Source organism: Camelus ferus, chromosome 23 (genome assembly GCF_009834535.1).
Source record: "Camelus ferus isolate YT-003-E chromosome 23, BCGSAC_Cfer_1.0, whole genome shotgun sequence".
NCBI classification, from domain to species: Eukaryota; Metazoa; Chordata; class Mammalia; order Artiodactyla; family Camelidae; genus Camelus; species Camelus ferus.
In genome coordinates this window covers 3733017-3805105 of record NC_045718.1, presented here as the reverse complement: position 1 = coordinate 3805105, position 72089 = coordinate 3733017, and the positions used below count along the sequence as shown (strand labels likewise).

The following is a 72089-nucleotide window of genomic DNA, read 5'->3' as shown; positions in this document are numbered from 1 at the left end:
GAAGATGATTAACGCTTCACCATGTGCCAGGCATTACTGAAGTGCTTTACCCTTTTTAAATTCTTTTAATATTTTCAACTACTCTGTGAGGTAATTACTGAGGTACAGAGAAGCTCAGGAACTTGCCCAAGGTCATGCAAGGAGAAGGTGTATGTAATAGGCAGAATTCAAGGCTCAGGGAGCTCTAGTGAGGGAGAAGGGAGGGGTCGGGAAGGGGGAAGGAGGGGAGGGAAGGAAGGAGGGAGAGGGACTGAAAGAAGAATCATAAGAGGGAAAAGGGGACTGCAAAAAGAGAGAGGATGCTTGACCAATTCTATTCACCTTTGATTTTCCCCCAAAGTTCAGCATCTGAGGCAAAGTTTCCTCACGAGAGACAGAGTCATGCAGATAGGCAGACGGCGTTCAGAAGAGAAAACAAAATGAATAGAAAACATATAAACCCCACAAACCAGAGTCTAAAAATTCAACTGAAGAGTTCTGATTGCTGCCTTAGGGCTGCGCGTCCTCAGAGTCTCCTTTCCTCCCTCTCGGTGGGACAGGAGCTGAGGAGATCGGAGGCAACTTCCAACACCTCCGGGGAAGCAGTATCTCCCCATAGGACGGACAACCAATCTATTTAACCAGAAACACGTATCCATGAGGCAATGTGTTTAGCTGTTATTTTGTGAGCAACATTTTGTCTCATCACAATAGGAGGTGGTTCAACTATCAGAATTTTACTTCATTTTTCCCTCCAATTCATTTCAAAGACCTTTCCATACATATCGCAGTCTAAAAACATCTCAAGGAATTATTTCAAATTTATGGTGTCATCCTTTGCCTGTTCATCATTTTGCCTTTTTTTTAAAAATATAATTTAGCTTAAGTACTCTTTCCTACAGTGTCAAATACTGGGAAACAATTTAAGTAGGTAGGCTAGAAGATTGACTTTCAAACTCTGAGACCACACTGTAGAAGCAATATGAGCCTCTAAATATGTCTCCCATCCACTGGCTTAAATCTGAAATCCCTTTAGCAGGGAAAAAAGAAGCTTTTGTTCCTAAGCACGGTATACAGTATAAACTGTAAGTCCTCCTGAAAGAGGGGAACCGTGGACTTCGAATGATACTAAATTATAATCAATACTAGCTTCTTTGGGGGTTCACACATTTTGAGGGTGACAGAACAGAGCTAAAGAGGCCTGGAGGTTACAGGAGCAAATGACCAGCAGACAACAGAGTAGCGAGGAACAGAGGAAAACAGAGAAAACGGGAGTTTGTAGATGTCACCTATGGCCCCGTTTTATCTAAATTAGATTAAAAGACTTTTGTATATTAGTTCGATATGATTTCAAATCCACTTGTTTTGGGGGATTGTTTTTTTTTGGGGGGGGGAGTTGTTTTTGTTTTGTTATTTTAATCTAACAATGAAGTTGTTTTGTTCCAAGTGAAGTTGCTTACACGGAGGCAGCTGTATCAGGATGTCACTGCCGACACCTCCAGTCAAGCCGTCAGCAGGGCAGCTACCTCGGGCACTGATGGGCCCTTAGGGACAAGAACATGTAGAGGTGCAACCATGGCTGGGGGACATTAAGATTCAAATGCCAAGAGGTTTGACCAGCATCCCCAGGGTTCCGTGTCTGAGTCTGCCAACGTAAACAGCTCTCTGAAAAACCTCAGGGCACTGGCTCCTGGCTGGACAGGGTGACTCTTTGCCAGGGAGTGGTGAAAGCCATGTAGTGGCCCCAGGAGATCGTCCTGTCTGCCAACGCCGGCATCCCACCCTCCCTAGCAACAAGGGACCTTCACTTTTGCTCTGGCAGCTAGACATCAGCTGTGGTTGGCTGAGCCCACTCTCCCGAGGACCAACAGGTAGAAAGGTACAGCTCAGCTAAAACTGGACTTTACCCCTTTCGTCCTCCTCTTGCCTGAAACAAGATCGTGATTAATCCACGATTGTTTTGGAGCATGTTATCTATTGGCTTATTAAGAGATCTCATCCTGTATGTTATCGGCTTGTGAAGTGAGTGTAATTGCCACAGTGAGACAACCTATGGCAAAGACAGTTTCAGTCTCTGAATGTAACTTGCCACCCCGGACAAAACAAACTTCATATTCTATTCATCAGATTTAAACGCAGGGTGAAGTATCATAGGCAGTTAAGAGCTTGAATTAAGATCCAGAACACCTAGACTCATACCCTGCTCTGCCATCAACCAGGTGTGTGAGCTCAGGCAGGTTCTTCTCTCTGGTTCAGTTCCCTTATGTGAAAAGCCAGTTGCTAATAGCAGCACCTCATCGGATTGCGAAGGATTAAAATACATATGTAAAGCCTCTAGAAAAGCACCTGACATATAGGACCTGCTTGATAAATGTTACCTGTAACTGTTGTGGTTGTTATGACTTTAACACAATGATAATTACTTAGAGATCATTATTATTTTTTAAGCATGATTGGTCAAAAAAGAGCTTCTCATAGGTAACATTTCTCTAGTTCTTTCAGGCTCATTAAATCAAATAGTACTAGCACGAACAGGCACGGAATATAAAACTTGGTTGTTTTTCATTACATATTTGTTCTACAGGCTGCCAAGGTTATTGTCAACTACACTGTTTACTGATCAAAAAGATATTAATCTAATCACAGCTTGCTCTGAAGCTAGAAAATAAATAATGATTCTGTGTCACTAGGCATTTTTAAAGTTATTTAATAGGATTTACAAATATTGACACATGAGTCATTAAAGAATAGAACTTTTATCTTTTTTTTAGGTAAGGTTATTTATAATGTCCTTCTATAAATTGGTGAATGTAAATGATGATTCTACAATTTGATTTTGTCCTGCTTACATCATTCATTCCGACATTATTGAATGTTAAAAGCAAATATGAAAACAAATTACTTATAGAATGAATTCAGTGTCATTGAATTTAGAGCTGAAAGGGACCTTGGCAATCAAACACGCCTCAGTCCAGAGAAGCCATGTGTCTTGGGCAAAGTCCTACATCTCCAGGAAGAGGTAACAGTCCTTCCTACACATGACTGATGCAACCCAACATGTTAAGGAGATCTCTTACAATATACAGTCCCGAGAGTACAGTAAACAGAAGCCCTCCCTTCTGTATTTTTGTCTAGAGTAAACAAAAGACTCACAGCACAGTACATGATACCATGGTCTGTTGCTACTCAGATCGCTACGGCTTTCCAAGGTCCTCTCTTGACCCCACTACCCAAAAAGTAGCCACTGACACCACCACTGCTATATTAATACCATGTTACTTCACCACTTTAACCTACTTTATTTTCCTTCAAAGAACATTTATGATATAAAATTATTATTGGAGACCGGAGGTCAGTTGGCTGGTTGGTTAGTTTATGTCCCATCGCCCCCACCAGGATGTAAACCACAGGAGAGCAGGGGCTCCACTTCTCTTGTTCACATAGAATGCCCAGTACCTAGATGCTCAGAAACACTAACCCCACCTTGGCCCACATCCTAAGTGGGGATACACAGGGATATACAACTTACCCCTCAGTGTTCAGCCCTGGAAGTTGATATGTGGAATCTAGGGGAGAGAAAGCCTCTCTTTCTCCAGGCCCGCTAGTCACAGGAACGATGTAGGCAGGGGTCAGTCTGTGGCTAGCTCTTTGCTAATGAAAGCGACAACCCAAGCAAGAGTCGAAGGAACGACAGGAACCAAGAGACAAAGGGGGAGAAAGGTACTGATAACCTGTTTCCTACACAGGGAGGCAAAATTTTATCCATCTTCAGTTTTCAGCTGGAACTCTTTAACAAAAAGACATTTTAACAAGAGAAGGGCCAGCTGTGTATTCATGTGCACTGGGCATATCATGTGCAGGAACCCAAAGGAAAAGCAACTCAAATGGCAGCTTAAATTCCGGCACACCTACCACCTTCAACACAGAGCAACACAGTACAAGGAAGGACAGGACAGCGCGCAGGAGTCTCAGGCTGCCAACGATGGCAAACTGAGGGGAGAGGGAACTAGTGAAGGAAGGTTTGTTTGCAGATTCCTCTGGAAGGTCTCTGGGTGGATAAGAGTGACTACAGTAAAAGGAGAACTTATTTCCTCCCTTTACACAGAGAATGGGGAGCTTTTACCAGGTTTGCTGCTTCTTAACTGCCTTCAGCTCAAAATAATTGTATGTCAAAGAGGAACACTTTTACAGTCTGGTTCCTTCACATCTCTGATCCAACCAAACCTGAAACTGGATTCATTCCCAGTTGCACAAGCCCTAAAATGCATTTCCTTACTTTGTATAGATCCTGTTCCTGTCATTTGCACCTGAAAGAGTCTCAGCAGTGGAAGTTAGCAAGACCAGCGGCAGACCTCAGCCCTGGTGGCTGTTCTTACTGTGATATTTTTGGTGGATGTAGTTTTGAGATTTCTCTTGATCGTATTCAGGCTTTTTAATTACAAGGGAACACAATCAAAAGGAGCACTTATTAATCACCAGACTGACTTATTACCAAGGCCATGTCTGAAAAAAATCAATTTACTGCAAATGTTTCCTGCAGGTTTGCAGATTTTAGGCAATTAACAAAAGCTGCTATAATTCACACAAAGAGAACATTCATTGTGGTGCCAATAACTCATCTTGAAAAATTAGGCCCTGATTGTGTTGAATTTTGTGAGAAGTGTGAGTTTAAAACTGCAGAGCAGCACAGGCACATTTCCCATAATGACCCATCAATATGGAAGCTGACAACGTACCACGTCCAGAGGCCGTCAGGGCAACACAGGGGGTGTGCCTGTGACATACGGTTAGGAGTTGGGTTCTTGCTACTTAAACATGATGAAATGATATCAGAAAACACAAACAGCACATCTTGCAGGAAATATTTTTTGAAAAACAAATTAAAAAAACTCATCACACCTGTACAGGTCCTCGGCCCTCTCACCCTTGCATCAGAGAGCTTCCCTAGCCCATGTGATAGGTCGCCCACCCCAAGCCTCAGACAACCTCAGATTCTCCAGCAACCAACGCTCCCACGTGTCTCTTATTGAAAATCACCAGCCCAATCGGCTCCACGAAACCCCAGACTACAGTATCCCCAGGATGCGCCTTTAAGGGCAATATACCCATGTGTGAGGGTTAGGGCTCAGGATTAGAGAGATGCCTCATCCCCCCAAGAACTTGCTCCTGTGACCTGACCTCTCCTGACCCTTGCCCTATTCCAGGTCCCTTCAGCAGGCACTAAGCAACCAGGTCCCAAACACTTGCAAAGCCTCCAGGGAGATGGGAGCCAACCCTCTCAAGTGGCCCCTAGTGGCAGTGCACGCAGGCTACAGTCAGTCTGTATTTGGTTTTGCTGCCTGATTGCTACCCCGGCTCCTCCAGGAACCAGAGCTCCCAGAAGTCTCCTACTGGAGATTCCCCTGGCCATGCTGCCAGACTGGCCCTGACAAGGCAGCCTAGCACCCCCGTGCTCTGCCTTCAGACGGAATATGAGCATTGGTGGAAACTGCTTTGGAATTCGGTAGATGCCTTGTTCCCCCAGTATCCTGCTCCTGTTCCCACCCTCTCTGCGCCCTTGCCCTGTTCTAGGTCCCTAGCTTCCCTGACTGCCCTGCACACAAATGTGCAGTTCGCACCCCTTCACCTGGCCTCGGCAGCCAGGATCCTCCAGGCCTGTGGAGCTAAGTCCAGGCCCCAGGCTCCTGCAGAGCATCCAGATGGAGGGCACCCACACTACAAAAATAAGGAGGCAGCTGCAAATTGGCGATCTGTTCCAGGTCCCTGAACTGCATGATATGCACACATGCAGTATGCATCTCTGCAGTAGGTTTTGAGCAGCTGGGGCCCTCCAGGCCTGTGGAAAGAGGGCCCAGCCCCCAGATTCTACATGCCCTCCAGAGTTAGGGAGCCCACGCCCAAAAATCACTCTACAGTGTAAGTAACAAGTTACCCACAGTTATCCTGACTTGGACTTGCTGCCTGCCTGATCAGGTCTCAGGCTTTTTCAGCAACCACGAGTATTCAGGTCAACCAGCGGGCTGGACGCTGCACTGCAAATGCAGTGAAGCATCCTTCCATTTTGCCTTCAGGGGAATAGTTCCCCCGGAAAAGTAAGGTCTTATGATCAGGTATGAGGCATATGCCTTGTGTCCCAAGGCCTTGCTCATGTGTCCGGCACCTCCCTACCTTTTCAGCGGTGCAGATCCCGGGCTTGGCCTAACTGCACGGCACGCTCACGCGCAGTACGCGCCCCTTCAGTAATCTTCGTCAGGTGTAACCCTAATCTAGGCCTGTGAAGCTAGGTCCCGGCCCACACCTGCTTAGCCTTAAGGGTGGAGCGGTCTCTCACCCCAAAAATCACTCTCAGGTGGCAGATGCAAATTGGCAATCATGAGTCACCGTTTGGACTTGCTGCCTAAATGGCTCCTAAGCGTCTCTTAATAGAGTGGGCAATGGCCAGCACGCCCATCCCAGCCCTTTCAGGGCAGTGAAGTAACCTCGCGTTACTGCTTCCGGGGAACATTCCCCACTGGGTAGGTTAGGCTTTGCGATGAGGCTTACACCTTTTCCAGCAGATGCTACTGACCTGGCTTCTGACACTTGCCCTGGTCCGAGTCTCTGGATACCCTGAACTGAGCTGCAAACGCATGCGCAGTACGCACCCCTTCAGCGGGCCTTTGGCACCCGGGCCCTCAAGGCCTGTGGACCTAAGGCTGGATCCTGCCCCGGCAAAGAAGTCCAGTTCCCTTGCGTTTTGCCTGTAGGAGGAATAGGTCCCATTGGGTAGCTCAGGACTTGCGATAATGCATGCGCCTGGTTCCCAAGAGCCCTTCCTGTAACCCGGCTTCTCCCTACATTTGCCCTGTTCCAGGTTCTGGACCCCCTGAACTGCTCTTCACACAAAGGGACAGTAATACCCCTTCCGCTGGCCTTGGGCACCCGGGGCTCTCCGGGCTTCTGAAGCCAGAACCCGGCCCAAATTCCAGCATAGCTTTCAAAGTGGAGGCAGCCCACACACCAATCATTCTGAAGCGGCAGAGGCAAAGTGGCGGCCATCCTCCTCTTCTCCCTCAAAAGCCTGTTCCTGTGACCCCTTTTCTCCGACCTTTTCCTTCTGAAAGGTCCCTGGCTACCCTGCCCTGCCGCGCTTACGCAGCACTTACCGGGTTAGCGGTCCTTGGGCAGCGGGGGCCCTCCAGGCTGTGGAGCTGGGTCGAGACTCCAAACACCAGCATAGGATTCACGGTGAAGGAAGCCAACACCCCTGAAAATCATTCCGAGGCTGCGGCTGCAAACTGGGGGCCGACAATCCCCATTTGGACTTGCTACCAGATCAGGACCCGGGCTTTCCCAAGAACCAGGGCTCCAAGGAGTCTCTTAAGGGGCAAACTGGCGTGCCTGCGCAGTCCTGCCCTGAAAAGAAGGTAGAGTACCATTGCGTTTTGCTACGAGGGGTAACATTCCCCACTGAGAAGGTGAAGGTTTGTGATTTTGCCTGCTCCTTGCGCTTCCAAAACCAGGCTCTGTAACCCGACATCTGATCTTCGCGCGGTTGGAGTTTCCCGGTTTCGCTGAACTGCGCAGGACGCGCGTGTGCAGTACACACCACTTCGGCAGGCCTTGGCCAATCCGGCGCTCCCGGTGGTGGGGCTAAATCCACGCTCGAAACGCCTGCGTAGCCTCCAAGGTAAGGCAGCCCATCTCCACCTCCCCACCCCCTCCTCGAATACACTCTGAGACGGCACTGGCGGATTACCCTCAGGCAGTCTTCATTTGGGCTTGCTTCTGATCGGATCCTGGGTTTCTCCACTAAATAAGGCTCCCAGGTGCCTCTTTTTAGAGAATTTTCTAGTCAGCCGGCTAGGTGCAGCCCTGGCAAGACAGTCAAGTAACCCTGCGTTTTGCCTTTAGGGGGAAATATTCCCCATGGCTTGGTTTAGGTCTCCAATTATTCTTACCTCTTTAACTCCTACTGCCGACTACTGTGATCCGGCGTCTGCCGACTTCTGCCCAATTCCAGGGCCCTAACTACCCACAGCTGCGCTGCGGACACATGCGCGTTACGCATCCCTTCAGCACTCAGTCCCACTGGGTTCCCCAAGCCTGTGAAGCTATCAGGCCCCAACACCTGCAAAGCCTCCATATTGGAGGACGCCCACCCTCCACCAAGGCAGTGTAGTGACCTTTTGTTTTGCCTTCAGGGGACAAAACAAAGCAAACATTCCTTATAAGGTATGTTAGGACTGGTGCTTAAGAGTATGCCTTGTCTTCCAAAAGCCTTCTGCTGTGATCCAGATTCTCTCGACCTTTGTCGATTTCCAGGTGCCGGGCTATCATGAACTTTTCTGTACGGGCATGCCCAGTACGCACCCCTTCAGCAGGCTTTGCACAGCCTTGGCCCTCCAGGTCTATGGAGGTAAGGTCCGGCCTCAACCACCTGCACATCCTGTTGGGTGTAAGGAAACTATCCCCCAAAGACGCAGAACACCCTAAAGAGGCTGCAGACAGGCAACATTAAGACCCCATTTGGACCTGTTGCCTATTAGGGCTTCTCCTGCAACCAGGGCCCCCAAGTACTTCTTATTAGTGTTACCCCAACCAGCCTGAGCCTGACCCACTCGGGCAAGGCAGTCTAGTTCCCGCCAGCATTTGGGTAGCATAGCGCTTTAAATTAGGCAGATGCCTTGTTCGCCAATAGCATCTCCTGACTGGTGACCTGTCCCAGAACCCCAGCTTCACAAGCATGCCTCTCTCTAAGCCTTGGGCAGCTGGGGCCCCCTAGTCCTGTGGGGTATGAACATCCTGCTGAGTGGAGGGGACCACCCTGGCAATATGATCTGATACTCCCGCTGCAGAGGCGGTGACAGTCAATCCCCATGCGGTTTTTCTGCTTGATCGGGCCTGGGCCTCTCCAAGAACCAGTGTTCCAAGCTGTCCCTCATGCAGGATGCTGTGGTTCCACCATGCAGGTTTTCAGAGCTCCCAAGTTATCTATCTTCAGGGTGATGGCTCCTCTCCTTCTGCCCAGAGTTCATAAAATTACAGGATCCTTGTGTTGGGGTCTCTCTCAGCAGTGGGATTTCCCATCTCCCAAAGCCATGCTAATCCACTCACCTTATACTGGTATATGTCAAGGGGGAAGTGGAAACTGGGAGTCAGTGCTTTCTCTGGGTTAGCCTTTTGTTAATTCTATTAAAAGCTTGATTGCTGCTTTCATTTTGGCCCATTTTTGTAATCGGAGGACACCTGATAGCTCAGCACTTTGCAACTCAGCTGAACTCTTCACACCTGTTAAAGGTTAACATCTAGGGCAGGGTAGAGCTCAGTGGTAGAGCGCATGCTTAGCATGCATGAGGTCCTAGGTTCAATTCCCAGTACCTCCATTAGGAAAAAAAAAAAAAGGAAAAAGTGAGTTTAACATCTCAGCATGGCCCATAGGGCCCACATGGTGACCTCTTCCTGTCTTTTCAGCCTCGTTATATAAACCACTGTCCCTCGCTCAGAACTCCAGCCACACTTGCTTTCTCTCAGTTCCCTGATTATACAGTGCTCTTTCCAAACACTTAATGGAAGTTTTAGAAGTAGAGTTTTACATGGAGATTGGAAAAGCTTTGGAGTGGAAGCAGAACATGGTTTGGCCAGGCTAGGGGGTGAAGGAGGGTAAGGAAAATGCCTCCTGGCCCAGTAGTGTAGCTTTCATTGGTAAGACTGTAAGACACCTGTATAGGGAGTGGGCACAGGGAGAATGGGGAAGGCGGAGCCAGGCTTCAGTTAGAGCAAGTTGGTAGAGAAATCACCGTAAGAAAAAGTAAGAGTTGACCTGTTTACTTTTAATGAGATGCAGGCACAGGAAGCACTGTGGCAAGGATTCTGATGGGAAACCACAGTGGGAAAATTGATCGGAGGGATGAAAGTTCAGGGTAGTATTGATAATAGGGCATCTCATGCTTCTCTTTTTTAGCACTTACAGAACTGAAATTTAATGAGTTTTGTGCAATTATTTGATGGTTAGTCTTTTCACCACCCACCCCTTTACGAAAATTGTAAATGCACAGGGGCAGGAAACATGCTGTCATTATCATTTTATGGTCCCAAGTACTACATGCTGCATACAAAGAAAATGCTCTATAAATACTGTTTTTTGAATGAGGAATAACAGATGAGAAAATACTTAGGCTCACATTTTTCCAGAAGGCTGGGAATCATAGGAATGCACATCGATCTTGTCAGGTCTTGCTCAAGGTTTGGTGCCCGAGATGTTTATCTTTCAAGAACTTAGAGACCAGAAAGAGGGGTAAAATACAATGATGAAAGCACATATTGCAGAAATATAAAATATATAAGCGTAAAATCATTGAATATTCAATTGAGGAATTAATCTCATCTGTGCTCCATAGCGAGTGGTGGGAAATCAGGAAGTCTCTGTAAAAGAGCTGCAATTCAAAGGGTAGGACTTTGTAAGTAAACACAGGATGGTGTGAGGTTCAAGCAGAATAATAAGCATTGATATATACAAATATAGGATATTTTCCAAGGATGCATCTTGATGGACGCTTACGTGTTGAAAATTAATAGTATTTAGACTTGATGGAATGCTAAATTCCCAGAGAACATCAGAAGCAAACTTACAGGTTGAAGAGTTTGAACCTAATTTAAGGATTGTACTAGGGAGCATGATCAGAAGAACTTCTACGTATGCTTGGAGAGCAGAGTGATTGATTAGTTGGCAGGGAAAGAAGACAAAGAGCATGAAGACCTTTAGTAAATCATTATAATCATCCTGTAGAACACCAGGGAGGCACGATTTGGGGTGATAGTAGAGAAATATAAAGATGACAGCTGTGATAGACATGTTACAGTAGAACAAATGTATTTAATAAAATGGATGGACCTCCTTAGCTAATGATTTGAATCAGAAAGTGATACTTGGATCTCTCCCTTCACCATCACTCCTTTTGCAGAAGTGGCAGCTTTGACATATTTTGTATCTTCTATGTATATTCAGAATGTTCATGAGCAGTCTAGCTGTAATGGGAGCCACGGTTAAGGAAGGAAGAGAGAGAGAAGGGAGGGAGGGAGGAAAGAAAGAAAAAGGAAAAGAAAAGAAAAAGTCCTATGTGATATTCTTTATTATGCAAGACTCTAATGTAGTGAAAGTTAACATTTGACAGTTCCTCAAATGTGCTGTCAATGCTCTTGACTCTCAGCCTTGATATTTGCGCCTTTCTCGGCCGGATATATCCTATACCGTACCCACAGTTCTTTTTGGCTGAATCCTAGTCTTCCATCAAGTCTGTTCAAATCATAGCTCTTCCAGGAAGCAGTACCTGAGCCTCTCACATTGAGTTAGATGCCTGTTTGGTGTATAATCTAGATTCCAGCAGTGTTCTCAAACATTGTTTCAAGTTGCCTCCCCAAAATCCACTTCTCTAAAATATTAGTGAATAATGCTAGATTAACTGGGGACTTCATAGGGGAGACAGGAGAGATGGCATTTGCTGCATAACTCGTTCCAAAACAACTTACTGTCAACTCTGAAATGCCTTACCTCCTAGCATTGCTGGGGACCTAAGATAGATTTGTAGAGAACTCAGCAGCATACCTGGCACAGTAAACAGCTGAATGAAAGAAATCTATTTACACACTTTGTAGCTTCTCTTCCCTAACTTCTCCTACCTTCTGCAACCAACAGGTCCTGGTCCCTCCCTCTACACCTTTCCTGTATCACAGAGCAGAACAATTCCATTCTGCTCTAAACTGCCCAATGCCTTAGCCTCAGAGCTCAACCAAACGAGAAACCCTGCAGTTGACAGAACCCACCTCATTAGAAGTCTGTCTGGCAACCGTTTACTGCTGATTGAAAGTGCCTTTTGAGCTTCCCTTTCCATATCAAGTGGCTTAACAGAGTGCTTTGTCCAAGTGCATATTGTAAACTACTCAGAGGAATTTTCATACCAGCTTCTAAAAGGATGAAAACTATCTTTGTGTTAATCCTCACGAGTTCTCATGGTGTCCCACACTAATAGGACTGCCTGTTTACTTGTCTGTCCTCCCAACTGGCCTGTAAATCTCTTGAGAGCAGGGACTGTCCTTGTTTTTCATTAGCTTCTCAGAGTAAACGATCTATGGATAGTTTTGAATGAATAAATTTCATCCTACAACCACACTGGCATGTAGGGTGACATACTTTTATCATCTTTTTATTTATTAATAAATAATTTTTTATAAATAATAATAATATAATATAATATAAATAATTTCAGCTCAGAAAGTTAAAGAAACTTGCACGAAGTTACAGAGCTAGTAAGTGGCAGAGTCAGAATCAGAACCCACAATGAGTCCCCGGAAACTTGTTGGGTGAACTTTGTCCCTTTTTCCCTGGTTGGACAATGTGAAATATTTTCCTGCAGTGATGATTCTACTTTGAATGAAGTAGTATTGGGAAAGCAACATATTTCTTTAAAGAAAGGTATTGTTTGAAAATATGTGAGGGCACAAGAAGAGAAATTATCCTTACTCTTTCATTGAGTTACTATACATTGCTGACACAGCTGATAATGATCAAATATATGATACACAATTTCAAGACAGAAACTAATATAAGGGCACAGTTTCTGAAGTCTGTGCATTATATATTGGAGAATAAGTTTATAAAATCCAATATTCTATTTTTAATAATGAAGCTTCTCAAAATGTTCAATTTATTAATTTTTCAAGGTGTTACTTCAATTTGGTGACACAATCCTAGTATAAGAGCGGATTTCTTACAAATACATTTTGGCTGAAGGTCGTAATGATACAGTATCATTGCATTATAGAAACAAGAGATGGTGTCTGTGTATAGTTATGTGTGTGCACATGGGTGAGTGTGCACACATGAATTTGTGTGATGTGTTCATGCAGAAGATATGTTGCTTACTGTGATTAGTTGCTTATTGTGTTTACTCTAAGAAGTCAAACAAATTCCAGATTTATAATAAACTGTGCTGCTGTGGTACTCATGTACGTTTCGAGGAAAATTTAAGACGTGTATTTCTGATTTGCTTAATCTTAATTCATCGAAACATTGCTTTAAAAAAAAGGCTGTTCCAATTTTAAGCTGCTTTTAAGATCCTTTTTGGGTTTTCACTCTCTCAGCTAAGAAACAATTTTCTAAGAGCACATGCACAAGGTGAGTGGGTCATGAATCATGGCTGCATGTTTAAGAAGGTAGGTTATCTCCTAAACAGTTGGAATCCTTGATGAGATTAAGTGGGAACGTTATCTCCAAAGGAGGTCTGGTGAATGCAGATGCACAGTACACACTAAAGGGGAGGGAAGAGGCCCAAACAAGCAAAGAAAAAAACTGGTTTAAAATATTCTCATCCTAGTGTAAAATATGACTTTTATCTCACAAGGTGTTACAGTATTACCATTTAAAAATATATCGTAGTAGCCATTAAGGTTCCGGATTCCAATATACACTGTGTAAAGCAAAAAATAAATAAATTAGCAAAATTATATGTGTGTGCGAGACTTTAGTTGAGTGCTTACTATAGTTCGTAAACGTGTTGCTCTACACAGCCTAGGGTTTTTGTTTGTTTTGTTTCGCTTATTTTTGTCGTTTTGTTTCCTCCCCTGCTTAACAAAATCAAACTGCTTGGGAGAGCGGGGATGAAACTGAAGAGGGTAAGGTAACGAGTCTGCTGGAGTAAGCGCTTTAAAGTTTTAAAATCCCCAAATCCTCACCGCATTTCCACTATAAATGGTAATGTAAACATTTAGGCATGACCTCTACTACCTCTAAGAAGTTTTGCTTTCATCTCCCGAATCCACGTGGAGAAGGGAGAAAATAAAGATACTCAGGACGGTTTGCCCAGACTTGCCCTCAATCTGGGAAATCTTGAGTCCCGGAGCAGGAAAAATTGAATGTAAAAGAGGGGTTGGGGTTGCGGGGGGAGGAAAGAAGAAACGGAATCCCGTAGGGCCAGGCGGCGGGCCAGGAGCGCATTCCTCTGCCCTCCCTCCGCGCCCGCCGCGGGGCTGGGGAGCTCCTCCCCGCCTCTTCTTCCTCCTCCTGCTCCGCGGCCGCGGCGGACGAAGTACTGCGCGCTGCGGTGTTTTGTCCCGCGTGGCGACCCTTCCTCCGGCGGAGCTTGCGGCTGCGGCGACCGCCGTGGCGGTGGAGACGACGGGGTCAGCCGAGCGCTGACGGGAGGCCGGGGCCGGCCGGGCGGCCTGGAGGCCGCGGGAGGTGGAGGCCCGGCCGCCCTCCTGCGCCGCCGGAGCGGAGGGGAAGAGGCGGACGCCCGAGCGCCCCGCCCGGCCGCCGGGAAGGTGGGGGAGGCTCCGCACGCCGCCCGCCCTCGGGCCGCCGCCGCCCTGCTGGCCCTACAGCCGCCGCCGCCGCCGCCTCGGGCTCCCGCCGCGGGCTCGGCGGCCCCGGCCGGGGAGAGAGGGCGGCCGGAGATGGCGGGAGGGCACTGCGGCAGCTTCGCCGCGGCGGCGGCCGGCAGCGGCGAGATCGTGCAGCTGAACGTGGGGGGGACCAGGTGAGCCGGCGGGGAAGGGCTCAGAGCGGGGAAGCGGCGGGCGGACTCCGGGGGCGGGGGGCGCCGGTGTCGCGGGCTCGCGGGCGAACGTGGGAGCCGAACCGGCAGGGAACGGAGGGGACCAGGCGGGCGGGAGAAGGTCGGTGGATCTCGGGAGGCAGGCGGTCTTGGTAACCACCGAGGGTCGGGCCCTTACTTATGGCCGCGCAGAAGGCCGGTCGCCGTCCCTCCCCCTCTCTGAGGGATCCGGCCGAGAACATTCTGTACCCTTCCTTACTTGACCCTAGAGCGTATTTCAGGAATTTGGTCGAAGCCTGGCCTTGTGGTTTGACTGTTGCAGGTGAACCTGCCTCCCTTTCTCTCCGGTCCGCCAGGTGTCTCTTTACCCTGGCAAGGAAGAGTACGGACAGGGTTGTTCCCCACGCCTCCTTAGGGGGGCCGAGAATCTCGTGGAGGGAATGCAGTAGATTTGCAGAGCCCTGTTATTTACTTTCCGAGTTTCCTGGTGCCTGGTTCCGAAGGATCTGTTCAGCTTTCAAGGCAGGGTGTCCAGAAGCCGCAGTTCGAAGAGTTCCTTCTGGGAAGCTTCGGATAGTGGCACCTTCCGGAGCTCCCGCTAGTAAACAGACCGAAAGCTCTTCTCTAGTCTCTCTCTGGCCTTCTGCTCCCTTTCTTTTAATAAGTTTGTTGAAGGGAAAGGTCATGTGTTTATGGATTCACTCCTCTCAGAAATGGGAGTTTGCCAGCTTTATTTCAAGGAAGGGCTGGTTGAATTATAGGCCAGGTGGGAGGTAACGATGCGGTGCCCTGGGATATAGCGTATTTTGCTATGCTCGAGAATATGAAAGGTTTTCAACATCTAGGGCTTTTTAACTAGTATTTTTTAAAAGGCAGAACGGCAACACTGTGAGCCGTAGCGATAAAAATGTATATACTGGCTTAATCCTAAAAATTGAGTAGTTTTCTAAGTATGTTAGAGAATTCAGCACAGGACACTCATTCTTCATTCTTTTTCTGCTCACTCTTTTTTTCCCTTTATCTCCGAGAACAAAACTGTTTATTAGTATAAGAATTTACAACAGCATTGTTCCTATATAGATAACGGTTTCATGGACCAGAAGATCGATTTCTTCTAATGTAAAAAATGGGTATTTTCCTAAAATCCTGTGAAAATTTTGCAGGTTTGGTTATTTAGAGATGCAAAAATGGAATACCCTGTAAGAGTTTCCCTTCAGAAGACTAACACTTTAGTTATTTAAAATCCCTGCACTAGTTCCTTTCTTTCTTTTTTAATGGAGTTACGGGGAATTAAACCCAGGACCTCGAGCATGCTAAGCACGCGCTCTACCACGGGGCTGTTACCCTCCGGAGTTTCTAATTTCTGTTGATTGCGCATGTATTTCTTCTCAGGTGTTCTAAAGTACTTCCTAATTTAATTCTAAAATTGAACAGTATTGTTATTCACTGAATGTTGAAAGTGGGTAGCTTAATAGTTATTAATGACTAGAATTCTGTTTAAAATTTTAAATTGTGTAGGACAGAGCTGGAACGTTTTATGTTTCGTTAGTTAAGAAACTTGATTTTATTAGGCTCTAAATTTTTCTAAGTGATATTAGAAAAGAATACAAAATGAGAAATTATTAGATTGAACAATTTAGAAGGCAGGTGAGAGTTGTTACATAGGAACAAGAAACAAGTGAAAAAAAAACACTATCTTTAGATTTGCCAAGGTAAATTTATAAAACAAGTAATGACATGGCCTATAGAAAACAGAACATCCAAGTGTTCTAAGGATATTTTGAGTTACTTTGGACCATAGACTCTTGGAGCATTTTAGAGCTAGAAGAGATCTGGAAGTCATCTATATCTTGTATAAAACACAGTCACTTAAGTCATTGTAAAAGAAAAAAATTCTCAGGTCAAGGAATTGAAGGAATTGAAGTTGAGGAATTGCCGCTGATGGGACCACCTGTGGCACAGAATCAACGTTAGCTTGAAGTGGTAAGTGAAACTCAGAGAAGGAGAGCTAGTTTACTGTGAACAGAGAAGGCTATGCTATAGGGAAGTTTTTTTTTTTTCTTTCCCAAAAGAAGATAGGAAAATGGACATATTCAGAGGAATTACAGAAATAACCAATTTTTAGTATGTATTTAACACTTCATGGATTATTTAAAAAGTAGAGAACATCAGGTTTCATTTAGAATTGTTAATACCATTTACCAAAAAAACCCTAATGAAGTAAAAGAAACCCAGTAGGGCTCAATCTGTGATTAACTCTGTTATGAATAAGTGTGATTTGAGACCTGATGAGAGAAGTCTGGGACCAGCCAGTGGGAGACTCGTAACAAAGAACTTTGGAGTCAGACTAAGGGGTACTAGTTCCCAGGCTTTACCTCTAAGTAGCTGAGCAACGTTAGGCAAATTAGTTTTCAGTGCTTAGTTTCCTAAAATGTAAAATAATAAATAATAGTACCAACCTTCCAGGATTGTGAAAGAAATGTGAAGCAATAGATAGGCAATACAAGGATTAGTGGCATTATTAATAGTAATTTTGCAAAATAAATAATTTTAACTAGATTGCTTCCAAGTAAATTTAGTAGGAGGCAAGTAGCATTTAGTATTAATGCGGATATGCTGATATCTTTAGTAGTAACTTTTGCTGAGACCAGAGTACGTATGATTCTTTTCTTGGCATACTGTGGGTATGAGATAAAAACATAGAAAAAGATTTTCATATACATTGCTTGTCATATGTAACTTTAAATGATGTAATTTTTCATGAAACAGTATTTGGAACCAGTTTTAGAACTTCGTGGGTTGTTTTTTTTTTCCCCACTCCTGTCTTCTTCCTGGTCTGGGGAAAAACAAATAGTGGAGATGAAGGTCCTATCCCTTTGCCCAGAAATTCCAGATTACTAAACCCACTGCTGATTATAATTGAAATTGCTAAAATGACTTTAAGCAGACCAGTGTAATTTTCTAAGTAACACAAAATTTGAGTTGTTTGGCAGACAATTTGCTGAATATGCAGTGAACATGAAAGGTCACAAGTTAGAAGCGATCCTTATTTGGAATTAATTTGATGCCCTCCAAAACAGTGATTCATTTTTGCAGTGGATCCTTGGATCTTTCAGTTTACCATTTACTGGGTTTGCTTCTGTTTAGTTGACCAAGTCAGTTCCAGTAGCTAGTTGTAATCTGCTTCTCACTTTTTTTTTAACCTTTTCTTATGATTCTGCTAAGAATATATGGGAAAATTTGCTGTGTTTTCTTCAGTAAACTGGCTCCTTTTTTAATCTGGTTGATGGGCACAGAAAAATGAATGTGGAGTGAAAGTAAAGGTCTGTTAGGCTCTCTTCTGTGTGAAGACACATGGTGATGGGGAAGAGTAAGAAATACATAGTGTGGTGTGATGAATCTTAAAAAGAAAATATTCAGACATCAAGTGCAGGACTGGATGAGCCCTGTATTGCATTCTTTATCATGCTAGTTTACATCAGTTGTTGATTGTTTTGTCCTGGTCTGTTTCACTAGGCTTTGGTTAAAGTTCCCCCTAAAATTGGTGGTAACAAACAGACTTGATCAAATGGCAGTTAACCTCAAAACAGTGTTTACTGAGTTATTTTTGAATGAATGAATGCAACAGTTGTGAATAGCCCAAGACTACATATAAAGAAAGTGTTAAATGCATTATGTATGGGATTAGTATGAGTTCAGAAAGACAATATAGGATTGAATATTTGGAAAAGCTGTTAAAGAGCAGGTAGAACCTGGATGGTGCTAAGAAAGATGGATGGGATCTGGACAATTGGAAAGACAGAAGTTGATCCAGCTGGGATAAAGATACGAAATGGTGTAAGCATGAATTGTTTGGGGATATTAAGAAGTACTGTCTTTTAGAGGGGGAAGCAGTTTGTGTTGGAGAGATGAAACAGGACCTGAAGATAAATTTGTGTATTATGTTGAGAAGTTTGGACTTGGTATGTGGGCTAATTGTTGAGTCTTCAGCATATTGGCATGCTAGAAAGTAGTGTTTTAGGAAGCAATATATGTGAATAAATTATTTGATTTTTGTTGCGAGCTCTTGGAATAATCTTAACTCTGAATTGAAAGTGGCGAGATTTTGAAATATTAAATGTAATGAATATAATTGATACAGTCATAGCTACTCAACGTGTAAATCATTAGCCAGTGTATTAAAGCACGTTAGCTAGCATTGAAATTTCAAATCATGTCCTCATTTATAATACAAGATACATTTTAATTGCAGGTTTAGTACCTCAAGACAAACACTTATGTGGATTCCAGATTCTTTTTTTTCCAGGTATTTCATATAATTCTTTAGTACCTTTTTTTTTTAATACAGTTGATTATTAGAATGATAAAAATTTTCTTGTCTGTTAAATTAATATTTTTATTTCTTGAATAAAAATACTCTTTTTTAAAAATTTAATTTTGGGGGGAGGGAGGTAATTAGATTTTTTGTTTGTTTTAATGGAGGTACTGGGGCTTGAACACAGGACCTCGTGCATGCTAAGCACGCAGTCTACCCCTGAGCTATATACCTGCCCCACTAAAAAATCTTAACTCTTAAAATAGAATTTTTAAATTGTTATTTTATGTTGGAGAAAGGATGATTCTTTGTATTGGTCTTTGACATTTGAAAAAATTAGGGCATTTTAATTACACTCAGATTTTGAAAACTAATTGTCTTAATGTTAATGACTTCTAGCTTGCTGAGTGGAAGAATTTCAACACTTCGAGATGAAACTGGTGCTGTGAGTATAATAATGTTGATGTGTATTTCTAAGTTTGATCAAATAATGCTTATAATGCTTGATCCTTATTATATGGTGACTTTCAGAAGAGAGGAGGGCTATTCTTTTAATAACAACTAAATGAAAGATAGTATATGTACTACAAGTTTTTTATTTCTTGTCATGAATAGTGTTTCTATAATTACAGAAGAGAACCTGAAACAGGGAATACTGTATATAGCAACTTAAGTACGCATGATTAGTGGGATTGTAGGATATAAGCTTACAATTGCAAGTAGAGGAAAGATTTCTTTTAATCAGTAATTGAACCTTTGACAGTAAATAGATGAATGTAAATACTGAAGTATTTTGGTTTTGAATTCGAATGGTAAGATGTTGTAGATTAGTAAAGACCTACAATTTTTTATTTTGGAGAAAACCTTGGAAACTAGTGCAGCAATGGTGGAGTACAGGAAGTAAAGAACTATTAAATTTCAGGACAAAAAATTAGTTTATACATATAAAAAGCAGTTACAATGTGCACAACAGCATGTAAATGTTTAGTGCTCACAAAAGCAAACAAGGCTTTCAGTTTGGAGGCAACAGTGACCCGAGAGGTTATTTTCTGTGGTGAGATTTGCAGATGAAATAAAGGAGTACAAACAGATACGTCCATGTGAGACTGTAACAAAGACATCAGTAATAAGATCTTCACAAATCTGTGATGGTTCTTCAATTTCTGATTATAATAAAGACAAAAGCAAGAATTTATGGAGTCAGAAGAACCTCACTCACCGTATATAATTGATTGTCTGACTTAGATAAGCTTTAAATGGTGTTCAGTTTTATAGCTAGAACTTTTGTAATTGGTTCAAAATAATGTTGGCATACCTTCCTGTAAAAAGTTATCAATTAATGTATTTTGTATTTTTAAAACATTTTATTTTCCCTGTATGTTTTCTATAGTGCTGTGTTTGTTACTTAAAAAACTTTTGTTGTTGTCGTCACCCTCCCCCCATCCCACCCGTAGCCCTCAAGGAAACTGAGATAGTGGTATAGGAAAGGGTTAAGGAGAGTAGTATTGTTTTCCAGTTTTGACATCAGTGTGCAGTGTTTACTTTTCTTGTCTTTTCTTTAAATTGAAGAACAGTCAGTCACAGTGTGTCCATTTCTGGTGCACAGCACACTGTCCCAGTCATACGTACACGTATGTCTATTCTTTTACTTTTCTTGATTGCCCCTGTGTGTATTATAAAAGTACCTTGGTGTTTTAATGATTCACATATGAATCACAAGTTATGTTAAGTCACAATCACTGTCACCAATAATTAATGATCAGACGATATAGGAAATATTATTTATGCATAATATTTTCAAAGTATTTATTTGAATTCTGGAATATTTCAGATAAAAATTTTACCTTTGGTATCACTTTCACCAAACATATTAATTAAATAGAAATGGGAAAACTGACTTATCTGATACCATGTATCCTGCGTATTAAAATATTATCAATCTAATAATGGCTTTTCAGGTTAGAAGAGACACCACCACTACTACATTAAGTGCACATGGTTATAACTGCATTTCAATTTTTAGAATCATTAAAATTTAAGAGTGGAAGAAAATACAGTATTTAAATAATTTAATATTTGTTCCATAAGTTTTAAAGTTAGAAGTTTAATTTGTAATTTGAAAATGAACTTTATATTTCTTTATTTACAGATATTTATTGATAGAGATCCAGCAGCATTTGCACCCATTTTAAATTTTCTTCGGACAAAAGAGCTAGACTTAAGGTAAGAAGTGTATCTTTTTAAAGTAAATTTTTATTGATAGGTATGGTTTTAGATACATTTTATGAAGAAAGGGGTTTTTTCCCCATCAAGATTATTTTTGTTTCCTCAGAAGTAAACTCTCATAGACACAGGCCACCATCACCTCTTCCTCTAGATGACTCTTGACAGCTCCCTAGCCTGTTTCCCTGCCTTCATTCTTACATCCCTTCTATTCATTTTTCACAGTATAGCCAAAATTGTCTTCTGAAAATGTAAATCTGATTTGGTTATTACTCTGCATAAAGCCCTTATTTGATACATTATTGGATTACTGGCTACGGATTTTGTACTTGATGTTGGTTCTTAAGGCTCATTAACCCAGCCCCTGCTTCATTTCTCTTGCTTCAGCAGTTTCAACCCTTTCTGTCCTGGCTTGATCACTTTGGTGATCTCCACTGTGTCCACCTGATGTAGGTACCCATAGTTTCTGATACTGCCGCTACTCCAGTGTCTGTCTTCCATTAGACTTAAATTCTAGAAGGGCAAGCACTATTTACTGTGTATCTTTAGGATCAAGCATTGTGTTTGACGTGTAACAGTACATATTTTTTTGTGGGTAAGTGAATGCCCATTTAAACTGTTTCTTTCACTTTGCCAGTCTGGATTCCTACCAGGAAAAATTTACATTTTATTTTACTTTTATTTCGTATACTACTAGTGAATGTTCACTAAGGAGCTAGTAATACTTTTTCAGATACAGCTTTTAAAATTCTGATTACTTCTTTAGCTGCTTGTTTATAATAATACAATTTTTGGTTTATATTCACTAGAATATGAGCTTCTTGAAGACAAAGATTTGTCTGCTTTGTTCCCTGCTGTATTCCCAGTGTTGTCAAAACAATATGTATAGTGACTGCTCAGTAGATATTTGTTAGATGAATAAAAGACTTTGTTGGGGCTTTTTGTTTGTCTGTTTTTTGGCCTGGGGTAGAGGCTGGGAGTATATTACTGTTTACTTCTGGAGTAAAATTATTTTTAGCATTTGGTTAAAGAAGCATGAATTTACTTCTCGTTAGTGTCCTTGTGACAAATCCACAACTGAATCAATCACCCATGAAAGGCAAAAGTAGTTTAAATGTCTGGATTTACTACTTTTCTTACAACTTGCTTCTTTATGTTACTTAGGGAAGCCTAGCAAACTTTAACTCTTTAAGTAGTACCTTCCAAAAAAAGATGGGAAGGAATTTTTTAAAATACTGTATTCTGCTTCTGTTTTTTGCATAAAATTCTTGTATTGCCCTTGTCACACTTTATTTTCATTATCATATTTGTCTGTCTGCCCTCCCCAGAACTGTTATTGGTGTCCTGAGCCACCTTGTAATTAGCCAGTATTACTGTACTGTTAACAAAAGTGGTTTTGAAATAGAATAAGAAAGTTTTAACTGTTCTTATGTTAAACTAGTTAAGAACCAATTTCACAAATAAAACCAATTTAATATCACAATTGCATGTGTTTATCAAGCCCATGGAAATATTTTTCTTTTTTAAGAGTTCTTTTTTAAAGAGCAGTTTTAGATTTACAGCAAAATTAAGAGGAAGGTACAGAGATTTCTCATAACCCCCCACCCCCATTATTAACCTCCATTATTAACATCATTTATCAGAATGATACTTTTTTTTTTTTTTTTTTTTTTACAATTGATGAACCTACACTGACATCATAATCACCCAAATCAGTAGTTTATTTTTGGTTCACTCTTGGTGTTGTGCATTTTGTGGGTTATCACAAATGTATAGTGACATGTATACATCTTTGTAATATTGTACAAAATATTTTCACTGCCATAAAAATCCTCTGTGCTCTGCCTGTTGCTCTCCCCCCCCACCACAAACCACTTCTCTCTTTTTCTCTTTTTCCCATAACTTTGGCCTTTTCCAGAATGTCATAGTTGTAATCACACAGTGTGTAGCCTTTTCTTATTTATTTATTTATTTATTTTTGGCCGGGGGGCGCGGTTAAGATTGATTGATCGATTGATTGATTGAACCTAGGACCTCATGCGTGCTAAGCTTGCATTTTACCGATTAGCCTTTTCTGATTGTCTTCTTTTACTTAATAATATGCCCTTAAGTTTCCTCCATGTTTATTCATGTCATTTCTTTTTACCACTGATAATGTTCCATTACCTGGACGTACCAATTTACCTATTCACCTACTGAAGAGGCTATTTTGATTGTTTCCAAGTTTTGGCAGTTATGAATAAAGCTGCTGTAAACATCTGTGTGCAGGTTTTTGTATGGACATAAGTTTTCAGTACCTTTGGGTAAATACCAAGGAGTGCAGTTGATGGATCATATGGTAAGAGTTTGTTTAGTTTTGTAAGAAACTTCCAAACAGTCTTACAAAGTAGCTGTATTACTTTGCTTTCTCACTAGCAATGAATGAGAGTTCTTGTTGCTTCACATCCTTGCCAGCATTTGGTGTTAGGATTCAGGATTTTGGCCATATTAATTGATGTATAGTAGTAATTCGTTTTTTTTTTTTAAATCTGCACTAACTTAATGGTATGTGATGTGGAGCATCTTTTCATATGCTTTTGCCACCTGTATATCTTCTTTGGTTAAGGTTTTTGGCCCATTTTTTAATTGAGTTGTTTTCTTATTGTTGAATTTTGAATTCTTTGTATATTTTGGATAACAATCCTTTATCAAATGTGTCTTAAACAAATATTTTCTCATTCTGTGGCTTCTCTTCTCATTTTCCTGACATTGTCTTTCATAGAGCAGAAGTTCTTAATTTTAATGAAGTCTAGCTTATCTTTATTCCTCTCATTTTTAAGTCCTTATTTTCTCAAACTCAGTGCTTGCTGTTCCCAAATATGCAAGAATAACTTTTACACTTTTTCCCTCTAACATGTGTTAATTGGCTTTGCAGAAATTAAAAAAAGCCATACAGATTAGAAGGAAGATATAAAACTGATGATCACAGATGACCTCATTGTCTGTATAGAAAATCCAAAAAAATGGACAAAAAACTCCTGGAACTAATAAGCAATTATACCAAGGTTGCAGAATGTAAAATTAATGTATGAAAGTCAATTGCTTTTCAATATACCAACAATGAACAAGAGAAACTTGAAATTAAAAGCACAATACCATTTACATTAATACTGCCTAAAAAGAAATACTGAGGTATAAAATCTAACAAAATATGTATAAGAGCTATATGAAAAAAACTGCAAAACTGATGATTGAAATCAAAGAACTGAAAAAATGGAGAGATAGTCCATATTCATAGATAGGAAGACTCGGTGTTGTTAAGGTACCAGTTCATCCCTTCTTGATCTGACTGAGTGCAATCCCAGTCAGAATTCTAGCAAGTTACTTTATAGATACCAACAAACTGATTCTGAAGTTCACATGGAAGGGCAAAAGACCCAGAATAGGCAGCATTACTGAAGGAGAACAACAGAGATGGAGAACTGCCACCACCCAACTTCAAGATTTATTATAAAACTAGAACAATCAAGACAGTGTGGTACTGATGAAAGAATAGACAAATAGATCCATGGAATAGAATAGAAAGCTCAGGAATAGACCCCACACATATAGTCAGCTGATCTGTGACAAAGGAGCAAAGGCAAAACAATGGAGTAACAAATGGTGCTGAAACAACTGGATATCCACATGCAAAAAAAAACAAAACAAAAAATCAGGGTAGACACAGACCTTCCACCCTTCACAAAAATTAACTCAAAGTAGATCGCAGACCTACATGTAAAGTGCAAATTGTAGAAGATAACGTAGGAGAAAACCTAAACGCAGCTGGGTATGCCGATGTCCTTTTAGATACAACCTAACCACAGTGTCGTGTTATATCAGGGTAATTGTTTTATATTAAGTGTCATCTGTGATCATCAACTTTATACCTTCCCAATCTGTATGCCTGTTACTTCCTTTTCTTGCCTTACTGTGTTAGTAAAGATTTCCAGTAGAATGTTGAAAAGAGTGGTGAGAGGGAACATCCTTGCCTTGTGCTGGATCTTAGTGGAAAAGCTTCATATTTCTCACCATTAAATATGATTTTAGCTATAGGTTTTTGTTTTTGTTTTTTATAGTCTTATCAAGTTGAGAAGGTTCCCCTCTATATCTAGTTTACTAAGAGTTTTTATTATGAATGGGTGTTGGATTTTGTCACATGCTTTTTTTGCACCTGATGATATGATCCATGTGAGTTTTCTTTTTTACTCTGTTGATGTGGTAGACTGTATTAATTGATTTTAGAATATTGAACCAGCCTTGCATACCTGGGATAAACCCCACTTGTGGTGGTGTGTATTTCTTTTTAATACATTGTTGAATTTGATTTGCTAATATGTTATTGAGAATTTTTGCATGTGTGTTCATGAGAGATAGGTCTGTAGTTTTCCTGTAATGTCTTTTTCTGGTTTCGGTATTAAGGTAGTGTTGGCCTCCTAAAATAAGTTAGGAAGTATTCTCTTTGCTTCTGTCCTCTGAAAGAGATTGTAGAGGATTGGTATAATTTCTTCCTTAAATGTTTGGTAGCATTCACCAGTGAATCCTGGTTATTTTGGAAGGTTATTATTTTGGAAGATTGTTACTGATTCAGTTTTCTGTACATACAGACTGATTGAGGTTGTCTCTTTTTTTGTATGAGTTTGGCAGGTTGTCTTTCAAGGAATTAGTCCGTTTCATCTAGGTTATCAGATTTGTGGACATAAAATTGTTCATAGTATTCCTTTATTTATTATCCTTTTAATTTTCATGGGCTCTGTCGTGATGCCCCCTCTCATTTCTGCCCAGGCAATATTTTTGAAGTAAGGAGAGATTATAACTGAAACCTAAAATGAATCATTTTATTAAACTGTTAAGCTTCCATTCTTTCACTTCTTGTTTTCATATCATATTATCCTCTGGAACATCTTTATCTGGATAATGTTGCCCTTCTTAAGACTGAATTCCTCTACCTTCTATTTTGATTTTATTTTTGGTTTTTGATAAGAAGAGGGTCATTAGTCTGAATTTATTTGTTCAGTAAATATGTATTGCATAACCAGTTTTTACAAGCACTGTGAGAGGCACTGCATGAGATACACAAACGTAGATCAGAAGTAGGTCATGCTTGCAGGGAGCTTACAGGATAATTGGGGAGGTTAAAATATGAGTAGAAATTGTGATTAAAAGTTAAAAGCAATTAATACCATGAGAATGATTTCTACTCATGTCTGCCTTATTAGAAACTTCCTGATAACTTACTTGTACTAACCCTGTAAAGCCCTGGTTTCATTTAGTCCCCCGATTCATCTAGGTATGATTAGTTTTTAAGTACGAAATAGTTTTTTGGGGGTGCAGTTTTTTACTTAGACTTCTTCAAATGATTAAGGATCTTAGGGAAAAAAGTAAGTTTTAAAGCCCTATGACTTTGTTCACATTAAGAACCTAGTACTTTTTCCTTCTGTTTCAGATGATAATCCAAGCTGCCAGTGTTAGAGGATTTACATTATTCATTTGTTTTTTCGTAGGGGAGTGAGTATTAATGTTCTCAGGCATGAAGCAGAATTTTATGGAATCACTCCATTAGGTGTGTATTCTCGTAATATTTCATTTTTATGATATGACCCTTTGAGCACAAAACTTGCCCAAATGAAATGTTTTATATCAGGTCCTAAGTTTTGATGGACTAGTCAGTGCTTGCGTTTTGTGGATTTTCGTAGTAAAAAGATGTCACCTGATTTAACTTAAACATTTTCCTTTTCTTTCCTTATCCTCGTGAACTAGAGAAAATAAAAGTGGAGTACTGTTTTTCTGTTTGCATGTACTCTTGACAAGTTTGCTTTGAAATGTTTTTAGTAAGGAGGCTTCTCCTCTGCGAAGAACTGGAGCGCTCATCCTGTGGCAGTGTCCTTTTCCATGGTTACTTGCCTCCACCAGGTACTTGTGCTCTATTTACTTACTTTTTTTTAAAAGTATCTTTATCATTAAGTAAGTACAAATATGTGAATAGGAAAATCTGTTTGATTATTGAGTTTCTCATTTATAAATCTACTAAAAGTGGTGAGAACTTTAAACAGAAGTGAAATCATGCTCTACATTAGGGTGGGCTTGTGAGCTAGATCTCTATGGCAGCTGTTCAGCTCTGCCGTAAACACTGAAGAAGTGACTGCGCGGGACTGTAACACAGCTTCATTCTCATAAACAGCCATCAGGCTGGACTTGGCCACAGCCAGACTTGCCAACCACTCTGTTAGAGAACCGATGGTCAGTCTCCTTTGTGGGAACCCAGGAGCTTTGCAGAGTTTGGTCAGAGTACAGGACAGAGGAGGGTGAGGCGCAAGTCATTGCTGCTCCACTTCACCTAGTTAGAAGAGTTTGGTCTTTTCCTGTGATATGGGAGGCTTCTGAGGAGGATTTCATTTTGAAAAAGGTTCTCCTGTCTAATAAGAGACCCTTGAAACGATAGGGCAGTTCAGCTCTGAAGCAGTTTAAATTAGTACATAGTACCTAACAAGTAGTAACTATTCCATAAATACAAAGAGCAGTGACAGGCTGAATGAGTGAGTGATTGATTCAGCAACCTAGAGCTGGGTAAATCCAGGGTATAATATGGTAAATCTTAGTCTTGTTTATTATGTATAACATGCTAAAAATCAGAAATCTGTGGAAAGAACTGTATTTAAAAAATTTCATCTTGTTTTTTGGCAATTATTTGCAATAAACTGGTATACTGGAGGATAAATTTCTGCTATAATGAAATTCACATTGTTTTGTTTCTTAGCTACAGTGTGAAATTTTTAATTTTTGGTAGGTGAACTTAGAAATAAATTTATCATCTTTTTTCCTTTAATAGGTATTCCTAGTCGTAAAATAAACAACACAACTAGATCCTCTACTGATTCTAGGAATGGACTAAATTCTACAGAAGGTGAAGCTCGAGGAAATGGTACCCAGCCTGTTCTCTCTGGACCTGGAGAAGAGACTGTTAGACTAGGTAAGGAAAGGTTACGTTAAAAAAAAAAAATATGTTTTTAGTTCTAGATGATAATGAGTAGTTGTTTTTAAAGATGTGATTTTTGCTTTATCTTTCTTTTGAATCTAGATTTAACATTTATATCTTTAAAGCTCTCATTTAGCATATAATTTTTATTTTAAAAGTATAGGATCTTTTGTTTGCGCTAAATCTTTAGAATGGAGATTAGCAAACTTTGTATGTAAAGGGCCAGACAGTGAATGTGTTGGGCTTCGCGGGCCAGAGGGTCTCTGTGGGAGCTGCTCAGTCCTGTCACTGTAGCGCAAAAGCAGCCATGACAGTGTGTGAACAGATGTGCACGGCTGTGTCCAGCAAGCTTTGTTATCAAAAGAGGTAGAGGGCTGGAATAGGCCTTTTGGCGAGAGTTTGCCACTCCCTTCTTTAGAACGTAAAATATTTCTTTTTCTGTTATCAACAGGATTTCCTGTGGATCCACGAAAGGTGCTAATAGTAGCTGGCCATCACAACTGGATTGTAGCTGCGTATGCCCATTTTGCTGTGTGTTATAGGTATTGTATAATTAATAATGATTTGCTTTTGTTTTGCGGGGTAGTTTTCAATAATGGATTTTATATTTATAGATTTAAGAGCTGTTTATTTTAGTCATCAGATTTTTCCCCTTCATATTTTGCCCACTTCTGATTTCCTGATTAGATTTAGTTTGCTTTTCTTTTCACAGCTAATCTGGTAAATATTACTGATAGCCTCAGCATGTCTTAAATATTGCCCACACAGTATGATTGTGATACAGCTAAGATATCATGAAGTTATGCCTTCCAGCCTAGTATTTCCCGCTTCTGAATCATTTCTCTGTTGTTGTAAATGATGAGGCATGATTTTTGATGTGATCCCTGTGTTTCTTGTCTGTAATGGTTGAGTCTCTTGTGCTCTGTAATAGGGGGAGTACAGCCTCCTTGGTTGGTCGTGACTTCCATGTGGTTGGGAGTGAGGGAGTGAAGCAGGATAGTTGTGGACAGAAGTGATGTAGTTTAATATCTATAATGGGCTAGCTTTACACAGAGGTGGCTTGTTTTTTGCTGATTCTTGCATTCTCAGAAACTAACAGGGAATGAGGAAAGGTGTAGACCAGTGATTTCTTTTTTAAGAGAAAAGGTAGGATTCTTAGTTCAGAATCACTATGTGCAGTGAGAAATGACGATGAAAGAGGATGGTGTAGAAGCACAAAAATGGTTGGGATAGACTAGTTTAGACCATTATCCTATTGAATTTAATTACTGAAAATTCAAAATATATATAAATATTTTGTCACTATTGAGTTGAGTTAAGAAAAAGTAGCCACAATAGATTAAAAATATTTAAAATGTCTTTATGTTTACAGATGTAAAGAATCCCAGATGTTATTAAAAAAAAAAACTGTTAATGAAAAGTTTGCTGTATGTGGTAAAAAAGCCTTTTATATCAGTAATCTCCACTTTGTATTTTTATTGCAGTGAATATTTGGTACACGCTTTGCATTTTGAGAGTGTTCTATGTATTTTTTATATTATTGAATAGTATGGAAAATATTTTTTGAATGATTTCTTTGGGGATGATTTGTATGAAGCAAGGCTGATTTACAAAAAGGAATTTTTTTTAGGAGTGTTGTTTTGAACTTACCAACTTACAGGTCAAAATTGAGAAACTTTTAGATTTTACTTTTTTGTTTAAATATTGTGTATTTTTTTTTTGATAAGGGATTCCAGAGGAGTTGAATAACTACTATAATAAGTTATTCAGGTGTAACAGCCTAATTTATGTTATTGTACAGCAGTGCTAAAGATTGCTTCTTGCCTGAAAAAAGACACAGTATTGCACAAAGTTTCGTTCATTGAGTGACAAATGTAAGAAGGATAAAACTGTTACAGTTTCCATTCTTTGTGTTTGCTTTTGACCAGGACCTTTCTTTGTTTTCACGTAGTGTCACTAATTTCAGAGCAATATGCCCATGCAAAGTGACAGGAAAAGAATTAAGGACATACTAAACTTCCTCATGTACAGTTAAATCATTCAACATAATGCCAGTAAAAAGGAAAGGAAAGGAAAATGCTCAAATTACTTTACGAGTGTAATCTTTTCAACAAGTTGTTTTTCCACAGCTTTTTATGTCTGAATTTCAGTGGGGAGGGTATATCTCAGTGGTAGAGCGCATACCTAGCATCCACAAGGTCCTGGGTTCAATCCCCATTAAAATAAACAAACAAACAAACAAACAAACACACAAACCTAGTTACTACCCCCCCTGAAAAAAGAAAGAAAGAAATTAAAAACCTTAAAAAAAATGAAAGAGTAGTGCATTGAGCCTCTGTATATTTTTTACTTATATTCATTAATTTTCTACATTATTAGGCTTGCCTTTTATATTTCTTTTTGTTGCTGAGTTTACAACATGTTACTTGTATTAATGAAGAGTATTTGGATTTTTCCCCTTTTGGAGCTTATATTCTATTTTAGATCTTTAATTCATATGGAATTTACATTTTGTATATCATGTGAGATTTAGAAAAGTATTCTTTCTTCCAGGTGGGTAGCTAATTATGTTCTGATTATTTATTACAGAAATCATCCTTCTGATTGAATTTTAAAGCCCCCTTCATCTTGCTTTATATGTACGTGTGTGTGTGTATACACACACGCAGACCTAACTGTAGACTCTCATGTTCTGACATGCTTATTCTCATCCAGTTTGTGGTACAGCTGCCTGTAGTACGTTTCAGAATCTTGTAGGGCGTGTCCTCTCCACTCTGTGTCTCCGAGGTCTTAGCGTGGAGGGTGACCGTATTACTTGCCTAGATGTTCCAGTTCCAGAGGTGGGCCCACTAGGCAGGAGTAAAGAAATGGAGTGCTGAAATATTTAGAGTTTGTTCTGTCTTGTTTCACACATTTAAAATTGTGTATTATATGTATGGAAAATTATAGAGCAAATTTTCAAAGTTTCTTTGTACTTAATTTTAACTTAAAACCAGAAGTAAAGTCACATATTTTATTGAGTTAAATTATGTTATTGTTGTAATCACTCTCAAATATGCTGTCCTGATTCTTTTTCCTCTTTTTGGTATCTCTTTATTTTATAATACTCTAAATTCTCTAGAGAAAAGTAACTAAGAAGTACAATCTTTGTAAAAGATTAGATCATATTTACTTTTATTATTTGTATTCCTAAATTAATGACCACAAGATAAAACTTCTCTTTCCTGAACACTGTTATGAGCCTAATACATGTCTGCCTCCACGTAGCAGCATGTTGTCCTCATTCTTGCTTTGTGTTCAGTCTGACAGTCCCTAAGAGCATCTGTATTTCATTTTTCAATGTTTGCCAATTTTTAGACTTGATGAGCTAATTACTTCCATTTATATATTTTAACACATGAATCCCATCTGGTGGCTGAAGTAGGTAATTACAAATCATACAATGCCTAGGAAAAAATCCTGTTATGTTTTTCTATGTATTGCTTTTAAGTTTAAGGAAATCATTAGTTCCTGAAATTAATAAAAAGGTTGAATTGCATTTTTTGTGAGTTATAATTGTATTGCTTTAGCATACATTTTTTAAACAAAAATGAAGCGAAAGTGATTTCATTTAGGTCGTTATGTGACCATCATTTATGAACACTGAAATTTGATTTTTATAGTGTGTATGTCAGGTACTATAGAAAGGAGAACTTATTTTCTTCCTACTTATTCCCTCTAGGTAAGGCAAAGAGAATCTTTACAATTTTGTTTGTATCAATTGTTTGGTGTAACTTCAGAAAATACATATTCCGTAGTTAAAGTTCAGGTCATTTATTGTCATGATTGCTTAACTGTATAGATTTTAAATGTATGAAGGCTTACTATATAATCACACAGAATACATATCTGAAAGACTTAAATTGAGCTAGGATGAAAAAAATTATTAAAAACTTGCAGATATGTTTATCAGAAATTAAATACTAAAGAAAGCATTTTTATTCAGTCAACTGCAAATCTGAATTGTGATAATAAGCTTTTACATATGGAGAATGAATAGGTTCATGAGATTTTTTTTCCTTAAGAATGAAACCTTTAAAATCCAGTCTTAAGAATGATTTCCAAAGCCCCACATTTTATTCACTGGATTGTGCCAAAGTATTGGGAGTATATATCGTTTACCAGATTACTCTCTTATCTTAGTTTGCCTGCATAGAGTATCATCTGAAGTATCAAAGAACAACTGAATTTCAGTTACTATTAATAATATTATTATTAATATGTTAATATTATATTATTAATAATAACTGAAATTCTGATTTTTGTTGACTATTTCTACCCATAGAAAATAACAGTACCACTCTTTTTGTGTAGAAAAATGAAAGATACTACCTTTTTTTTTTAATTATTAAAGGTCTTGAAAATTTGAAGGACTTTGCTAAATTATTTTTTGGAGAAGTATAGAACTCTAGTGTCTTTTTAAGTGGTTTATATGTATGTAAATATGTATACATATGAAGTGGCCCCTATGTATGTAACTACGAGGTACCTCAGGAATAATCTGGCTTTGCACAGGAAATACATCAACACGATTTTATATTTAGTAATGTATAAAAGTAGATAACTAGCTGAGATTAAATTTATTTCGGTACATTCATTTGTCTTCTGTTTGTTTAGAGTGCTGCTGAGTCTAACTTACGTCTGTTCTTACCAGAATCAAAGAATCTTCAGGATGGCAACAAGTGTTTACAAGCCCGTATTTGGACTGGACTATTGAACGAGTAGCTTTAAATGCAAAAGTGGTCGGGGGTCCACATGGGGACAAAGACAAAATGGTTGCCGTTGCCTCAGAGAGCAGCATCATCTTATGGAGTGTCCAGGACGGAGGAAGTGGAAGTGAAATTGGTACGAAAAATCTTGCTTATGATGCATTTTGCTTATATATATATGATATTCTTAAGTTTAAGAGGGGTTGCCCCTAAATATCAGAACTAGCTTGACTAGTTATTGGTTGGCTAGGGCTGCTGCATCCTGTTTCCCGGGTCCAGTAGTTACAAGACTGCTCAGTGTGAGAGGAAGGACCTGGCAAAGGGGGAAAAAGCAACTCTGGCTGCTCTGTAAGAGTGTGCTTTTCCTGAGTCCCATTTATGATGGCTGCTTCCTCTCCCTCTCATTCACACACTGGGCCTGAAGATGGGGTGCAGTAACTTTCTTGGTCCTCCTTGGTTGCTTCCAGATCAGGAATTCTCAAGCTTTTAAATCTTTACTAAATCTCACTTTACATTCTTAAAAAGACATTCAGGACCATTGAGAGTTTTTGTTTTGTATAGGTTGTAACTATTGATATTTACCAAAATAGGAATTAAAACTGAAACTTTAATAAATATTATTAGTTAATTTAAAAATAACAGTGGTAAGCCCATTGCTTGCTAACATGAATACCATTTTTAATGAAGAGTAACTGTATCTTCAGAAATGTTTGTGGCAAGAGTGGCAGTGGTTTACAATTTTGTCAGTCTCTTTAATGTTTTATTCTGATACCTATTTCTGCATTCAGTCTGCTGTGTTTTGTTAGTTTTGTTGAACTATATGAAGAAAATTTGGCTTCACATAGATACGTAGTTGAAGAAAACATATTTTTATGTAGTCTTTTCAGATAATTGTGGGTATTGTTTGCTACTGTCCCCAAATGTTGAAATCATATCGATGAATTTTTCGTACTCTGTTAGGTTAGGATCCATCAGCCTGTTTTGTACTTTGAGTGGAGCTCGTGTCCTCGCGTGCTTTCATAACATCATGCATTGGTCATCTGGAAGGTGTTGGTTTACTCAGTTACACAGATCTTCCAGAGGTTGATACCTTTCATTGCACAATATATATATTAAAAAATCACAATCATGCTTATTACTATAACCAGTGCTCACATCTCTGAACTCTAATGTGTTAGGAAGTTGTCACACTCACTGGCAGATAAGTGTTTTCCAAAATTCTGATTTTCACTTGAAACGCTGAATTTGTATCATTGAAATAGCAGGCTCACTTTGTTCACTTTTAGCAGTCTACCAGTACCCAAATGTGAATTCTCTTATTTTGTTAGTTGTCCTTTTGAATGAAAATGGTGCCCTTTGAAAAGAGCAGCTAGTTTCCTGTCACCTCCACCTAGTGGGAAGGTGCTTCTCCTTGGCACAGACAAAGTACTTGGTCACACAGAATATTAAGAAGATGAGACTTAGTACAAATTCTCCATCTAGGACATTGTTAAGTTAAACTGGCCTTTTTTTGTTTCTTTGGAAATGTGTAGCAGAGAAGAATTTAATCACTAGCAGTCTAGTTTAGTGCCACTGCTTTGATTCATGCTAAGGTACCTGCTGTTTTTACCCAACGTTGCTTTCTACCATCAGTGCAAATGTCAACATAGATGTTCTAGGATAAAGTGTGAGATTCATAAAACACTTCAACACTTCCAACATTTCAACATTCTGTGTGTTTGTGGCCAGATAGTCACATAAAAGATCTAACGATTGGTTGGTGCTGATAACTGGTTGAACAGAAACAAAACACGAGGTCCAGCTACATCAGTACATTCATTTGTAAGATAAAAATGCAATCCTGCAGACAAGATACCGTCTGCGCCAGTCTTTAATTCAAGGACTTACTGTGTCATTGAAAAGTGCCAGTGTTGTGATTTCTTTTACTGACTTTTCGTTTAGCAGGCATTCAGCATCGTCATCTGTTCAAGCTTTGTCAGTCTCCCAGCGACGGTGTGCACTCATCTAGCCAGTGTAATGCCGCAGCTCCCCCTGTAAGATGGTTCAGTGGCTATTTCATTTCTAGCTTGAAATTCTGTAACAGTTTGTGGCTTTTAAAGAGTTTTTAACATCTTCATTTAAAATACTTCTTTTTCTTTAAACTCTCAATATTTGGTTTCAAAGAACCCACAACTGGGTTCAGAAATGTTCTGTTGCATAGGCACAATAAGACAAGTTATTAGCATCTAGAGTGTTGATGGAAAGATGATTTTTGTTATTTTAAATTTTTATGTGCAGTTTTGCAGTTTCTTTAGAGTCCTCCCTTTGAATTAAGAACTCTGCTATGTCTTATATATCTTCTTCAACACTGTTAGATTTAGGTGGTGCAGCTGTGGGTTGAATAGGTGAGTTAAATATAGGAAAAATGTATTAAAAATGTATTTTAGGTTAAAATATTTTAAACCATTTTAGTTAAAATTTAAAAATTTAGAAAGGTTTTCAGAACATTTTAAAAACTAATTTTACAGAATAGCAAAGTGTTCTTCTTGTGTTTCTTTGAAGGCACAGGGAACGCTTTTGCTTTCAAATAATGATAGCAGATATAACTGAAGACAGCTAGTAAAAGCAGAGTGGATATTTAGGACAAACTAGGTTATTAACCTTCTTAGGAAACTTAAATAGTTAAGTTATACCCAGGTCTAGCACCATAGACCATTGCAGAAAACATAACAATGCATATGCAGATGCCATTGTCTAGAAGGTGGCCGCATCACATGTCATGTAGCCTCTGGAAAACTCCTCTGTATATTCTTGAGAGAATGAGAAGTTTTAAAAGGCAAATGATGCTTTAACATTACCATAAAAAGTCTTGACTTCAGACTTCCAGAAGAATTCTCAGAGACCCACAAGGATTCCCAAACCACACTTTGAGAATCATTGTTCTAGGCCACCTTCCTTCCTTTCTCAGCTGTTGTGTACCCGCTCAGTGCCCAAATTTCAAATCTCACAGCATTCGGAGATGATGCTGGATGTACTCTTCAGCTGCACTCTGGATTACTGTCTGTCATTTCTTTGAAATTTCTAACTCTAATTTTCCAACTCAAAAATTCTTTAACTCCACTGGGATTTTCACTTATTTCCCTTTTATCAGCTGGGATTCTGTCATTACAATCACTCAGCACAGAGCCTCAATTTTCTTGCATCTCTTCCTTTGCCTTATCAGCCTGGAGAAGCCACATCCCTGGCCAAATCTCTTTCCCCTAAATAGCTAAATATGGTTAGGAAAAAGAAATATGCCCCAAACAATACAGTAGTATCTTCTCCTCCAGTTTTTGTTCTTTTTTTTCGGTTCCTCTTAAAGGAAGAGACAGTAGTTATCTGATCTTGTTTCTATGTTCTCCTCTTCTCCTTTGAAGTTACTCTAACCATGCTTTTGCACCCAACCACTCCATAAACTACTCTCGTTAGTGTTACCCTTAATCTGGACTCTGCTGAATCCTAGGATCCGTTCATAGTCTTTATTAGAGCTATTATTTGGTAACATTTGATACAGTTGATTACTCTTTTCCTTTTGAAGACTTTATTCCTTTGGCTTCTAGGACATCTTATTGTCTTGATTTTTATTCTGGCTCTTTGTTTCTTCTCAGTTTCTTTTGATAGTACTTTTCTGTTTACCTAATTTCAAAATACTGTCATGACCCATGGCTCAGTCCTTGGACTTTCCGAACTTTATGCTTATTGTTAGTGACCTCATACACTCTAATAGCTTTGTGGATGCCTTCTGTGTGCTGATGATGACTTGTATGTTTATATAACCTGATCCCTCTCCTGAATTTCAGAATTTTATATATATGTCGGGGGTCTCCAAGGCTCCTGATATTCAGTGTTTTGCTAGGAGGACTCGTAGGACTCAGCACATAGAGGTACTTAGAACTGTGATTTATCACAGCCAAAGCATGCAAAGCAAAATGGACCAGTGAAAAGACATGGGGTGAGGCTCAGTGGAAACCAGGTACAAACTTTCTCTTCCAGTGGTGTCTCATAGGACATGCTTAATTCCTCTAGCAATGAATTGTGGCAATACTTGTGAGATGTCTACCAGGGAAGCTCGTTAGAGACTTGGTGCCCAAGGTTATTCCTAGAGGCTAGTCACATAAGTACTCTCTGCCCAGCCCATACCAAGATTCCAGATTCCCAAAAAGAAAGCAGGTGTTCAGCATAAACCCCATTGTTTACACATGCAGTTTAGACTCTGTCAGCATAGATTAGATTTCTTTTGTCTAGAATGAATGGAATTATGTACTGTATGTTCCTTTGTGTCTGGCTTCTTTCATTCAACATAATGCTTTTGAGATTCATCCATGTTGAGTGTATCAGTGGTACATCCCTTTTCATTGCTGAGTAGTATTCCATTAAGTTGATACGCCAGTGTTTGTTTATGCATTTGTCTATTGATGGACATTTGATTTGTTTCCAATTTGGAGATATTATGAATAAATCTAGTGTGAACATTTAAGGAGAAATCTTTCTGTGGACATATTTTTTAAGTGAATACGTAGGAGTAGAATTTCTGGAACACATGAAAAGTGTGTAAAAGTGTGTGCTTAACGTTATGAGAAACCGCCCAGCTGTTTTCCAAAGTGGTTATACCATTTTACATTTCTGCTAGCAAGGTATGAGAGTTCTGGTTGCTCTACATCCTTACAGACACTTCTTTATTATCAGTCTTAATTTGAACCATTCTGGTGGATTGTGCAATGATTTTAATGTTTTAATTGCATTTCCCTAATGACTAATAATATTGAGCATCTTTTCACCTGTGTATTGACCATATGTATTATTTTTTTTTTTGAGAAGTGCCTTTTTAAATCATTGCCCTCTTTTTATGAGGTTGTCATTCTATTATTGATTTGTAATAGTTCTGTACATGTATTAGATTAGTGGTTTGCAACCAGGGATAATGTTGTGCCCTAGGGGACATGTGGAAGTGTCTGGAGACATTTTTGCTTGGCACAACTGAGGGAGGACTCTTCTCTCTTTCTCCCTTCCCCCCACTCCCCTCCCCCGCTTTCCCTCCCCTATAATCCCTCCCTAATTCTCTCCTCCTCTTTTCCTCTTTCTGAGACTCAGTTTCCTCGTAGACCACTTCATGTTGGCCTAGAGCCCACTGAAGCACTATTTTGAAGCACTGTTTTTTTTTTCCCAATTTCTTTTCTCCCTGTTCTTCAGTTTAGATCAGTATCTTTACTGCTTTTTGCCCTTTTGCTGTGGTATTCAATCTGCATTTAAGCCCATCTGGTAGGTTTTTTACTTGAGATACTGGACTTTTCACCTCTAAGATGGCCTTTTTTGATTCTATTTTAGTTTTGTTTCTCTGCAGAGACTTCTTGTCTATTCACTCATTCTGTCCTATTTTTATTAAATCCAACATATTCATTATAGCTGTTTTATTAGTTTTTGTCTGGTAATTCCAATATCTGCATCATCTCATTTACTTTGAGTTGTATTTTCCTGCTGCTTCACGTGTCTAGGAAGTTGTGATTCTGTGCTGGGCGTGTGCATGATCCATTATATAGGGAGTATAGATTGACAGCATTGTCTTCCTTTAAAAGGTATGAAATTTGTTCTGTCAGACAATTAAATTAACTAGAGGATCTTGATCCTGCTGGGCTTGTTTTATTTTATTTTATTTTATTTTTTGCTCTGTTAAGGGTAGCTAGCCTCTCTCAGCTTTATTTTTTATTTTAGGGCATGGCTCTTAGCCAAAGGTGTGGTCATTATTTCTGAAGTGTTGCCTTTTTGGAGTCTTAACTGAATGTCTGAAGAGTGAAGGGCTCTTCACTTTGCCTGAGCTAGAGCTACTCACGTATGACCTCTGATATCTCCACTCAGCTCCCAATCCTATAGCAGCCTGTCTTTTTTTTATTCCTTGGGGATTCTCTCCCAGCCCAAGTGCAGTCTGGCTTCAGCCAAGGCATAAGGAAACCCCTATACAATTATTTTTTTTAATTGAAGTATAGTCAGTTACAATGTGTCAGTTTCTGCTGTACAACATAATGTCCCAGTCATGCATGTATATACATATATTTGTTTTTATATTCCTTTTTATTAAAGGTTATTACAAGAGATTGAATATAGTTCCTTGTACTATACAGATGAAACTTTTTAAAATCTATTTTTATATATTGTGGTTAACCTTTCTTTGCAAATCTCTCTCAAATTTATCCCTCTCCACCTCCTTTCCCCCAGTAACCATAAGATTGTTTACTATGTCTGTGAGTCTGTTTCTCTTTTGTCGATGAGTTCATTAGTGTCCTTTTTCTTTTCTCTCTCTATTTTTTTAGATTCCACATGAGTGATATCATATGGTATTTTTCTTTCACTTTCCGGCTTACTTCACTTAGAATGACAATCTCCAGGTCCATCCATATTGCTGCAAGTGGCATTATTTTATTCTTTTTTATGGCCAAGTAGTATTCCATTGTATAAATATACCACAACTTCTTTATCCAGTCATCTGTCACTGGACATTTAGGTTGCTTCCATGTCTTGGCTCTTGTATATAGTGCTGCTGTGAACACTGGGGTGCTTGTATCTTTTTGAGTTATATTTTTCTCTGGGTGTATGCCCAAGAGTGGGATTCTTTATCATATGATAAGTCTATTTTTAGTTTGTTGAGGAATCTCCATGCTGTTTTCCATAGTGGCTGCACCAAACTACATTCTCACCAGCAGTGTAGGAGGGTTCCCTTTTCTTCATACCCTCTCCAGCATTTATTATTGGTGGATAAATGCTTTTTAGTGATGGCCATTCAGACTGGTGTGAAGTGATACCTCTCTGTAGTTTCAATTTGCATTTCTCTGATAATTGTCAATATTGAGTATTTTTTCATGTGCCTGTTGGCCATTTGTAAATAAACTCAAAATGGCTTAAAGACTTAAATATAAAACAAGACACTATAAACCTCCTAGAAGAAAACCTAGGGAAAACATTCTCTGACATAAATCTTAGCAGTGTTCTTCTAGGGCAGTCTACCCAGGCAATGGAAATAAAAGCAAATATAAATAAATGAGACCTGATTCAACTTATATGCTCTTGCCCAGCGAAGGAAACCGTAAGTAAAACAAAATGACAACCTATGGAATGGGAGAAAATATTTGCAAATGATGTGACTGACAGAGGTTTAATTTCCAGAATGTATGAACAGCTCATACAACTTAGAAACAAAAAAACAAACAACAAAAGTGGGCAGAAGACCTAAACAAGCAATTCTCCAGTGAAGACATACAAATGGCCAATAGGCACATAAAAAAATGCTCAATACCCCTATACAAATTTTGTGCCATCCCCTCTCCTACCCTGTTGCATTTCCCTTCTTTCTTATACCTTGTTAATAAATTCTAGCTGAATCAACAGCCCTGATCTCAGCGTTCTCAGTAGAGGAACCATCACTTGGTTCCTTGTGGTCAGGAACGCTTACACAGAAAGCCAGTGTGATCGTGGGGCTTCTCTTCTGTATTTCCCATCTTACATGGGCTCCACTGCCTGTTATCCAGTGCCTAAAAACAGTTACTTCATGTATTTTGGCCAATTTCTTGTTACTGTTATTTATAGTGAGGAATAGTCTGATGCCATTTACTCGATCATGACTGGCAGTGAAAGTCGCCCCTAACTTTAGAAAAAAACTTTAAAATTTTGAAATTATAATATAGTGGTAATTATACAGAAATCAATCATGATTAATTTTTTTTAATTGCCACTTCTAACATACCAATATGTGAAGGAGATTTTATGCCTTGCCCTTTTTTCAAAGGCTAATGTGGTGGGTAGCTATGTTATGAGTTAGCACATAGTACTTTGCTCATTCCTTGTAAAAGAAATCATTTGTTGGTACAGATATTCTTCAGAACTTAACAACACCATCCAAAGAAAATTGTTAGGGCTGATGTATACTTGATAGAGCTCCCCCAGGGCTGAACTCCCTTGTTACGACTTACATAAGACAGCGCCGCTGGACTGCTGCTGTAAGCAGTGTTCTCCCAAAAGGGTCCCTTCAGACAAGAACTTGTCGTTCCTTATGCTGGTATCTTCCTTGTGGATAGTGGTCAGGATTGTTGAGTCTAAGCAGGAGTGACACTTTAAATTTCTTGAGATCATTTGGTATGTCTTCCTTGATTTCCCAGAATCTCATTCTTATCTCAAGTAATCAGTGTTTTCTGGTATTCCTGTTTTTATTTCTATTTTTCACACAGCCCATAGTGCTCAGTATAGCCCAAGATAACTGAGTTATCTTCACTTCTGAAAAATTGTCTATCATCAAACTTAAAGTACTAATACATTGGGATCCCTAAAATTGCGTGTGAAATGATTACTCTGCTTCAAGGTGGCAAGTTTATTTCTCAGCCAGTTCTGGTCAGAGAGCTTTGCCTCTGTGTTTGTTGTGTTTTATTTTGCTCTGGTTTTTTTGGTTAACAGGTTGGGCTGAGATGGTCTGTGTATGTATATAAATATATATTTATACATACGTAAAGTATATATGGAAGGCATTCCTAGCAATACTGCCCAGGTTTGTTTGTTTGTTTTTTGTGTTTGTCCAGTGTATGTCATTTTTCTTCCTGCTAGATGCCTGGCTTTTTCAAGATCAGTTAAGAATTTTCAAGGTGGTATGTTTTTGCTGCTGGTCTCCTCTTATATGTAGCACAGTTCTGAACAGAAAGAGAAATATCCCTTATTGGTGTAAGATTCAAAAAAAGTCAGTTATCTTTTCTGGCACATGTTACAGATGCGTTTAATTGGTTTGTTTCTTCCCGTGAGTTCTTCAAAGCCTTATGAATCCTTGTTTTTCTCAGCTAGACACTGGTAAAATTGTTCATGTTGTCACATATTAGGCACTTTTTTAAAAGTAAAAAACTGATACCTGAGACACCTAAAGATCCACATAAAACAATATTTTATATATAGTAAGACTTATTTTCCAGCATAATTATATAAAGATATTTCTCATAAGGTGCTTTTCAAATAATCAAGATAATACTATTTAAATGTCAAAATTAGGTCATAATATTTTTTTAAGGTGAAAATGAGCCTTGAGACATTTAGATTGGACCCTGTTTTATAGATCAGAAAAGTAAGAACCAGAAAGGTGGCAAAGAAAGGTACTTTCAGAGGCAGGATTCCAACCCAGAATCTCCTGACTGCTGGTGTAGTTCTTTGCCAAAGAGAGACGACTGTGTAGGGCCATATGGGCCGCAGTACCAACATCCCGCAGCTGGGATGTTGTGGCTCTTTTGCTGTTAATGTGGGATAGCCTTACAGCATCCCTCTCCTGCTTCCCTCTTCCCTTTTCTCAGATTCTCCAGGCTTACCCGTTCCCCATCCCCTAATTTGACAAATTCCTGTTCACCTTTTTAAAAAACTCAACTTAGATGGCTTCTTTTCTAAGAAATATTCCCAAACCCCTTTTCCTACCCCCTTTCACTCCTCTGGATATTACTATACTGTGTGCATCCTTCTGGTGTTATTGCATTATGTTATAATTGGTTGTTTGTATTTTTTTCTTTTAAATCATAAATTCCTAATAATAGCCTATCTTACTTTTTTTTTTAATTGAAGTGTAGTTGATTTACAGTTTTGTGTTAGTTTCTGATGTACAGCAAAGTGATTTGGAGATAGATATGGCTATAGGTATATATTCTTATTTTGTGTTCTCCATTATAGGCTATTACAAGGTATTGAACATAGTTGCCTGTGCTACACAGTAAATCCTTGTAGTTTATCTACCTTCTCATGGTTTTTAATCCCTTGGCCTAGTATAGTAGTGTCCTTGGAGTGAACTGAATTGATATCTACAGTGTTGGGAAATGAGAGGTTTAAAATAAGCTCTGAGTAAAGGCCTGAATGTTTGTTTTTAATACAGCATGACTTCTTGCCGGTTTCCTCCCCCCGCCCCCATTTTTGCTTATTTCTAGATTTCTAGACACATTCTGCCTCAGTGAGGTTGCCACATCTGTGTTTTCTGATCAGTGATTCTCAAATATTGGGTCTACGAGCAGACTGCAGCTAAATCTCCTATGGATTTTATGAAAATGCAGTGGGTTTTCTGATTTGTTGAGTCTGGCATGAATCCCAGGATCCTTTCTGTCTTATTTTGTTCACTTAAAATCTGCCCAGTTGTTTTAACGATCAGCTAGGTCTGGGAGCCACAGCTTCAGGTAACAGTCTGTTCTATCAGTGTGAGATTACTTGGGGCAGGCTTACCTGTGGCTTAACAGCTTACAAGCTTCTTGCTTCTGGTTCCCAAAGTTCCCAAAGTGTCTGCCACATAATTTGTAGAAGTGAAACACCTTTAAGCTGTTTTTAATCTGGGTTTTGATTACTTCTAGAGATGGTGACTGACGAATCTCTGTTTTTCATTGTCCTTTAAGGCGTGTTCAGCCTCGGTGTTCCCGTAGATGCTCTCTTCTTCATTGGTAACCAGCTGGTGGCCACGAGTCACACAGGGAAAGTGGGAGTGTGGAATGCTGTCACTCAGCACTGGCAGGTTGGTTTTAACTAATGCATATTACAGAAATGAAATGATTTCTGAAACTCATGCTGATTATGCATCTGCTTTATTCTTGTGGAATTCATATTCCGTTTTGGTTATACAGAATGTGGAGTATATTTAGTGGTAAATTTGCTTCTAGATACAAATTTGACTATGTTTTCAAGAATTTTATGTCACTTTGGAAAATGAGAGAGTTTTTTAACTGTGGTTTGACATTTCTTTATTTCCTTGAAATATTTTAAGTTTCATGCCTTGGGAATAGTGGTCCCTGTAAACTTCATCTCCTGAGTGGAAACAGTTCTGTGTGAAAATACATAGCCTGTTCAGACAAGACAACAAGCTAAGTGATCTCAGGTACTTGAGAGGAATAAAGAAAGATAAGACTGAAAAAAAGGTTAATGCCTGATTGTGACGGAGAGGACAAAAATTACAGGACTTTAAACAGAGAGTGACATGATCAGATCCATACTTTAGAAAGATAACGGCGATAGCTAGTATGAAACGTGGACCGGAGATCAGGGCAGTAATCCAGCAAAAGAACCAGAGATTCAGCTAAGGTGAGTGGACGGCAAAGATGAGACTATTTGATAAGCATTTCACAAGCAGGTCTTCCTAAAATGACAGAGTTGGTATCTGATTAGATACGGAAATTAAAGGAGAGAGAGATGAATTTCTAGTTTTGACAGTTTGAGTGGCTGGTAGTATTTTAAATTGAACGGCAACAGAGGAAGAGAAGCATGTGCTGGTAGATGGTGTGAGGAATAATGAGAGTGATTCAGTATGTTTACTTTGAGATTCCTGTGGGTATCCAGATACAGCTGCTCAGTGTGTCGTTGGGAGTACCACTTTGGAATTTAGGAAAGAAAAGGCTAGAGAAAAGTATTTGGAAACCACACTACTTCTGTGGTGACTGAAAAATAAGAATTGGGAGGGTATAGCCCAGTGGTAGAGCACATGCTTATGTATAAGGTCCTGGGTTCAATCCCCAGTGCCTCCATTTAATAAATAAATAAATAAATAAATACCCCCCCCAAAAGAATTGATAAGACTTTCCATTGAGAGGATATCTCATTAAGAGGATATCTATAGGGAAAGAAAAGCCAAACTTAAAATCCTGGGGAAAATTAGCTTTTAAGGGAACAAGATAGGAAACAAAGAGCAAAAGGGACATACATGGTGTGATTGAGAAATGACGTTGATTTTGGCAGTGGGGTATCATTTGCAAATGTAAGTTAATTAGGTTTTGATGGGGGGGGTTACAGAATGCAGGAATTAAGGCATTAAAAAATCAGAGATTAGAGATAGCAAATTCAGTTACCTTTCAAGAAGTTTGTTGGTGAAGGAAAGCAGAGAAACAAAGTGATTATTTAAGGATCAAGGCTAGATAGAGGAAAAAATATTCAGTGCTTTATTTTTTCTCTTAAGATGGGAGAAACTTGAGCATGCTTGTTAGTCAGAGAGGGGAGTTGCCAGAGAAAGTGTATGAAAATTGAAAGAATGGAGATGGTTGCTAGTCCCCTACAAGTCAGGAGTGTGTGGGATCTAGAACACAGCTAGAGGGGTTGACCCAGTAGAGTAGAGATGCTTCTTTCCCTGACAGAAGAGTGAGGAAGGAATACTGAAGATTATAAACCCAGTGGAAGAGAAAGGCATTGGAAGTATGTATCAAGGATTGCAGAGATTAAAAAACTTTATAGTGGACCTTAGTGATACAGTTATGTGAGTTTCTTTATTAATGCTTAGTACTGGGAACAGGGGCAAGAGAAAAGAAAACAGTGTTGACCTGATTCAGGATGGGAGACATGATAAAATGGGCAGACACACGAAGAGATGAGAAACATAAAATGGCAGAGTAGTTGAAATTGTAAGATCAAGAAGAGAAGAAATGCCAGACAAGCAGAGAAGGATGCAGGGGTATCAAGGGACTAAAGGGACGGTAAAGCAGATTGATGACTTAGAAGGAATGAGAATTGTTGGAAAGATAGGAAGTTGTGGTCCAAGACTGAACTTCAGGTTGAGTTGAAGCAGTTCTCGGTGATGTAGCCATTTAAATCATGTGGTGAATTGACTTAAAGATGAAGGTAGTTGAAATAGGGGTCAGAGAACTGTCAGGGTCATCACGGAGGCCATTAGGTGCCAGGATAATAGTAGAGAAGAGGGTGAAAAGCAAACTGATCCGGGTACCCAGCTCCTCAACAAAGATGATGGATTGATTCGGAAGCTGCAGTCTGGGCAGAGAGAGGGTAATTGAATGTCATGATTGTATTGAGCCTGTGGAGGGACATTCTTGGGATCTTATGGCCCTGAGGTACTAGGGAGATGGGGAGACTGAAAGACTTCTAATGAAAGAGATTACCATCAGGGAAAACTAAGTTTTGTTTTAGATGCAGACATTAGAAGTCATGTTTGTAGAAAACAGATACTCACTAAGAATCGGCCTTCCACATAGGCATAGCAAAAGGCGTGGTAAATGTTGTTACCACAGAAATGATGGGTCACGGAAGGTGGGAAAAGACTGATGTAGTTTGATCTAAAGTTCGGGTGAAGGGAAGTTGATCAGAGGGATTCTTCAGCTTGGTGGTATTTCCATAAAGAGGAATGTGGGTTTTAATGATTTATGGAAGATCTGCTCTCCAAGTACTTGGCTAAGTATGTCAGTCTGAGCTTTGAGTGGCTGGGAGAAGATGTGCTGTCCATGCCATAAAACTCCTAGGGTACAGTTAGGTTCCTGAAGGGACGTGCTTCTTTATTACTTGTTTTGTTTTTTACTAATGTTACCACAACTGCCTATAAAAGTTTTCATTTTTTTGACATACCAAACCCTGTACTAGCATCCTCAAAGTAGATACTGTTTCTTAACCTTTTTTTAGTCCCATATATATAACCTGATGCTGCTTGTTTGGTACATGCATGAATTGAAAACCATATCTGACAAAGTAGGTTTGTTAACCACATTTAGGGAAGACCTCAGGAAAGGTGAGCATTCATGCAGCAAACAAGCCTTATAACCCAGACAGATGATATTTTTTTGTCGTGCGGTACACAGATGGTATGTGATGAGATCTCAGCATCTGATCTGCAAGTCTCCACAGACAGTTCTGGCCTGAGGCTGCCTGCTGTGACTGCTGTGGTGCTGGCGGGGCAGGTTCTGGTCTGGCCTCTGGCAGTGGTTCTTCCCGTGAGTAGCACGGGAAGTACACAGGGCAGCTGTTGTAGTTCTTTGCTCTAGTGGCAGAACTGAGGTTGATGAAGCATTTGAGTCAGACGAACGTGCGTGAGGGGGGTAGAGCAAAGTTTTTAAGCCTAAAAGCCGTTGTGATATTTTCCTTTGTGTAGCAGTTTCTTACTAGGATAGCTTCAATAAAATGCTAATGGAAAGTTTATAAAAAGCGTTGTATGATTTGGGTAGGAAAAAAAATTCTTTTTTTTAAAAGAAGTGTGTTCTTTTTTTGTTCTCTTTTTGTTTAATTCCCACCATTAGCTCCAAGAAGATTAATAATAAAGAACTTATTAGTGTTGTCAGGTAGGTAGCCTAGGCTGAGGCACACGGCAGGACAGCGACTTCAGGCATTGTTTCCCAAGTTGTTCGAGTTTAAACTTAGGTGTGTGTTGGAAACAGATTATACATGTTTCATTCTCATATAAAACAGAGAGAGAGTTTTGGAACTTAGTTCTGGAAAGTCGTTATGTAATCCGATTCCTAAAGGGTTAGAGAACTCTCTCTGTGTTCATCCTGAGAGACTAGTGGTCTTCAGCCAAGGTCACCATCTGAGTCACGGCCCAGCCTCTAAATGAGCAGTGGGAGCCGAGCCTGAGGAGGAGACATTGGCTCTGGGAACGGGGACTCAATAGTGAGTTTCTGGGGTCTCACGGCTGTGCTGCTGGACAAGAAGTGGGGAGGCTGATTTGATTTAGCGTCTCTTCTCTCATGGTCTGAGGCGTTTGGAGCACTGATGTCACAAGTAGGGTTCAGGGGGAATTAGCTTTTGTTTGTTTGTTTTTCTGGTAAGCTTATGAAACCCTGCAAGTTAGGAATCAGAGTAAGGTGGGCAGTAGAATCTTAGGCTCAGAATTCGTCGGAGAGAGGACTGACGTTTGGATGTCTAAGTACTGAATGTTATCTCAGGTTTGTTATATTTCTTCCTTAGGATTTAGAGTAACAGCAAAATCAGCTTGGCACAAGCCCCTCTCTGTCATATGCTACTGACATACAGAAATATTGGATTAAAATATTAAAACAGCATATGTATTATATCTATAATTGAATTTTATTGTTTGTTTATACATATTTGCATATCATGTATCAGTGTAATAAAGGCTCTGGGGTTTTACAGAGCACAGGAAGCATGGCTTCATGGGAGAGTGGAAAACTAGCCTCCTGCAAAAATCTGAAGCTTTAACGGTCTGCCTCAGCCCCTGAGAAGAAGATTGGGGACATTCTGCTCAATGATTTTGGAAGAAGAAAGCTTGATATGTGTTTGGAGTTGGACTGGGGAGAGGTGGTGCAGGGGGAAACCATCAATGAGAAATTGAGACTAAAATCATCAAATTAGGGGCACAAACACATGAATTGAAAACACAAAGATAAGCCTTTGTGGTATGGAGCTCTAGTCTGAGAAATCAATATAAAAAGCTGGTCTAGGGCCATTTACATTTCTAGACGTAGACATGAACCCCAACTTTCACGAGATACAGAGCACGTAGGACTCTGTGGAAGGAATATTTTCTACTGAGAGAGAGCCCAGAACCTCCCTAAGTTTGTAAACTACACGTGAAAGCAAGTGAGGGAGAGTCATCAAGTGTAAACAGTTGGAGTATTTGTCCCCCAAAACTGAAGATAATTGAACAGTTAGACAGCTACTGTAGAATAAATTCTAAACTTATTTAATGAGATAGAAGAAGGACTAGACTATAAAGAAGGAATAGGATCAGTCAGAAAAGAAGAAAAATGAAACAGGAGGAATGTAAAGGTCATTGAAAATTAAAAACAAAGCTCTTAATGGTTTCAATAGAATCACAACTAAAAAGTAATTGACAGACATGTCTGAGAATATAATTCACAGTGAAGCAGAAAGAGTGACAGAAAATATGAAAAAGAAAGAAAAAATAACATTTTCAGAAAGGAATAGGGGAATAGGGGCAATGTAGAAAAGATAATTGCTAGCAATTTTGGAGAATTGAAGAAAGACATGTCTGTTGATTAAAGAAATACATCAGGCTAAATAAAATGAAATTCATACTTAGTGTGATGTGATAAGAGAAAAATATCATAAAGCTGCCCAGAGTTAATGACAGGTTAACTGTAGTTAAAACAGTCTCTTCATCACTAACAGTAGAAGCCAAAAGACAGTAGGCAATTCTCAAGTTAGTGGGGAAAATAACTTTCAACCTAGGATTTTACATCCAGCAAAAGTATTATTCAAACATGAGAGAGAGATGTTTTCAGATAATACTGAGAGTTTGTCACTTACAACCTTCAGTGGAAGGACTGCTCTAGAAATGCCCTTTGCTAAGCAGGTCATTTACACCAAGAAGGAGGAGGAGAATACAGTAAACATTACTAGCGAAGGGATTCATAGATAGTTGGTGAATCTAAGTATTAAAAAGTAACGCATGAGGGTTAGAACATACTGTTTAAAAAAAAATAATGATTATCCAGGAAGAGATTGTGATTAAAAGAGTCTAGAGGCCTTGTATTGCTTGGGAAGACAGGCTGATTATTTTCAAAATTAGGTAAATTATTTGAATTTTTACATAGAAGTTAATGATAGTCACTGTGTGCTACCTTGGGAGAGAAAATCCACCTCCACCTTGGGTTTGTGGCCACCATGACTGAACTAAAGACAGTAATGAGTCAGTACAGTCACGTTCCTGACGTGAAGTCTTTGGGGTCAAGAAGAGGCAGACACAAAACGGCTGACTTTAGCTCATGCTGGGAGAAGAACTTAGCAGTACTGGCTGCTCTGTGGCCTCACTTTACTTATCCCCTGCTTTCTCTGCTCTCCTTGCACTGAGGGCTGGGCATGAGGAGAAGAGCAGAGCATGCTCCAGGGTTGCAGGGAAAGGGCAGGAAGGCTCCAGGCCCAGGGCCCAGCCTCCCTGAGCACAGCGGGCTGGACTGGACGTCTGTCGTGGGTGTGCCTGGGAGGCTCCAGGCCGCTGCCACTCCTGCCCTGAGAAACGGATCAGAGGGGTCTCATGGCCTTACCTACCCCTGACCTCTTACTGTGAGGGTTCTGGGGCAGAGTTGAGGCTCTTTCTGGAATGCTGGGGCTAAAAAAGATGCACTTGGTGTGAGAGAATTGGTCAGTGGTGCGTAAAGCGGCCTCCCCTCCATTCTTCAGACATACTCACTCATATCACTGAGGAGTTCTCAGTGCTAACCTGCTACAAAACCGGCTGGTGCTGATGAAACAGAAACCTGGCCCGGGGTTGGGGGTGGTCATTGAGTCTTTGCAGGGGTGTTTCTAGGGTAACTCATAACGGTGCATGTCACCTGGAGGTACTCAGAAATTAGGGTCATGGACATGAACAGCTTACAGGAGTCCTCATTTCCAAGTATTAGCTCTTTTTAAATTTCTGTAACTAGAATGTTCCTAGATTTTGTGCTGTACTTGATGTCCTGTCAGATGTGCACTGTCCCCTCTCTCTACCTCTTAGCTAGTTGACTTTTTAATTTTTCAAGTTCTACTTCCTTTTTCAACTTTTCCTTGACCTTTGCCCTTCTCCCTGGACTGGAGATGAGATGAGACTCCTGTCTCTGTGATTGTATTGCACCCCCTATTTTAGTGCCCACCATGTGGTAATTGTCTTTTTCCTTCTTGCCCACAAGTTTATAAGCTCCTACAGAGCAAAAGTGCCATTTCACTTCCCTTACCCATTCTAGTACTTGTGCACCTGGATGATACCTGCTACATAAAAAGTACATCACTTAAAGGTCACCTGGGAGTTTCACCTGCATCTGGCCTGGTTGCACGTAGGGATGATTCTTTTTTACTTACTGCCGGTATTCTGACACTTCAGTTTTCATTTTGTTTTATAGCAAAAATCATGCCCTTTGCTTTTTTTTTTTCAGCACAAATATAGACAGTTATTAATTTGTAACTATATTGATTTGCTTGGAAAATGGATTTTTTATTTTAGTATTTGAAAAAAAACAAAAGCATTTGAGGACTTGTTTGCCTGGCTGTTTCCTAGGAAATAGACGTGAAGTCTCGAGTGGTGAGAATGAAAGTAGAAAACATTATCTTTTCAAATGATAGTGAATTATCGAGGGAGCAAGTGCTCCCTGGAAATCAGTTGATCTGTTTTCTAGTTCTGATTCTGGGCATGTCATTTAATCTCTTAGAAAAGGGAGAAAGGGGCCTGGTCACACTTGGTTTTCCAGTCCTCATGTGTGCTGTGACATCACAGTCCTATACAGAGAAAGGAGATGACCCAGTAAATTCTGAAGGAAAGTGCTGCTGTTGGAAATAAAAATTTTTTAAAAGCTTTAAAAGGACTATATTGGTGGTCCTTCAGAGTTCCCCGGGACTGTATGTGGGTGTGTGTGTGTTTGTAAAGGAAGTCCATTTTCTAAGGCCTACTTAAAGCAGGTGTTAGTTTCCTTTTTATTAAAAAAAGTAAAAAAATTTGAGGAAATTGAGCGGGAAATGTAGATTGTAATTAGTAACTGACATCTAACTATTCTCACCGCATCAGGTTCAAGACGTCGTTCCTATAACTAGTTACGACACGGCTGGGTCGTTCCTACTGCTGGGATGTAACAATGGGTCAATATATTACATAGGTAAGTGCTCAGGCACTTAATATGGTCCTATTTAGTGTTTTGTTTTTTTTTTTTAAATGAGAACAAGAAAACATTACCTTAGTTTTAAATAGACTGACTATTTTAATGCTATTTAATTTTTTTTAGATATGCAGAAGTTCCCTTTGCGAATGAAGGATAATGATCTTCTTGTGACTGAACTTTATCATGATCCTTCAAATGACGCTATTACTGCTCTGAGTGTTTACCTCACACCCAAAACAAGTTAGTACACAGCAAAATCGTTGTAAATTATTGAAGTTCTTTTGAGAAAGTGTATTTATTCATTGGTTTCTTCTAACGCTAATCTGGTCCGTCCTTTGGAGAACTGCAGTGCTAAGGATTTCATCATTTAGTCAAAAGTTTATATTTGGTTTTATATTGAAGTCAGACCTGACTGATGAACAAGCATAATCTGAGGTGGGAAATTAGAACTTTTATTCTTCTGAATTGCATTGTTAAGCCTTATTATAACAACGGCTAAAATTATTTATTTTAAAACCTTACCTGCACATTTAACTTCCTATGATAGTAGTCAATTTCATTTTGAAATTAACAGCTTTTTTTTTTTTTTACCAACAATTTAAAAAAAAAGCTCTTAGACTGTTAATCTCTATTGGAAAGTGAGTTTATTTCCATGAGAAATTTTAAATTTAAGTTTTGGAAAACTTCAATATCCATAACTTTCACTGCTTTTTCAAAGGTCCTTGTAATGAAGTTAACAAACTAACTTTGTAAATTAGGAATTTTTATATTCGAGAGTAAAGATAAATGGCAACCTAAAAATTTATCTGTAATGAAAGGATTTCTAGGAAATAACATACCCAGTAATAGTAATAGGTTTGAATGTGTTCCTTGTATAAAGTCATTTTATTGAATTTATTGAAATAAATCATTATCTTCAGTGTTAACGAAGTATTCTAGTGTACACAGTTGATTTTGATTGAAATTATAGTAGGATTTAAACTATATTACCCCAGAACAGGTTAGCAAACCATGCTCTTTTTATTAATAGTTTTACGTAGTACCTTTGGCTGCTTTTGTGCAACAGTGACGGAGATGAGTGGTTGTGACAGAGATGATGCAGCATGCAAGGTTTAAAATATTTGCTGTTTACAGAAAGTTTGCTCACCCCTGCTCTAGAACGAGATACTTTAAAAAATCTAATTAAAAAGGGAGAATAAAACTTCTTTTGCGGTGGCAGTGTCTTTAAGACATGAGAATGGAGTCACCTTTTAAGTTTTGAGAAATGTTTTCCATAGCACGCTCTTTCTCCTTTGATTCAAGTATTTTCAGGTGAAATCAGAAAGAACAGCTGTTAAAGGCAAGAGGTTTCCACGAGGCTTTTAAAGACTATGGTTGCTGAACTCCATTCTCTCTTTAAATATGTGATGGAGTCTAGGCATTTGTTTAAAAAAAAAAAAAAAAAGCCCCACATGAACCCAACATGGTGAGCTAGCTATACATAATTAGAAGAGACAACGTAGGTGTGTTTATTCCATAGTTAACTGTTTTGAAGCTGTTAAATAGTATATAGAATACTTGATTATTCAGAGAAGATTCATTATTGTAGCAGAAGTAAAACAGGTGGTCACTCTAGGCTAGATGGAATGTGGAATATGGCTTTAGGAATACTATGTTGTGTCAGTGGTGTTCTTAGCATGTCACTTTTAATGAGTATCTACTATGTCTCAGGCACTCTGTACATGTGATACAGATTTAAAAAGCGATGCTGATTCAGTCTCTTATTAGTAATGCATAGAGGTAGACAGACAGGGGACTAGATACAGAATTGGGGTGTTACAGTTGCTGTGGTAGAACCTGATACACAGTACAAGGGAGAGAGTGAACAAATCTGTATTGGAGTGAGTGTTAGGGAAAGATTTATAAAGGAAATAGAGGTTTTAAGGTGGACAGAGAGGTCTTCAGATTTCTGTGCTGAGCTGGGTTTGGGGCTGATAGAAGTGCTGAGTTCAGCTCTGCCTCTTTAATCACGGGGAGCGCTTTTCAAGGGCAGCTTTCTACTCACTGTCTTCTAATACACCAGCTTTCAACTTGTGTCTTCGTACAGGTGTCAGTGGTAACTGGATTGAGATCGCCTACGGCACGAGCTCTGGGGCCGTGCGAGTGATTGTACAGCACCCGGAGACGGTTGGGTCAGGCCCTCAGCTCTTTCAGACTTTCACAGTCCACCGCAGCCCCGTCACCAAAATTATGCTGTCAGAGAAGCATCTTGTATCAGGTAAAGTGATTTTACTAGACCACCTCCTTCCTGGTAAGGAGGTCTACCTCAGGTAAAGCCTTACCTTGGCTGTAGTTTTCTTAGACTCCTTCAAACTAAAAGAATATGAAAGCAGTGTTTTATGTGAGAAAAATATGCTAAAAGAAGTGGTAGAAAAGTTTAATAACTGAAGAAATAATTGTGATTTGTCTTCTAAGGTTTCCTTGATTTTTGTCTGGTTGTAGTATGCATAAATTTAGAAGGTTCCACGTGTTTTGTTTACTCTATTTTAATATTTTGTTCTCATGACACATTTTATTTCAAAATATTTATCATCCTATTGAGAAGAATTTTTTATTAGAGTCTTTTTCAAGTATGAATTTAATATAAATTTGGTTGTATTGTCTTAAGGTTTAATGCTAGTTAGTATGTTAGTTTAATGTTAACTACTAATGTTAAAAATTAGTAAAATGTATAGATTATTTGAAAGTAACATTTTTGTGGGTTCATAGCCATAGATTTTTTTAATTTAGGTACTAATTTGATACTTAAAAAATTAGTTACAGCTTTTCAAACATTAGCATGACACAAAATAAAATGATCACAAGGTAAGATTTCATTGTAAAGTTCATTGTATCTGATAGGTGATTTCTGAAAGACTTTATGCAAATTGAATTGTGAATCAGGTCTATCAGTAGAGTTTGCTTTTCTAAAACAATCTTGTATTAAATCGTTTGTAGATCAGTTCCTGCCTAACTTAAAGTTTTATAAATGTCATTTTCATATAGTAAGTTTATTTACATGGAGACTACCTAACATAAAAAGGTGAAGCATCTTTCACTGATTAGACACCAAATGGAACCGAAATACCTGGTTCATATATGAATAGATGGATGGATGAATATATATGCTTTTATCAAATGTCTGGTTGTTTTGGATATAACTGTGTCTTCTTGAAATAGTTTCTTCTTTAAGCGTTCATAAAGCAGTACTCACCTAATACCTGCCTCACTGAGGACTCCTTCTCATTCTCCATGGCTGGTTCCTCTTTTGCCCGGTTACTAGGTGTTGGAGTACCTCAGATCTCTCTCTTAGATTCTCCATTCTTTGTACTTTGCCTGGTGGTTTGAGAATATCATCTACATGCCAGTGACTCCCAGACTTTCTCTCCCCTGTGCCCATCTATGGAGTTCAAACTTATGTTTCCAATGCTTGTATTTAGTATTTGGTTGTATGTTTAATAGGCATCTAAAAATTAACCTGGATAAAATAGTACTTTTGATTTCTTTCTCAAAAGCCTGAGTGTAAATGCACAATATCACTACTCGGTTACTCAAGCTGAAAATCTAGGAGTCATGCTTGATTCCTCCATTTCTGTCAGCCACCCCCGCTGCAGATGTGTACTCTATCAGTAAGTCCTGTTAGCTTGGCTGCAGCATAGCTCACAGGCCAGGCCACTTCACTGTGTGTGCATTGCTGCTCAGTCCTTTCCCTGTTTCTGTTCTGGCTCTCTGTGGTACATGTTCCACACAGCAGCCAGAAATATCTTTTTAAAATACAAACTAGCTCTGATTCCCAGGGCCTTCCTATTGTGTGTGGAATAAATAATGGCTCTTCCTGTTCTGGGTCCTGTTTACCTCTCAGCTCTCTTCTCCCAGCCTCCCATGTCACTTGCCTTACTGTTCATGATGCCCTCACTCACTGACTTTTCTATTTCCTTAAAATATCTTAGAACCTTCACACTTGTTCATTTGAGTGTTTTTTCCTAGGTGTTGCTTTCACTGCCATCGCTTGTCATTCAGTTCCCATCTCAAATACCTCCTCCTTGAGGCTGCTCCAAACCTCTCTCCGGCAGTCACTCTTTGCTCGCAGTGTCTCATTTGTTTTCTTCACGCACTTATCACTGTTTCTCATATTTATCATCTGTCTTCCTTTTCTAGAATATAGGAAGTTCTACAGCAGCAGAAACTTTCGTTCTCCACCCTCTTCTCAGCACTTAGCATAGTTCTTCGGAGTAAAAGTGTAAAATAGGTTATCTTTTCAACAAGATTGTCTTGATGTGTAAATGACAGTGCTTATTACTCAGTAACAATTGCTGTTACTTTGATGGTGATTACGTTATCGTAGGATGTGATGCCAAAGAACTACTTAGTTAAATTTGTATTTTAACACCAAATATTTCATGTAGGTTAGAAATTTAAATAAATTTGTCAAGAAAACTATCCAATTCAGCCAAAAATCTGGAGTGTTTTGTGTATACTCAGTTGTGTTATTCTGCCACCTGGTGGATATGAACATATATGTGATGACATTCGTTTTTAATGTCTTAAATAAAAATACTAGATAATAATTAATACTAAAAAAGTTGCCATAACTGTATTTGAGTTTGCTAAAAGTATTTATTTTTCTGAATCCTAGTAAGCCTAATAATAAAATCAGCAAGTTATTTCCTATGAAGCTGATTAAATAGCCTAGAACTAAATGCTTTTTCACCAAAAAGTTGGCATTCTGAGGATTCAGAATTTTGTTGTAAATAACTATTTACACTTCTTAAATATCTAAGGTTTTGTTTAAAATAGGCAACTGTGACATTTTACCCAGTAGGAAATGTTGTGTATATATAAGAAATTTTGTATACTTCCTGGTATTTACTGATGAATTTATGATAAATGGGAAATTAGTAAATTTCTTAAGGCACACCACAGAAATATAGTTCCTGTATTAATGATACCATTTTTTGGTTTACATTTTCTCGTGGAGTAGCTTTTCAGACAAACAAACCATAAAAAAACCAAGAGATAGGTTACTTATTAGGAGATAACTCAGTATATACCCACTTATTACTTACATGAAAAAAAGTAAGCTAATTAGAATATGTTTTGTAAATGTACTTTTATTTTATATAAAAATAATTCTCAGCTTTATAAAATCTTTCCTTGATGTAACTATGAATTAGCAGTAAATAACTGGTTCCTACAAGCTTTCTGACAAATGTCATTTGGACCAATAAATTTTCAGTAACTCCAAATCTTGGTTGTTTAATATTTGAGTAACATAAGCAGAAACAGGTTGTATGTTTGGAAAAATTACAGTTTAGCCACAGAACAGAATAATATTCAGCATCTTCTCTCTTACAGACACTTATTTTTTAACCTTTTCTAAATTTATACCCTACAGGCTACTTTTGTAAGGATCCATAAATTTACTTATATACCTTATATTTGCAGCCAGGTAAACCATATTCAATTATCTCATTTTTGTTGGCTAGGTACAAATTAAGTATGATTTGAAGATTAAGTTGCCACTCAAAATGTGCTATGATCTATTTAATGTAGATCATATGAAAAAATGTTAAAATGTGTTTATAAAAGAGGTTTTGTTGATGCTCTCATAATCTGTATGTAACAACTCTTTTGTATTCTTTCCCTCCCAGTCTGTGCTGATAATAATCATGTCCGGACATGGACAGTTACACGATTCAGAGGAATGATCTCTACTCAGCCGGGCTCTACCCCGTTAGCGTCATTCAAGATACTCTCTCTGGAGGAGACAGAAAGTCATGGAAGCTATTCCTCCGGAAATGACATAGGTAGGTTAGATCGGTTTGGGACATTTTCAAATACTGTATAGGCAGTGCTGAAGAAGATTACATCTGTAGTAGAAACCTGAAAAGGAGTTTTAAATATAAATTTTTCACTTTCATTTTGAAACTCATTTAATACAGAAGTTTATTGCGTTTTCTATAGTCACAAAATGGAACAGATGATTTTTTGATGTTTTGGTGGTACGAAGGTGATACGCATTGAGTAGAAGCAGTACTTCGAATTTTGAATTTTGATCTTTTCCCAGGCTAGGCACACGCGGCACTGTATTCTCTAGTGATGCTGGGCAGCGGTAGGGAGCTGCAGTCTCAGTCAGCCCCGTGACCACGAGGGTAAACAGGTGATAGGCTGATAGTCAGTCTGTACACAGACGGCCATTCTGTTTTTCACTTTCAGTTCAGTAGTCAATAAATTATGTGAGATATTTAATACTTTATTATGAAGTAGGCTCTGTATTAGATGATTTTACTCAGCTGTAGGCTGAGGTAAGTGTTCTGAACTCACTTAAGGTCGCTTAGCCTAGTGTATGTTTGGTACATTAGGTGTAGTAAATGCATTTTTGACACAGCATATTTTCAACTTTCCAATCAGGACATAACCCTATTGTAAGCTGAGGAAGATCTGTATTACAGCATAATTTTTCATTGTTTAAAAAGTTTAGAGCAAAGTTTTCATCTTATTAGCATTTCCTAATTTAAATGATAGCATCTCCAGTTACTAACCACTTTTGTTTATAATTAGAGGCCACAATGGCTGTACACGTTTGAAACTTGAAGTATTTTTTTCCTTCATTGCTAATAATCAACCTGAAAATAGCTTTGTAGCTGGAAAAGGGCTGGTTCTTACATACTGAGAGTGGTTTTGATGGCGTCCGCTAGGAAACAGTGTGGCATGTCTCTGCTGATACGCTCTGATTTCAGCAAAAGGTACATAAAGTTGTTTGATTTCTTCCCCATACACCACACACAGGGACTTCATGGAGATGAGTTCTTTTCCCCAAGGATTCACTTGAAAGAATCTGTACCATCCATGCATTGTACCCACTGAACTTTCAAGTTCTATAGAACCTGCTGATTAACTAATGTACCTTCCTGATCATTCTGTATAAGGAGAAATTATAGCACTGATGGAAAATAGGAAGGAGTACATTAGAATTTTTAGTTGCATGAAACTGTGAAGTATATGTCCATCCAAATATGCTCCCACGGTGAAGATCTCAAAATAGACAGCTTTAAAAAAATGTATTTCTTATAAGAATTATACTACCTCAGTCTTAGTTTTTCAGAAAGATAAATGCTTTGCCAACTTTAACAGTTACTCTGTGATCCTGGTTCCATGTGTGGTGATAGTCCCTGAAAGTGTATGGTTTTCTTCCGTCAACTTTTTTTCCAGCTTTGAGATACAATTGTCACACAACATTGTGTAAGTTAAAGGTGCAGTGTGTCAGCAGATACTTACTGAGCACTTTTGCTCCATGCATTAGAAATCTGAAAAATTGCAGTGAGTGAACATCGCCTTACAGTGAGCAGTGGGCATAAGAAGCAAACAGTTGTATCTTGCACACTTCTTGCTCAAGTGCATAGGACAGAAAGCCCCCAGGGAAGGTAGTGCTTGGCTGTGTGCTAGGTGTTGTAACATAGGCTCGCATTTAATCTTCTTGACAATTTCATGAGGTAGATGTTATCCCCACTTTGACAGAAACTGACATCCAGACAGAGCACTTCATAGGGGTCCTAATGTTTGAACTGAAAGAGGTGAGGGTTGGGTAGGACTTTGAACTGCAGCATGAAAGTGTGGAAGGTTCTAGTACTGGGATGTTCCTGGAAGGGAAAACAGCATGTTATAAGGATAGAAACCAAGAGAACCTGCAAGTTTGGAAAATGTCAGGAACATCATTAATTGTTGGTATGTGGGCGAGAACAGTAGGACATGAGACTAGGTAGGTAGGCAGGTTTCAGATGTGGGAGAGCATGTGATGTGAATGAAAGGTATGTAGAAACAGCCCTGTAAATTACTTAAGACAGTCCTGGAACATATTTAGAAGGGGGATGGGAGATTTTTTTTTCTTTTCTCTTTATAGTTTTGTTTTAAAAAAAAATCTTAAGAAGTAGACATAGAGGTTGGTGGAACAGAATAGAAAGTCCAGTTTCAGTAGAGTGGTGTGGGTGGAGTCTGGATGGCAGTGGGTAATGGAGTAACAGATGTTGGAGGCAACGCTGAAAAAAAGTAATGGAGCTTTAGTTAGAGGGGAGGGAACTTCAAAGGGTGTATTTTCTTACCTCTCTTCCCTTGTCCGCCACTGAAGATAGGAGAGAAGTGAGAATTTGTGTGTGTGCTCTGCAGGCAACGGGCCACTTGGGCAAAGGAGTTGGAGAAACTACAAGAGGGGAGGTGCGGACAACTCTTTAAGGTCTGAGGAGTGAAGTTAGGTGAGCATCTCACATTAGTAATGCAGTTTAGGGGGAGGGAAGATACAGTCCCATAGTCCTCATGCCTCGTTATTTACTCATCATCAGTATTTTGACTATAGGTTATTGGGTGAGGACTGTCTTTATTTCAATAGAATTAGACTTCAGAGAGTTGTCCAGTAATTGGGCAACTGCATAGCTTAGTGAAAAGCCAGACAGCTTGGGTTCAAATTCTGGTTCATCAAGTGGGACTTAAGAGATCATTAACTAACTTCTTGATGCCTTAGTTTTCTTGTCTGTAAAATGGAGATAATAATGCATCCCTTGTATGGTTATTATGATGATTAAAATGAATGATTTGTAAAGCATTTACTGTGGCACATAGTAAGCCTCAGTATTTGCTAACTAATAAAAATGTTATTGTTATATTAAGTATGATTCACATAAGATAACTTGGAATATACTGTCTTTAAAAATTATGCCATAGATCACTTACTTTTTGTGAATATAGAGTTGGTATTTAGCTAATGAGTATGGCAGGAAAAGGGAATTACTAAAATTTCATGTTTAAGTTTTGCATGAAAACACTTTTTATACTGTTGTTCAGACTCTTTCTGAAAACATACGAGCCATTTACCTGCCTTGCCAAGTGCAATAAAGTAAAAATAATCGAATGTTTTAGATTAAATTCCTTGCAGGGTACAACAGGCTCTGATGAAGTTGCATTTTATTTAAGATTTTGCATGTTAGCTTTTCAAAAAATAACAATACATAAAGTAACTTTATATATCCCTTTTTTGAAGTTAGTAACTGAGCACCTTCTGAAAGAGTAAATGCAGAACTTTTACTTGAACAAGTCTCCTAGTGCTTTCAGTGCACAATCTCAAGCAGAGTATTGCCTTCAGCTTTTATAGCCTTACTGCATAAAATGTAGTTTTGAAATACTGTATTTTCTGAAAATTTCTGATGCAGGTACTTGCAGCAGCACATTTTGTGTCTGACTTTGACATGGAATGCAGTGCTGTATTGATTGGCATAAAAAATCTTTTTTCAATATTTATATTAATGTTCCTTTTGTTAAATGAAACCAATTAACTTTTAGTTAACTTTTGACATTTTCTGTTTTCTGACCAAGGGCCTTTTGGAGAGCGAGATGATCAACAGGTGTTTATCCAAAAAGTTGTTCCCATCACTAACAAACTGTTCGTAAGACTCTCATCTACTGGGAAAAGGTAACACTTTACTGTAAAGGTACTTCTATTCAGAATTCGCTTTTGTTTTATGGAACAAATTATTGAGAGAGAAGCCTGTTCTTTACCTTGTGGTTGTTTTAACTTAAAACAGTATACTTAGTGCTAATTCTCTAGGATCTACTTAAGATTTTCACTGATGCTGTGGATAGTCGGGAGGGACTAGTGATAGGATAGAACACGCACGCAGTGCATTTGATGGCAGGCGGTCGAGTTAAATTCTAATTCTGCACTTCCTGCTACTAGCTATGTAAATTCACCAGAAATTACTTCATTTCTCTGAGCCTCAGTTACTTTATAAAGTTCAACTACCTTGGCAAGATTTCACTGGATAAAATGAGCAAAACACATGAAAAACATCTTTTGTAATCCCTGACTATAATAGATGCTCAGTAGAAGTTAGTTTCCTGTTTTCCATTTGACTAAAATTTTATTTCTTTTAAAATTATTTATAGCCTTATATAGCCTCAAACATATGAACTGTAACATTTCTCCTCTTCAAAAACAATATTTTTTTCATGTCAAAAGTGAAAAAAGTAAAATTCCTAGTCATCAGCAATTGTTAAATGAATTGATTCCATTAATGATTTTTATGTAGTAAGCTATCTTTTTGTTATTTTTAAGAAAATGTATTAGGAACCTGTATAGTTCGAGACCAAATTTTTATTTTGAGAAATGCATTACTGTGACTTAGTGTTGTGGGCCTATTAGGTGAAGAAGCTACCAAATTTCTATTAAGCCTGATGTTAAAACAACATCCTCTAACAATGTACTATTTCATATTCTTGTTTAATTCTGATGTCCTCGCTAGTGTTGTTCTGTCCCTAAGTAATTTTCCATTAACTTCAAACAGTAGCAGTCTGTTGTAATTAACTGCAATTTCTGCATGATAAAACAAGTTTCACAATTTTTAAATTTAAGATTCCAGAGGAAAAGCTAGAGTTGTAAAAATATTAAGCCAAGGAACCATGCTGGAGATTTTTGTCTCTCATTAAAATCCAGGCCCTTAGGGTTTATCTCCCTCCCTAACCCCCCCAAAAATTACAAATTACTTTGTAAAATTAAATAGGAACTCAGACCCTTAATAGGAAGTCAGCCCCTTATGAAGATAATGTGAAGCAAAGCTTTCTGTTTAAAGACAGTTCAGGTTCTTAATAGTGAGAAGTGAAATGGTTTTATTAAAAGTGGACAGGGAAAAAAACGTGTTAAAAAAAAAGTTTTAAAGGAAGTTTTAATTCTAAGGAATCTGTCCCATAGGAAAAATTAAAAGACCCAAATCATGTATGCTTGTTTTCATGCAAATAGGCTTATTTTGTTTTATTAATTTTGATTTACAATCTGCCCTGTGTATTCAGGACTGGATGCCCCCCTCCAGTGAATACCAAAATCTCCCATGCTCAGGTATCTTAAAAACTGGTGTAGTACTGTCAGCCCTCTGCATCTGTGGGCTCCACATACGGAGAGAGGTGACTCTTAAGTAGACAGGAGTCGAGATTTTTAAAAAATATATTTGTCAATGCACAGATATTGTTGAGAAATAAATGTAATTCAGTACATTAACAAAAATAAGGAGAAAATGATCTTGATAAACAGAGGAAAAACATTTGACAGTTTGATTAAAAAAAAAAAAAGCAGTCCTAGCACTTAATAAAGGGTAAATTCTCTAATCTGAGAAACAATATCTGCAGAAATAATTGTGGCAAACCTTGTGCTGAAAGGCTAGCCTGTGTCGCTGTGGGCATTGCGGGGCTTCACTTCCTCAGAGTTCAGCTTCATATTCCGTTCCTGTGCTGCTCACATTACTACAGATTTCACTTCCTGTTTATTTTCTGATCTTGCATTTGCCTGGCACTGTTTTTAATTCTTTTTTTTTCTTTAATAAGTCTCCTTAACTGTTCTGAAGTTCACTGGGACAAATGATTCAATCAAGTACAATTCTGTTAACCCTTCTGTGTGACTTTGGCACATCATTTAGTGACATTATTTCTTGGTTTCCTCATTTGTCAAATGTGGACAATTGTTCTTTGACAGATTCTTTTATCTTTTTATGCAAATCAATGGTTTTAAAAATTAAGGAGTATTAATCTATTGGAAGATTATATTTAGACCTCTCCATACAGCTATACCTTTTTTCTGGTTTTAGATTTTTTTAAATTTTCACAGAAATTTTAAACGATTTCTCAAAATGTTTCTAGAGTACGATGTCTGCTTGCTTTGTTTCTTTCTGTGCTTTTAGTTTCATAACTTCCTTTTAAGGAATTGCTCAGTTTGCATCAAGGCTCTTCCTAATTTTCTTATAAGTTTGATTTAAATTATTTGCCCTATTTAAGTTATTTAATACATTGTTTTATAAGAGTTATTTTCTCTAGATTCCAAGAAAATAAAGCTTGACTTTTATTCCTGTTGACTTTCTCTGATCCCTTTAAATCTGTTTTATATACATGGAATAATTAAGCTATAACTCTGCAAATAACCAAGTAATTTAAAAAATCTGAATGATAAAATGTCATTTGTTCCCTGTGGTTTATAACTCTACGATATCTTTTGCAGAATCTGTGAGATCCAGGCTGTTGACTGTACTACAATATCCTCATTTACAGTGAGAGAGTGTGAGGGCTCCAGCAGGATGGGCTCAAGGCCAAGGCGCTACTTGTTCACAGGCCACACCAATGGCAGCATTCAGATGTGGGATCTGACCACTGCCATGGACATGGTTAACAAAAGTGAGGAAAAGGGTAGGTTCCATATGGAAAGTTGTTCGTCACAGGGTGGGCTTTTGACATAAGACTGTAATGACTGTATGCTTTCCTAAGACGTAGGAGGTCCCACTGAAGAAGAGCTGCTTAAATTGCTGGATCAGTGTGATCTGAGCACATCTCGTTGTGCTACTCCCAACATCAGCCCGGCCACGTCTGTGGTTCAGCACAGCCGGCTTCGGGAATCAAGTTCTAGGTAGGTCAAAGAACTGAATTGATTGCTTTTGGGAAGATTGGCTGTGATAACATAATCATGTAGTTCTGGAAAGCCAGATTTTTCAAAGTACATTTTTAATTCAGACTTTGATACTCAGTTTTTAAAAAAATTTTTACTAAATAGCTTATCTACATGCATATCTAGTTCTTTTCATAGAAAAATGTTTTTTGTTCTTTATTTTGTGAATTGCTGTCAATGTGGATGCCTATTATATGATCGAGAATTCATTCAAAGGAAATGAGAAAAATCACATGTCACCTTAGATGGTATGTGGACCTTTTGTTCCTGTTGCCTCAGGGACATAGTAATCAAAATGATTATACATCATCTTGTCTAATCTTTTACTTAGGCATTATGTACTTCTAATGCAATGACACAGTATATCTTTAATCATACTTTTTAAAAAATTCCAAAATCTGAACTAAGGTCCAGATACTGAAATTACATTGTTTCCACATTGGTTTTAAAAGGTTTCCCCCCCAGCTTTTTTTAGCTATTCAAAAATCTAGCATCACTATGAATAGATGTATGGTATTATTTGCATTGTTAATTTTACACACATACGGTATGTGGAGTGCTTAAAATATTTTTATGTGTATAAATAAGGATGTAGTATTCTTTGTATATGGTACAGTATTTATATATTTATATATGTTTTCATTGGTAGTTTAGTAAGATGTGCCCCTGAGAAATCCAAAAAAAGTAAACTGTGATTTTTAAAAACTGTATTTCAGTCTTCAGCTTCAGCACAATGAAACCATCCATGAAGCAGCTACTTACGGTTCCATGAGGCCTTACAGGGAAAGTCCTTTGTTAGCAAGAGCACGGAGGACTGAGAGCTTTCACAGTTACAGGGATTTCCAGACTGTTAATTTGAACAGAAATATAGAAAGAGCTGTCCCTGAAAATGGTAACTTGGGTCCAATACAAGCCGAAGTAAAACGGGCAACAGGGGAATGTAATATGTCTGAGAGAAGGTCTCCTGGAACAGAAGGTAAAAGTTTGAGAGAATCAGATAGTGGAGTGGAGGTACATAAAACAGCTGAAGGTTTTCTAGACTCCAAGAAAAGGTCATCAGAAGATGAAAATGAAAATAAAGTGGAGTTACGGAAGAAAGGAGGAGGGTTTGACGGAGGAGGTTTCCTTGGCAGAAAGAAGGTTCCCTATCTGGCATCATCACCAAGTACTTCTGACGGAGGAACCGACTCGCCTGGTACTGCGTCCCCGTCTCCTACAAAAACTACCCCGTCTCCTCGGCACAGAAAGAGTGACTCTTCAGGTCAAGAGTACAGCTTGTAGCATGCAGCAAAATGAGTCGTCCTGTCATTAATTTAAATGAGTTACAGTTTACTGGCTTTAGCTTTTACACCAAAACTTTACAAACTTAAGATTGGACTTCATTTAGTATCTTTTTAACAGAATTACCTGGGGTAGGGAGATAAAGTAACCATTATCTCTTCGGATCTTTTGGAAAATTTTTTTAGTTTCACAAGCACAGTTAACAGATCATTTGTAAGGCAAGAGTCCATTTCGGTGTTTATGTACTCTGTGGAGTTGGGGCGTGTGGTACCACGTCTTACTAAGATGGCGCCCATGTAGGTGAGCGTCCCGTTGAGTGTGGGAACCAACAGACCGCGTTCCTAATCTTGATTGTTTGCCTGAGATTTGTCTTGCAGTGTTGTGTTACGCAAACTACATAGTTCTCTTTGGAACTTAGTCTCCCAACCCGTATTGTGATTGCAAAGTGTTTACCAGATATTTAATGAGGTGCTATGTTTGTGAAAAAAATCATATAATTCAAAAACACTATTGATGTTGAATACCAGATTACACTATGTAGTAGTAAGTCCTTTGGGATAATTTTATTTTAATTGTCATTATTTTCTGATTCTCATTATTGGAGTTCTTAAATCTTAGCCAGCATCACTGGTATTAAATGTCAAAAGTCCATTTACACCTTCTTTAAAGTTGGTGCAGTTGTCTGTGTTTGAACAAATGAAAAACAAAAATAACAAAGACAAAGCTTAGAGTGCCCAGAAAGGAAACCTGTACCAGTTGCTAGTCGGCCTGGTTTTTTTTTTTTTTTTTTTTCAGAGCCACGTATTTTTTTCTCACTCTGTTAATAATCAAAGTAATTAAATTAGGATGTGGCTGTTTTGTTACACTTAGAGTGCTGTTCTAAATTTTTGGTTTAAGATTTTGACTGCTGTAAAAGTGTTATTTTAAATATATTTTGAATTATAGGAACAAATTTTTTTTTCATTTAATTGGAATGATTTCCAACTTCCTCCAAATAAGGAATTGTAAATTTAAAGCATTAAGCATTTATTGGTGATAATGTGTATATTCCCATTCTGAGAAATATAAGTGGGTGAAGTCAAAATAAATTCTTTAAAAAGTTTACTATATTGCCAGTGGTTTTATAACCATTCTCCTGTATTTATTTATCAATTAAGTCAAATAAAACTGATCAAGACTGTTTTCAGTTATTTAAGGAAGTTATCCTGTTTAAAGTGCACCTGTATGAGTTTGTTCATGTCTTTGTTTCTGCCTGTAATTTAAAAAAAAAAAAAAAGGGAGAGAGAAGTGAAAAATTTATATGTATGAAAACTTAGACTATCAGTGAGGGAAAATGTTAGGCAAAGCATAATTTCAGGATTACTAAGGATTGTAAATATCCCTTATACCCTTATTTCTCATTATCATACTCATGTAAAAGTTGAAACAAATACTTCATCCTTCCCCAAATCTTTCAGGGAGTGGGGTGGGGGCAGTGATCACACTGGCTACTACCTGCTGAAATGGGGTGTAGTCTTACCTCAGTTTGGGAAGTGGACCCCAACTGGAAATATTCCCAAGTTCCAAGTCCTAGATCCAAGAGCTCATTCCCTGCGCAAGTCAGGAGAGTAAGCCTGAAAACCAGTCTGGACCTGGCAATCTGGGGGAGACTTGTAGCCAGGTAACCGGTTGTCTACTTTTATCTGAGTAGGTTTTAACTTTTGATGTGGTATTAACAGATACATAACAAGAGCTATCAGTTGGCTCTACACGCATCTCCTTTCTTTTGCTAAATTCTGATCCAAAACAATTTGTTGTCCAAAAATAGTTACAGAAGACCTTGAGGTCATAAGGGTGCAGCTGCCATCTGCCAGCGGACACTGAGGATGGCTGGTGGCACCCCGAGTATCACACAGCAAAGTGAGTTCTCAGCAGGACAGACGTGCCTGCAGTTGCCCCCAAGATGGCCACCCAGCTTCACCTTTGATGTTTCAACCACGGCTACTCTGCTTTGACTTTGAAATGCATTCCCCTCCTGAAGGCCAAAACAGATGTACAGTGCATGTCTAAGGGGCCATAAAACAGGCCTCTTTGGTCAGTAAAGTTTAGGTCAAACCACACATAAGCCATAATGACTTCCCCATACCTCAGTATGTGCAGATTTTTTCATCATTTCCCCTTTTAATTATAAATCTTTCAGTAAAAAGCATTAATGATCAAAATATCTGTCCCTCAATGCTGGGGTGGTGTCTCCTGCCCCAGGTTTAGATCACATCCCTCAGTGCTAGGCCTCCTTTATATTTGCCACGTTGGGGTAAACTAATAAGGTACGTTAGTGGGGAAACACTTTATAGGCCATATGTTTTATCACTTATACCCAGTTGTTTACAAACATCATACATGTGCTTTTTAGCAAGAGTCTTAAAAAGCAGGCATTTTTATACATCATGAGTAGTTATACTCTGAAAAGAGAATTCTCTTTCTATTCTAAACATTGGAGGCAATATTGATTGGGAAACAAGCATTTGGTAAACAGTTCAATTAGAAAACCGATTAAAAGCCAGCAATATTTCAGACAAAACCAAAAAAACTGCAACCATATTAATTAGTTCACTCAATCCCATGCAATCAATTCCTTTTACCAACAGTTCCATGAAGTCATCTTACATTAGACGTTTAAAATATCTTAACCCAGCTCAGCAGTGTACTTGTCAAAAGTCCTTTTTATAAATCTTGAAGATGAAACAGTCCTATAAAGCATCAATTACCTATGGATGCCAGAAGGCCCAAAAGCAAAGTAAAAGATCTGGTAATGTTTTCGATAAGCTTAAACAAGTTGCTGTGACACAACAACCTACGGTAACAACTGGAATCATGACTGATAGCATTATGCCAGGACATGTCTAAATTTCAGAAACTATGTAGTTTTAGGATATCCATATCAACATTAACCACACTATAATCTGAGGAGGCTTATCACTCATTTGACAATGCTTCCCATGCAATTCAACATGCCAGCCAATCCTAGTTAAATATTATTCTCTGACGTGTCTCAGGGGCCTTCCAAAGTATCCCAAAGTTAGCTGAAGTCAAAAGTCTCGTCGTTTACCAGAACTGCCAAAGCAATACTGAAGAAAACGAATGAAGCTGGAGAAATAACCCTCTCAGACTTCAGACAACACTACAGAGCTACAGTAATCAAAACAGCACGGTATTGGTACAAAAACAGACATAGGGATCAATGGAACAGAATAGAGAGCCCAGAAATAAACCCATAAACTTTTGGTCAATTAATCTTTGACGAAGGAGGCAACAACATCCAATGGGGTAAAGACAGTCTTTTCAGCAAATGGTGGGATAACTGGACAGCTGCATGTAAATCAAGGAAGTTAGAATACTCCCTTATGCCATACACAAAAACTCAATGGCTTACAGATGTAAACATAAGACAAGATACTATAAACCTCTTAGAAAAAAAAATAGTCAAAACATTATCCAACATAAATTCCAGCAATGTTTTCCTAGGGCAATCTACCCAAGCAATGGAAATAAAGGCAAAAATACACAAACAGGACTTAATTAAACATAAGCTTTTGCACAGCAAAGGAAACCGTAAGCAAAACAAAAAAAAACAACCTATGGAATAGGAGAAAATATTTGCAAAAGATGAGACTGACACAAGGGCTTAATTTCCAGAATATATAAACAGTTCATACAACTTAAGAAAAAAAAATCCAAAAATGATCAGAAGACAGAAACAAGCAATTCTTCAATGAAGACATACAAATGGCCAATAGGCACATGAAAAAATGCTCAATATTGCTAATTATCAGAGAAATGCAAATCAAAACTACAAAGAGATCATTTCACACCAGTCAAAATGGCCATCATTAAAAAGTCCACAAACGATAAATGGAGAGGCTGTGGAGAAAAGGGAACATCCTACACTGTTGAGAAGATAGTTTGGTGCAGCCATTATGGAAAACAGTATGTGAAATCCTCAAAAAACTAAAAACAGACTTACCTTATGATCCAGCAATCCCACTCCTGGGCATATATCCAGAGGGAACCTTAATTCAAAAAGACACATGCACCGAATGTTCATAGCAGCACTATATACAATAGCCAAGACATGGAAACAACCTAAATGTCCATTGATAGATCACTGGATAAAGAAGCTGTGGGATATTTATACAATGGAATACTACTCAGCCATAAAAAGGAATAAAATAATGCTATTTGCAGCAACATGGATGGACCTGGAGAGTGTCATTCTGAGTGAAGTAAGCCAGAAAGAGAAAGAAAATACCATATAGTATCACTTATATGTGGAAGCTAAAAAAAAAAAAGGACAAACTTATTTACAAAACAGAAGCAGACTCACAAAACAAACTACTTATGGTTGGTAGGGGTGGGGTAGGAAGGGACAAATTGGGAATTCAAGATTTGCAGATACTAATATACATAAAACATAAACAAATTCATACTGTATAGCACAGGGAACTATATTCAATATCTTGTAACATGGTGAAAAAGAATATGAAAACAAATATATGTATGTTCATGTATGACTGAAGCATTATGCTGTACACCAGAAACTGATGTTAACATTGTAAACTGAGTATACTTCAATAAAAATACATACCAAAAAAGTGTAGTCAATGAATTAGAATTTGATAGGAAGTTTGTCAAAAATATCAAGAAGTTTCACACTATTGTCAAAAAGCATTCTAAGTAAACTTGTTCTCTTCACAGAGGAAATAAATCTAGTCCTGCACCAGTCGACTTTTAATAACAAAATCCACTTACGCAGTGGAGTTCGATCTCAGGCTGACCATGCACAGAACTCTTTTTTTTTAGGGCTCCCTTTCTACAAACCTTGTACCCATATTATCTACAAACTCTGTACCTACAAACTCTGTATCCATATTAGTTTGTCCCTTATTTTTCTTCCATCCAGAAACAATCAGCTCTAGAACCAAGTCACCTTTTCTGTTAACAAAATGCAGTACCATTCCTCATACCTTTTTTTTTTTCACTCAACACATTTATTCTACTTTCCCACAGTACACTGCAATGTTTCCTTCATTATTTCTAGTAGCCTTAATTACATATTTACATTAGAATCCTCAACTCTTAAAAATCTTAATTTCTAGTGAATGTTTCAATACCTTGTTTTGTTTGGGAATGACCTAGCTATGGAACTACTCAATAAACTTCTATCATTTAACTTAATTTTGCACAACTCTAAAATTTCAAGTTACCAAATATCTGGAGAGATCACTTTTAAGTAGACATTCCCAAAACAATAATTTCTCAAGAGTTCACCCAAAAGCTCTCATCGAAATTTGCATTTAACTTACAAGAATTTCATCATACCAAGTTATTTTTTTTCTTTCAGCTGACGACACTCTGCAACAGAAACATGAACTTACTTTCAGTAAACCTAGGTGTGATAAAAGCCACGTCTATATTACTATACCAACAAGCCTGAGGTAGCTTTAATATTCAGTATCAATTCAATATTGAGTATTTCCTAGATTACATGAACCTGAAATTTGTTCTCCCTCACTTCTTTGTATGTAGAAGTATTTAATTTACAAGCAGTTAACTTTTAAGTCAATTACATAGAGCTCATTTACACGTGAATTTTTATATAGACAGAACCAGAGGATTTGCAGTTTTTCCGCTAGAGTTTAAAAAAAATAAAAACTTTTTTTTTTCCTTCCATTGAGAGACCAGGTAGATCATCTATACTGCAAGGACACAGGAAGAGAAACGAAAATTCTTCTTCTAACTGCTTTTACAAAACCCAACCATCTTGGCTATATTCAGGGATTTTTTTTTTTTTCACTTCCCAAATAGACAATAATATATATATAAATTTGGTGACATTCATGTGCCTCACTTTCAGCAAAACCAGGAAAAGAGAACAGGATTTGGACTCAGGTATGAAGACACATGTGCGCGCGCACACACACGAGCCACAGGGCTTGCAGGAGGCCCACTTTGATGCAACAGCAGAGCCATTACGGGACCATTGTTCTCCAGATCCCAGGGAGTACTGAGCCCACAGCGTTACAATTAAAAATACATTTTCCTTTCATTTACAGGAGCATAGCTGAAGATTTACTAGTTTTGCAAAATATACCCTGGGGAAACTACAAGATGGAACAGACCTCTGATTGTTCGTTCTTAGTTATTCATGGCCAATGTTATCAAATAGCAAACAAACAACAATTCAAAACGTCCTCTCATGGTCACAGTTTCCTAACCCCATAAAGGGGGATTCCCAGCCAATTCACATCAGAGATGAGGCTGAATGAATGACCAAGGCCAGAAAGGGAAAATCCACAGGCAATCCACTACCACAGCAAAGCCAATGCAAGGAAGGATACCCTAGTGTCATCGTATGGGAGCCCTGTTACTCACCAAAGGCATCTCAACTGGCCAAGAACAGATACACACATACAAACAACAAACATGGTCCCACAAACAAAAGTTCAAACAGGTTAGATGAGGGGCAGCCCCGAAATGCCACTTCCACTCCCAGATGGAGGCTTCCAGAGTGGCCTGGCTCCGGGGGAGGATGGACCCCAGGTGGCTCCCAATACGCCCAGAGCGGCTCCCTTCCTGGTGGGGATGCGCCCAGGTGAAGGGAAGAGAATTTCCAGCCTGCACAAGCCGGAGCCACTCACCCGCAGGCGACATGGAATGTGCTTGCAGCTCCGGACGTTTCTCAGCTCCAAACAGCCTTGTGCTGGGGCGGTCCTGCCTGTCGGGGACAGTCGTTCCCCGTTCCTCAGGCGAAGTGAGCTCTGGCAGCTTCTGGGACCCAGCAAAGGGGCTGTCCTGACCGGGGTCAACCTCCCACGGGCACAGACTCCTCCTCAGGCTTCACCAAAACAGAAGTCTGTGTGCCCGATGCGCAGTGAGGCCAAAAAAATACCCAAACAGCTAAGGATTGGGTAGAAAAAAGTTTACTGCAAGGCCGAGCAAGGAGAACACGCAGCTCCCACCCGGAAGACGCCGAACTAACTCCTAGAGGGGGTTCAGCTGAGCCTTGTTAAAGGCTGCGGGGGCGGGCATCCCAGGGTCTGGGATCAGCTGTGCACAATTCTCTGACGGGTTGATGGTGCTGGGCCCTTAGGCACCAACAGGTCCGGGGGCTCCGTGCTCATGACCATCGAGGAGTTAATTTCTTCCATTTGGAGGTGATTTTAAGCATCTGAAAA

At 38.8% G+C, this 72089-nt stretch overlaps 1 protein-coding gene across 2 annotated transcripts; it reads left to right on the top strand.

The window, feature by feature from the left end:
• Positions 1 to 14019: 14019 nt before the first annotated feature.
• On the top strand, positions 14020 to 66074 carry KCTD3 (potassium channel tetramerization domain containing 3). 2 transcript variants are annotated; one of them, XM_032466770.1, is made up of 18 exons: positions 14020 to 14492; positions 18763 to 18816; positions 19225 to 19270; positions 20975 to 21048; positions 26571 to 26629; positions 26899 to 26979; positions 27896 to 28036; positions 28494 to 28584; positions 32736 to 32926; positions 43194 to 43309; positions 51017 to 51104; positions 51231 to 51347; positions 53194 to 53364; positions 56777 to 56932; positions 60489 to 60585; positions 63154 to 63338; positions 63417 to 63555; positions 64311 to 66074. In XM_032466770.1, exons 1-18 carry the CDS (start codon positions 14410 to 14412, stop codon positions 64873 to 64875), a joined length of 2454 nt encoding a protein of 817 aa, XP_032322661.1. In that variant the 5' UTR covers positions 14020 to 14409; the 3' UTR covers positions 64876 to 66074. The 2 variants fall into 2 exon arrangements, with proteins under 2 accessions (XP_032322661.1, XP_032322662.1); XM_032466771.1 differs by lacking the exons at positions 14020 to 14492; positions 18763 to 18816; positions 19225 to 19270 and having other exon boundaries at positions 20987 to 21048; positions 26827 to 26979.
• Positions 66075 to 72089: the final 6015 nt, after the last annotated feature.

What these genes read in the sequence shown, in the direction of transcription:
- KCTD3 (XM_032466770.1), top strand. Translation starts at nt 14,410, where the DNA reads ATGGCGGGAGGGCACTGCGGCAGCTTCGCCGCGGCGGCGGCCGGCAGC. An exon ending in CCAGATTCTTTTTTTTCCAG is followed by an intron (nt 18,817 to 19,224) that starts GTATTTCATATA and finishes AATGACTTCTAG; the next exon opens with CTTGCTGAGTGGAAGAATTT. An exon ending in CTCTCATCTACTGGGAAAAG is followed by an intron (nt 60,586 to 63,153) that starts GTAACACTTTAC and finishes TATCTTTTGCAG; the next exon opens with AATCTGTGAGATCCAGGCTG.